We start from the raw sequence: 72,089 nt of genomic DNA, 5'->3' as shown, positions 1-72,089 counted from the left end.
ACCGATAACCAGATCACCCTGTTTGTGTACTTTACCTCCACGTGCCTCAAGGATTTCTGGGGTCCATTTGACTCAACCACTCAAGAGCCAATATTTCTAGAGGCTACCACTTTTGTGTGGCCCTAAATTCACCATGGCATCCTTCTAGATTGGATGCGGGCACAACTTTATCTTCTGTTTCTTATCAGAATTCTGGATCTCTTGGCTAATACCTTACACCTATTTTCTGTGGTTGCTTGTAATTTCTGGCATATGATGATGTGTATCTAGCAAATAGACCTTTTTCCATCAAAACCTCGAACTTTCCCTGTCTCTTCCTCAATTCTAGTCACCACCCTCCCTTCTCCCTTTCCTTTTACTCTATTGATACTAGACCCAAACTCATGGACAACAAAAGGTTATTTCATTTTTATGAAACAATCACACAGCCGTACTTTAAGGCTTCATTTGGAGAGATTTGATTTTAATTACCATCGACTGTTAGAAATCTTATTTTAAAAGATTATACAGAAAGATCCTTGACAATACTCACCATGTGGCAAATAGATTTTAAGCTGAGAACATTTGAAAGTCTTTCCTATGTGCATTCCTTACTTTTCCCATTGGTTTGATTAAATACCTGAAAGGAAGCAATGTAAAGGAGGGAAGATTTCTCCTGGCTTACAGTTGGAGAAGGATGTTCCAATTATCAGGATCAGGAAGCCAGCTAGTCACCTGCCCTCTGCAATCAGAGCATCAAAAGGAAGCAAGAGTGCCCTCTGAAGCCTCAAGGCCCACCCCCAGTGACTTCCTTCCTTCAGCTAGGCCCTAACTCCCAAAGGTTCCATATCTTCACAAATAGCAACTCCATCGGAGGACCAAGTGCTCCAACCCAAGAGCCTATGGGATGGGGGTGGGGCAGTCTCAGGCCCAAACCACAACCCTACATTTGTGAACTAGTAAGAGACAAAACTCGGTTTCTTGCATAGAAGCTGAAATGGACTATTACTTACTCTTCTAGCCTTATTTGCTGCTAGCACCTAAGTACCCAAAGGCAGCCTGGTCAGTACACATCTTGTACCAAGAACCAGAAGCTAACTAGGAAAGGAGAAGGAGGCATGGTTTCTCTATCAGTCAGCAGCAATGATAACAGCAGCATGGCAGAGGTGCCATGGTGGGATCAGTGCCTCTTGGCAGGGGCAGCGGTCTCTAAATGAGCCAGTTTCCAGGGCATGGCTCATAGCTGTGATCTGTCTGAGCAAGTCTTTGCTCCTATTCAAGTTCTATACCTGTTCCTCCATCCTGCCACAATGATTCTGTAATGTTCCCAGTGTCCTTTCAGCAACCCTTACATTTAGAATCCTTCTAGCCAGAACTCATGAGTGGTACACCCTCCTTGAATTCACTATGGGCACTCATTTCCCTTTTTTTTTTTTTTTTAAACCTGAAGCACAGATTTGTAATGGATATTACCTGGACTGCTGCTGTATAAAAGCTAGGCACTTCCCTAGAGAGGGAACCTAGTGTGCCTCCCATTCCATGATTCAACACAGCTTCAGTTTCTCCTTGTGAAGCTACAAAAGGTGACTTGTTCCTTCTCCTTGGTGTGTAGAAGCACAGCTGTTAATCTGGGACTCTGATGGAAGTAGGGAGTTTGTGGGAAGAAAGCAATGGTTCTTACCTCAAAAATAGCTCAAGTTGCGCACACATGTTGTGTATGCGTGTGTGTGTGTGTGTGTGTGTGTGTGTGTGTGTGTGTGTGTGTGTGTGTGTTGGAGGGTGAGCAATGAAGTCTACAGAATTACTTCAATATTTTTTTTCTCATTTTGTTGGGGAAATGACATTCTGCAGTGACTGTAGGACTCTCTGACCAATTAAACCAGGATGACATTGTCAGCAAGAGAGCATGCTCTTCATGGGAGCACTGAGGTAATAGGTCATTTAAATGGCAGAGTGGAGATGTGGGGAGTCCATGTCCTGGGGTCCCTCAGACCTGAGAGATCTAGGGAGGTAACTACCTGCCACCCTCCATCCACTCTGTTCCTGTCTCTTCAGGACTGAAGCTAGAGACTGACAAGTGTCAACACGCCAGCTCCCACCCCACCCACACCTCCTTATTCGTGCCACTAGCAATCTAGCCTACATTTGTGCACATTCCTACAGAGACAATTTCCATAGCAACAGCAAAACCATATCAAAAAGGCACCTGGGCTACGCTTTCAAGGTAAATCACCCTCTTGAAATCTTCGATTCTAAAGAATTACAGGTCACTGCCACTTAGAGTTTGCTACCTCAGTGACACTATTAACACTTAACGCTTGCAAATTGTTGTCCTGGGTTACTGCTTTACATTTTAATTGTTTACAAATAATTTACTTTCTCATTTTAAGCTGTTCTTTCTGGAGGGCTGCGGGTCAGCAGTGTTTTAATGCTCTATGAAGGAAGGAGGAAACACAGCAGCAGAGTCTGTGTGCCTGCTGTTTGGGTACCTGGCAGAACTCATTTCACAAAAATGCAGGTAGAGCAAGGGCTGCCTTTAGCACAGGATGGGTCTTGTGCAAAAACAGCCAGCTTTGCAGACAGCATCCCAAATGTATGTTCTTCAAGCAGGAATCTCAAGCAGGGGCAGGCTTTAGAGAGAGGTCTGTGTGAGAAAAGATGGACGTGAAAAGCGTGGGTGATTAGAAGAGCCATGGAGAGAGGAAAACACGGGGCTCAGGCTGGGGACTCGGCTTCCAAACTGTTCATCTTACTAAGCAAGGCAGAAGAAGGTGGAAAGAATGATATCAATTTATATTTTTCTCATTTGAGGGGTGATGCCCTGACAATACAGGATATCCAGTTAGTCGGAGCTTGCTTTCTTAAGACCCACCTGGCAGCACCAATGAAATCTCCCCCTCTCTTTTTTTTTTAATTTAAAGAAATTTGTATATAGTACTGCATTTCTGAGTAAGACATGGGTCATTATTACAGCTACTTACAATAACCGTTAATTTTCCTGAGTCCATTTCAGCTGTAGGCATTGCTGCTGTTGTTTTATTTTTCATTTTGCTACTTCAGAGTTGGTAAAAAAAAATGCTTTACTTTGATTCATTTCTTCACACATTCATTTAATTCCCCACACAAGAGTATGTGCCACTGGTCTTCCTGGAGATAGTCATTGCTCTTTAGTTTGAGATGCTAACAGACACAGGCCTTGTTTTCTTAATCATCTAATTGAGAATAAGATAGAAATAAATCAGTTACTAGTCAATCACATAGTTATAAACCGTAATAAGGACAATAGGATGAAAGTACATAAGACTTCAAATGCTGAGGTGTGTCCCTTGTCCCTACAACATCCTATGGGTTCAAAGAACTATCCATCCTGAAAATAGGCAAATTAGTACATAAGCCTAACTTATCCCATGATTTTGCTCAGTCAGCTGTTTTTCTCCAGAGTCATGAGATGATGGTCCAAAGAAGTAGAAAGATTTATAGGCTCCATAGACAATAAAGGGATTATTCAGCAACACTGGATATCAGTGGTAAACCTGCTTGGGAAAACTCCAAAAACTTGTTTGCAGCAACAAGGTGTCAGTTGCCAGACGGAGGGAGAGAAATGGACACAGAGTGACACTGAGCACACACTCAACTGAACGGACCTGAGAAAACTCCTTCCAACGTTGCACATCTCTCCAGGAATGGTGGCTGTGGGGTGCAGGGACTGATGTCAAACTCATCTGTCATTAGTACCGTCTAACTCTGATTTTCACTAACTTCATGGCTAAAAGCAGACACAGGTGTTTGGCATGCTCTATGACACCAAGCGGCATCTTTGCTTTATTAGAGTTTTCCAGATGGCCAGGTTGGGTCCTGCCAGCCATAGCAGATGGAAAGGGTTCCCTTACCTGGACTGAATCTGCTCATCCGACAGTTATCCTCTGTCAAGCTTGGCTCCCGAATGAGACAACGTAGGAGGTGGTGGAGGTCAATGAGTAAACATTCTCCATTCCGGGTTATGACACAATCCCCAGTTATCATATATAACTGGTTAGGGACTAAATCTTCGGGGCTCTCTGGCTTTAGTGAAGTGGGTCAAATAACACATATACTCAAAGCATCTTGATTTCTTTTATTTTAGCCTGAAGCTTAGGGCAGAACTTGGCATGTGAAGCCAGTCCCTTGATTTGCTTTTACCTAAGCTGCCATGTAGTGCTGCATCTTCGTCTGAATAAAACCAGATCCTAAAAAAAGAAGGCTCAGCCAATGACATTTTACCTAGAGTTTTTAAGGGCTGTCCGGCCTCCCATTACCCTTTCCACTAGTCTCTGTTGCCCTTGAACGGAATGTGGGCATTTAGTTAAGTCCCTTTCTCTCCTGGATTAGAGCTCAGAGAAGGAGTAGGCAGATGCTTTCTGCTTTGGGGCCATGTAGGACAGGCCTAGCCAGGGCTGTAGTCTTCCCCTCCATAAAGAGCTAAAGTGGATGTCCTACAGTAATTTCCCCTTTTCTTAAGCAACTTCTAAACTTCCCCTCAGAGTCTGAATCTCAATGGCTTTTTGCTTTATGTCAGTTGGAATTCTTCCATATCCAACTTTAATCGAATAAGTGCTTGGGAATTCTCTCTATGTACCTGGGGTGGAGGGATCCCAAGTCTGGAGAACTGAGTCTTCCTCCACACAGCTTGGCAAAAGCCTTTGTAAAATGGAAGTCTTCTTTGTAAAAAGAAGTTGTGTAAGACAACTTCTCTGCTGTCATTTCCTGACAGCAGAGATAAAGGCACACACATGAAAAATATTGAAAGTAGTGTAGTCCAACAGGAAACAAGAGCCCACATCAGACTGGTGGTCCACAGGTCTTAACTTAACATTGCTCTCTGAAGCTCAGTTTTCTTATCTGTGGTTTGAGGAAGTTGGACTGGGTAGGGATATTAGAAGATCCTAACAGATTTGGGCCCCGTGGACTCTATGAATGGACTATTCTAAGCCTCTCATCTTGTCTCTATTACCACCATCTAAACCACTATATTTCTCCTCCTCAGTAATGGAAGTGCCTGGCAGCCCAGCACGCTCCCATTCTTTCCAGCTCAGAATACATCTTCACAGCCAGAAGAATCTTCTGAAGATGATAGCATACCTTGTCGTATGACCCTAAGTAAAACCTTCAATCAACTCCCTATTGTTCTTAGCACAAAATATTAGCTATCTAGCAGGTTTTCTATGGTCCTTTTCTAGTCTCCATTTCTTCTCTGACCTCCTATCCCTTTGCTCTCCCTGTCACCTCACCATTTTTTCTTCCTGTTTTGTCTAAACCATGCCCAAACCACTCCCAAATTAGTTATGTGTGTGCTTCCATCTAGAGAGTTCCCTTCCCAACGGGCACATGCCTTTTGGGTTTTTTTTTTTTTTTATGGCATACATACCTACTTCTTCTTCCCTCAAACTAAGACCAGAGGACCAATAAGATAAGAAGTGGCACCCAAGATGGGATTCTAGTCCAACACAGAAAGCAAATGGATGAAAACACTAAGGTTTCTAATTTGGGAGATTAACGAAGATCAGGGCATGAAAGAGCAGGTTTGGGATACCTTAAAGGTATCTTTAGTAGATGGTTTTTTAAGTGCTTGTCTTTTCTGTGGGTGCTTTCTAGGATACATTTCTCATGAAGAGAAGGCTGGGTATAGTCATGACTAAGATACATGCTTGGTGTAGTGTGTGGTCTGATTAGGTGGAACCCAGCTGATCCAGATAGAAACACTTTTTCTGTCATGACTGCCAATGGTTTTGTTTGTTTTGTTGGTTGGTTTTTGTTCTGTTTCTAATGCTACAGTCCTCCTTGAGAGCCCTCCTTTGCTCTATGCTAGAACACTAACCCCATGAAAACTTCTTTTGATTCTCTAGGGATCTCAGATCCCCCAGAATACAGAAATTTCTGGAATTAAAGTTGAAAGACACCCTAAGGAACAAATTCAGCTTAGCAAACATTCTTTAATTCTTATAGTTCATCAATGTTTACATTTTTGCTTCGTAAGAAATCTGTATATTTTCTTCTTTTGTTCCATTTTTATTTATTCTTTGAGAATTTCATACAATGTGTTTTGATCATACTTACCCCTTCCCTCACTTTGTCCTGGATCTGTACCCCTCTCCTCCTCACCCAACATTGTGTCCTCTTTTTATTTTTTAACCCATAAAGTACAGTTTGTGCTGCTCATACATCCTCTTGGATGTGTGGCCTTCACTGAAGTATATCGATCTCAATATAAAAATAATGCTTTCAAGAGCTACAGACCAAGCTTCGAAGTAAAAAAAAGATGAGAGTTTGGGTTGTTGCTTTGTCAATCATTAACTGTGTAGCCTGGACAAGTGTGTTATCTTTTCTGAGTTTCCGTGGTTTCTGAGAACATGATAAATACCCTGTGGACTGCAGCATCCCGAAGCCACCGTCTGCTGTTGTTTATCTGTGTCTCCAGCTTGGAGACGGGAGTTCTCTATGAAGTGGCTTTCTTCAGGATCAGTCCTCCACACCTGACATAGCCCTCCTGCAGATATCCTGCTTCTGTCACCAGGTGGAGAGCATGTATCCTAGAAGTGCTGGCCCATTAGGCAGCGAGAAGAAACACAAGTTGCTGCAGATCAAATCAAATCACTTACTTATAGCAATATAATTAAAATAACCTCTTAATAAATGAAATTGTAAGATAACTTGCAGAGCTATTTGTTCTGAAAACAATGAAAAGGCAAAGGGCAGAGAGAAACATTAACGTTAGGATGTCGATTTGCACCTTCACCCCAACCCCGGAATAAGATGACTATTAAGTGGTTATGGGGGGGGGGTAGAGGCTCTGATTGGATTCCATACCTTGTTCCTTAGTTTATAAAGGAAAAAATAGCCAAAAATGTTAACTTTGGTTTAATTATAGACGGTCAAGTAAATACTTAGTTATCTTATTATTTTGTTTCTCTGATTTTCCTTTTCAAAACTGCAAATTTAAAAGGTGCATTGATGGCAGAGAGTGGGAGTGCTGAAGAGCCAGCTAGATGGCTGGGTAAGAGCCCTGGCTGCTCCTGCAGAAGACCCTGGTTGGATTCCCAGCACCTACCTGCTGGCTTACAACCATCTGTAACTCCACCTCTAGGGAATATGCTGCCCTCTTCTGGCAGCATGCATATGGTACACAGACAGACATGCACATAAAAAATTTAAATATTTTAAAAGTGTATCTGGGGAAATACTCAAGGATAAAATATACATTTATTCATCTGAACAAGTTATTCAATGAGACTAATGGGATAGTTATTCAATGATCTCTTTAAAAGATATAAAATTTATAACATGAAACAACACTAAGAAAAACCATAGTGTAAGCCAGGCAGGGATGGTACATACCTTTAATCGCAGCACTTGGGAGGCAGAGACAGGAGAAACTCTGAGTTCAGGGTCAGCCTGGTCTACAGAGTGAGTTCCAGGACAGCCAGGGCAACACAGAGAAACCCTGTCTTGAAAAACTTTAAAAACAAAACAAAACAAAACAAAACAAAACATCATAGTGTTTCCTGGTCCCTCATGTTGCCACCCTTTACTGAATGAAGTTGTCTTTTAAGGGTCAGTTGGTTAATTAGTTCTTATTCCTGAACTAATTGCTGTCAAGTAATCTAAGAGGTGGATAAAACCACTTTTTACATGTCTTCTTCTTGCTGATGCTATATAATGAACTATGCAAATCTTTGTGGCATTAAACAATGATGGTATTGTGGTCATAGGTGCTGTGGGCCAAGAATTTAGACAGGATCGAATTGGGGTATTTGTCTCTGACATTTGAGACTTCACATGAGAAGACTTGAGCTGGGATCACTTGACAAGTGGAAGTCACTTGATATTTGGGGTAAAAGTAGGTGTCTTAACTCAGCTATCTGGCAACTGGTACTGGCTGTTGGGTGACACTGCATTTGACAGTTTTTACCACACCATATCATGGCTATAAACAAGTAATTATAGTGGTTCAGATTCTAGGGTTGGTACCCAAGACTTCAGCTCTCCATAGGAAGAATTTGCTGATATGAGCCATTACAATGTCCCCTTAATGCTGCAGCTACAATGAAGTGAGATTAGTAAATTAGACTTTACTTCCTCTTTATCCGCTCAAGTGACCTGTGTGGGGAAACCCCAGAATGTGTCCCCTTAAGTGTCTAAGAATGTTTCTGGTTACATTCAAATAGCCCAGGAGTACACTAATGTGGTCACTTACCCTCCTCACTCATTGTGAAAACTTACTAGTGGTTTTAACGACCATTAAACATAAAGGTGCATATCACAAATGACATGTAAAATAAAACTTAGACTACACATGATGTATTCTCCAAAGAAAACTTTATTATTTATTGGTGCCTAGAAAAATCACTCCATAAGTGTGATGATTTGAATAGGAATGGCTCAGATGGACTCATGTGTTTGAATGCTTGGCTCATAAGAAATGGCACCACTAGGAGGTGTGGCCTTGCTGGAGTAGGTGTGGCCTTGTTGGAGAACATGTATCACTGTGGAGATGGGCTTCGAGGTCATATATGCTCAAGCTATGCCCGGGGTAACATACACAGTCTCCTTCTGCTGTCTCTGGATCAAGATGGAGAATTCTTAGCTTCTTCTCCAGCATAATATCTGCCTGCAGGCTGCCATGCTTCCCACCTTGATGATAATGGACTAAAGCTCTGAAACTGTAAGCCAGCTCCAATGAAATATTTTCCTTGATAAGAGCTGCAGTGATCGTGATGTCTCTTCACAGCAATGAAACCCTAACTAAGACAATAGGTTAGTAGCTTAAAACAAACAAACAAAACACTTTTCCTTGAAGTTTCTGAGGCCAGGAATGTGTGAGTAAAGGTACTTGGTGGCTCTCTCTCAAGGCTACTGATAGGGAAAGATCACAGTATCTAAAGGATTGGCTGTGCTGAGAGGTCTTCATTGAACATTGGCCATCCACACTGCTAATGGATAGAGGACCCCCCGGGTCTTCAATATGGGCTTCATCATAGCAATGCTCAAATATTTTTATGATGTGACACTGGCTTCTTACCGAGTGAGTGGTGCTAATGAAAGCGAACAGGAAGCCATTTGTACATTCAGGCCTAGTCTTTTAGGTGATAGCTTGTCCTGTGTACTTTATCTGTATTCTAGCTAAAGGGGGTGGGGGGGAACTTGTCCAAAGATGACACACTTCTAATCTCCTGTCTCCACCTCCCAAACACTGAGCTTACGTTACATCATCGGTTTTGTCTAGTGTTGCAGCTCCAACACACAGTTCCATGCCTGCTAGGGAAGTGCTCCAACTGGCCTATACCTCTGCTACATTCTATTTATTAGAAATAAATTGCTAGGTCTAGCTTCCACCTAAGAGAAAGGGAATTATGCTGACTCTCTTTGAGGAGGCACATGAGAAATTTTAATTAAACATCGGCTGCCTGAGAGAGTTTAAAGAAAGATTTCCCTCACACTATCTCGAAAAGCTCTGCCATTAGACACCAGCCCTCATTTGGACAATCAATGTGGGAAAACAAGTCATTTCCATATGAAAACTAGAAATCAGGATCTATTTTATCATTTGGATATGACTATACATGAACTCTTCTCTTCCATCTCATTCCTATCTTTTGGGGCTAATACACTGATTCTTCCCAATAGAAACACAGGAAATGTTCTGTCTCTTTTATTTCACACATAATCATGTGTGGGTATTTTGGTGCCTGTTCCAAACGCATCCTTGGTCATTCAGCTGTCTGGATGGCCACATCCTTCCTTGCACTTTGCTCCATTCCTTATCTTTCAGAAAGCCAAACTGGAATGGTTGCTATGATAGATGAGACAGTACTTCAGGCCAAGGTCGATCATGAGCTGCAAATTGCCATCTTCAAAACGCAAACTCGGAGAAGTCAAATGCAGTCCCAAGTAGCTTCCCCTCAGCTCCAGTGAAGCATGGCAGAAAAGATGCAATCATTCATGTATCAGAGGAGGGAAACAAGTAGCACCCAGTTCAGATGTCTCACGGGAAGAGGCACAGCAGTTCCTGACATGGGAAATGCCAGTGCTTGGGACAGGACAGTAAGGCCACAGACAGGAAAGTGGGGGTTGCTGTCTTCAAAGAGAAAGGGTTGAATTGTATCTGCTTCTGGATCTAATTCAAGCTGACTACTGAGCACTGAAGATAAATTGAACCACAGGGAAAACTGAAAATTGCATTTTCCTGGCAAGTCCTTCAATAGGTTTAGTGTACTTAGATTTCTGGGGGTGGGTGGGGGTTGGGTAATGGCTTTCTCTGTCTTGGGTTTTTCAGGTTTTTGGTTTTCCAGGGCTGCTTTTCCTATCTGGTCTAACCAGAGCCTGGGGATGCTGAATACAAACAGCACCAATAGGTTGGACTGGAGCTGCCTAGAGCTTGCACAGAAATGGAAATGTCAAGTTGTCTCCTTCTTGAAAGGCCAGTGGAGCAGAAGCCAGCTAGCTCCCAGCTCCTCAGACCAGAGCCCCCAAAGAGAAAACATGCTGTTCTTAACTCAAGAGACAAGATGCCTCTATGGTTAAAGGAGAGCTGCGTATGGCCCAGTTTGAGACTCTAGTTGGCATCGTGAATCACAAGGGAGGTGCCAGGCAGCTCTGCTCCTCAGCCTAGGTCTGGAGATGATGAAGCAGGGAAGTAGGCTTCTCTACTCAAATTCAGAGGCCCTCAAGAAGACACAGAAGATCAGTGCAGCTTCCACACATCTGATGAGTTCAAGGGTAATGCAACGCAGAGAGGTCTGGGTGTCTATGAGAAGTAACAAGTGTCTTCACACTGAAAAGCAGCAAGAGAGGGCAGAAACACAGCACTCTGGATCTCAGTGACCAGAGGCAGGATATATCTCAGGAGAGGCAGCCCTTGTCAGAATACCACGGAGGCTGTCCACAAAGACACTACCAGGGGAGAAGGAAGACAACAAAGAAAGCTGTATTTTAGGTAACTGTATTCTCAAAATGACACTTACTTTTCATTACCTGTGTATGTGTGATGTGTGCACGTGAGTACAGGGTTAGGGTTAGGGTTACGGTTAGGGTTAGTGTTAGCCCACGAAGGTCAGAAAAAGGTGTCAGCTTCTTTGGAGATGGAATTACAGGAGGCTGTGGGCCTTTTGATGTAAGTACCAAGAACTGATTTCTGTTCCTCTATAAGAGCTGAATGTGCTCTTAACAACTGGGCCACCTCTACAGCCACTAAGGTCACCTATATTTTAAGGTAAAAAGGGAAGAAAACACTGCTTTCCAGAAACGACTGAAGTTCCATTGTAGAAAATGAATTATGTTGCATTACGGAAAAGAACACTGTGCATTTTTTTTGCATACTCTGTGGCTGAAGAAAGTTCAGGCGAGTCTATACATGAGCACTCTCTGCATTTCCTAGGCACTGAATGGCTCCACTTTGAATGCTGGGTGTGAGAGGCAACTAACTGAGGTCACTCTGCTTCTCAATGAAACGACAGATGGCTTGGCAAAAGCTATGAAGTCGTAACACCTTGGTCTTGTAGACCAGAGGTTAGGAAACTCTTCTTCAGAAAGCTAGAAAAGGAGTGTTTTAGGCCTTGCTGTCCCTATAGCCTCTGTGGATTGCTGTCAGCTCAAGAATAGCCGTGCATACGACATCCGAACTAGGCCAGGCTGTGTGCCAATAAAACTTTATTCACAAAAACTGAGATCGGAATTTCTCATAATTTTCTTGTCTCCCAAACGACTTTCACTATTTTGCTCCCCCGACCCCCAAGCATTTTCAAATGCATAGAGGCCATATGACACAGGCAGGAGATAAGATTTGCCCATAGGCAGCAGTTGGGTGTTCTTATTCTACACTGGATGCAGATGTCTGCATGACAGGATGGATGGGTTTATCGGGTTCCTGGCTATGGGTTGAAGGGCCAGGTGCCCGGGGGAAGTACCTGGGTGAGGAAATGCCTGTGAGAATTGCAGAATCTTTCTTAATCTCTTCCACTTCCAGTGGTCTAGAGCTTTCCCTACAACTTCTAGGCAAATGAGTAGCTTTATAACTACATTCAAGCGACTGCTGTGGCGAAAGCCATCTGAGGGGCTCTGATGCCTGGGAAGAAGGCCTGTGTCTGTTTTTCCTGAGGCGGTACTGTTGGGCCACATAAAGTCGCTACCTGACACAGGCCAGGTCATTATCAGTGCTCATTGATTGAAAGACCGAATGGTTGAAAAGCTTTTTTCAGCACCTTAAGAACTCTTCTGCGACAACTCCTAAAACTTAACAAATGTCTGAAATGGGGATTTAGACTCCAGAAGACCCACATGCACGGGACATCAGAAAAATACCGTAAACACGCAAATGACGATAACTCTATTTCAGTCCGTGGCAAATTGTAAAAACCATTCCCAGTGCCATTGAAAAGAGAACCTGTATGCGCCCAGAGGTAACAGGAAGTCACTGCAAACATCACAGCTGGGCTGGGTAAGTAAACATCCTATGCCCTCTCCTATGGCATTAGCTGCGTTCCATTCAGCCTGCAGAAGTAGCTGCTACCACTTTGCCCAGGGTGTGAAAAAGCTACCCGAATAGAAAAAAGGCTAAGAAATTTAGCAGAGACCCACCACAGGGGAGGAGCTTAAGCCCAAACCACTCCTGCACCCTTCTAAATTGGCATGATCTCTGCCCATTAAGCAGACCCACACAGAACACAATCACATAGTTTAGGGTTGTCTTCATTCAGCGTCTATATGAATAAGCCTCATAGCTTTCCATTTAAAAATTTTCCTTTCTTTGTAAAAATTCCCGAGTGAATCTGCAAAGAGGAGCGTGAGAATGTGGAAGGATTTAGGCGGCAACCAGTGTGTTGGTACCAAGATGAAGCAAAAGAAAAAGATCAAAGATTCATTCCTCTAAGCTGGGCGGCACCTTGGCACCGAGTCCTGGAACAGATGCTGGTTGATTTGAATAAAAAAGGAGCAGAAGTAACGAGAGATAAGAAATGATTGGCTAAAAGATACAAAACCACATTTGTGAATGGGGATAATAAAGTTTTCCAAGAAGCTGCTGAAATAGCTGAGTTTTTCAAAAGCCAACCGCAAGGAAAAGTAGAACAGCGGAGCACCATGCATCCCCTGCGATGAGTTGCTGAATTAAGACACAGTCAGCAAAGAAGAGACACTTTGCAGACTCTCCCCATGATGAATCAATCTCAGGGAGCCCTTTGTGTTCCTGGAGAATGATGTCAGCCAGAACCCATCCCCAAGAAGAAGAAAGAAAAGCTTCTGGAAAGGTCCCTGGAGGAGCACCAGGAATGCTACTTGTAATGAGGCTTCCCGGAGGAAGAGGAGTCAACCTGCTGCTTTAGAATCAAAGGAAAAGAGGGAGGAAAGCCCCTGGTTTGCAAACCATCAAAAGCCTTTAGACTTTCTTTAGTCCATGAAATCAGAGTATGAATATGAGCAAAACCATCCTATATTGATTCCTTGTTAAAATGTATATTTACCTAAGTGCTGGTTATAAAATTAAAATTTAAAAGGCTTCTAAAAGCGAAAGGCGATGACTAACAGTCCCTCTCCCTTACTTTCTAACTGATCCCCAGAACCCTCAGGATTTTATCATAGACACAGCTCCACAAGGAAAAACAACGCTAGCTCCTGACCTGGGTCCATCTCAGTCTAACACTCAGTCATCTCATCTCTAACACTGAGAATGACTACAGTCTCATTAAATATGTCAAAACCCTAATCACCTTACCAGATAAGCAAAGACTGAGTGTTTCTAGGGGTCTATTGTTAGAGAACTTTCTACACAGGGTGAACATACAGTAGCTGTTCAACAGAAGTCAACTCAAATGGCTGCATTTGAGTTTGCTCAACAGCCACCTGCCCTCCATCCATGTTGCTTTAGATGACTCAGCAGCCTTGTAATCAAGGACAGTTGTCATCCCCTTTATACAGATACAGAAACCAAGGCTTAAAGGTGTCAGGAAGCTTGCTCATGGTACAAGCTTGCGTGGTCTTCCAGGCAGCCTGTTTCAGAAAAGCTGCTCTTACCTAAGCAAATATGGGGAGGGCAGAGGAGCTAAAATTGCATGATCTTTTCCCTCTTTGCTTCTGTCATGACACAGGGAACAGCAGGAGACGGTTTCCTCTCTCAGTTGCGCAAACAGTTACCGACCTGTTTGTAACAAGAGAAGTCAAAGACAACAGCCTTAGATAGAAAAGATTTAGGGTTCGTGGACACTTTGTGTTTTGGTGAAATGTTGAAAGTGTCTTTTAATGCATGCAGTGGTCACCTGTTTCATCAGCCTCCTGAGTTATGTTCCTACACTGTTTGGAAGCTCCAAGTGAGTGTCATGCGAAAAGCTGTTAGACTTCCCTGCATGATGGCTACCGAGGACTCCACTGCACCAAAGGATGGACAGTTGACTCCAGGGCCCCAGAAAACACCGAACGCTTTGACTGCTCAATCTCTCATATAAAATGGTATGGTTGTATACAATTTACACACGTGCTGCAGCGTAGTCTGAGTCACTTTTAAATTATTTGTAATACCTAATAAAACCCAGAGTCCATATGAATAACTGTTATATTGTTGAAGTACGAATGAAAAGAAAAAAGGCTGTTCTTGTCCAGTACAGATGAGTTTTTTGCCTAAATTGCCATCTGTGTCTGGTTGGGTCTGTGGAAGCAGAGTTCTTGGGTATTGGGTACTGACAGTTCCGTGTCCCAGCTTCAGGCTCTTAGAGGCACACCAAAAAGCAGTTACTGGCACTGCCCTGGTGAGCAGCAGGAGAACAGACAACAATGAAGCTTAAGGAGAAACTGTAAGTGAAAGCTGGAAGTAGTATTTATTGACACTTATAATTTCAGTGAGTATGGATATTTTAAGTTAATAATATCCTAACTGGACTTCCAAGTCCTTGGACCTTCAGCAGTGATAATAACACGGGACTGTGAGCTATTTTTAATGTTTCAGAATTGCCCATTAGAATGTCACTAATCATATAGAACATGGCCGTAGCCTCTGGATACAGTAACAAAGGCTGAAAGAAGAAAAGTCTTTTTGCGGGGGGCGGGGCATAAATTTCATTTTTAGTCTAGACTGGAGCAAGTTTTCAGGGATTTCTAACTGCAGACACAAGTCAATGTTTGTTCTGTGGGTGTTGAAACAAATCACTATAGATGCCAAACTTACGCTAATGGGGAAGATGCTCCATTATCAATGACAATTCAACAAGACTCGCAGGCTTCGGGAAAGAAGTTGTCCACAGACATGAAAGGCAATCTTAGCTTCTTACATTGAATTATCAGTCACCAGAAGAGCAGCAGGAGAGACATTTTTTCTGCCAACTGGCTAACGCTTGTGCCAGAGTGATCCTGTTGTTTCTTAATTGTCCTAAAAGCTTGTAGCCAGCAATTTTCCTGCCAAGCCTGACCTCACTTTCATGTTCCTTATAATATGCGGATCATGAGAAGCCACTTCCCTGTCCTTAAGTTCTTTGAAACATACCATGTGATTTGACTATCCTCTCTTTGTCCATCAATACACCAGCATTTGTATCAAAACTTTGAGTACCTTTTTTTTATTATTATCTTAAAGTAAAACTATACTTGAATGCTTTCAACAAACGAGTAATTGTCATGGCAACCCTTTACAATCCTCATAATGATAAGACAGAAGCAGCGTTCCTCCCATTAGTGACAGAACTCTGACCGCTGGACACAAGTCTATCTGCAGCATGTGTTGTAAACTATGAAATGAAACACAAGATATCCTCTCATTTCAAAAATAAGTCGCGTAAAAGTATACACATGCACACTTGCCCTAACTAAATGTGGATGAGGTAAAGGTAGTCTATCGCGGAGGGATTTTCAACCTTTGTGTGTTTTTGGGATGTGTGTGTACACATACTTGGACCTGCCCATGTCACGGCACACATATAGAGGTCAGAGGACTGTGACCTCAGGTGTTAGTCCTCACTTCCCTTCTTGAGTGAAACGGGGATTTTGGTTATTTTCAGCCACACATGCCAGGCTGGCTGGCCTATAGGCTTCTGTGGGTTCTCTTGCCTCTAACCCTGTTTTGCAACAGAAGCACCGGCATTACAGGTGCACACCACCACGTTTGGATTTATATTGGTTCTGACCTCAAGCCCTCTTGCTCACATAAGCAAGTACTTTACCCAGTGAGCCACTGTGCCAGCCCAAGAATAGTAATTCTTATTTCTATGTACCTCTGAACTTATGTACCTCTGAACTTAAAAAACAAAGTTCTTCTGCTGTAAAATGGAAGGATGATGGGGCAAACAGTCAAAGTCAAAGGACATTATCTGGTCACAGGTTAGCAGTGATTTAATGTCTTACAATACATGCATTTTAATAACTTCAAAATATTTTGTTAATTAATTTATTTTTGATACTTTGTAGCCCTGGCTGGCCTGGAGCTCCGTATAGAGACCAAGATAGCCTCAAATTCAGAGAGAACCAACTGCTTTTGCCTCCTCTTCTGCTCAGAGTAAAGGTGTAAACTATCACACCAGACCAAAAATCTTTTTTTTTTCTTCTTTTCGAGACAGGGGTTCTTCATGTAGCCCTGGCTGTCTAGGAATTAGCTCTGTAGACCAAGACTTGTGGACTTGAACTCACAGAGCTCTGCCTGCCTCTGCCTCCCAAGTGCTGGGATTAAAGGCACACACCAGGACTGTCTGGCTCCAAAGATAATTCTTAATTTTCAAAATAGATTAGTGTATTGCTCAACCTTCTTTACTGTGCTCTGTTGGATTCATATTTCTGGAGAGATTTTAAAGAGCTCCTAGAAAAAGTCTCATCAACTGTGAAAATACATAATTCACTGACATTTAACTTTTCTGGAAAATCAACCTTCTGCAAATCCCCCTCGAAGCGCCTTGCCCTTGCTTCTGAGTGGAGATGGGTTCAGATGGCCACAGGCTTGCACTAATAATGTTTTTGGCTTTATGGAGTTTTTGAGGTGGCTCTGAAGAGTGGAATAAAGGAAATGAGGTGGGGCTGGGGTGGAGAGAAAACTGTGATCAGAATGAATTGTAAAAAAAAAAAGTTTTCAATTAAAAAAATAAAGATTTCTAAAAAGGGATTGAAGTCATCATGACTTATTTAGATTTTTGTGCAAGCCTTTCACAAGTCCACTTAGGGTGGAGGGTCCACACGGCAGAGTCTTCTCATCTCACTAGGAGGGACACTGCAGGACTGCAGTGGAGAAAAAAGAAAGCAGAAGCTGAACTTTAAACAGACTTGTGTTCAAATTCTACTACTTAAGATTGATTTGGTCTCCAATAAATCTACCTCTGAACTTAAAAAAACATAAAGTTCTTCTGCTGTAAAATGGAAGGATGATGGGGCAAACAGTCAAAGTCAAAGGACATTATCTGGTCACAGGTTAGCAGTGATTGAAACTTCTGATGCTGATTTTTAAAGTATAAGTAGGTTTTAATCTACATTACTACTTGGAAGAAACAAACAAGAAATATAAAAGGCTGGCTAGAAAGGTCAGTAGTCCTTTCTACGGACTAAGTGCGAAAGATACTTGAGATGTTCATCCCACTGAGGAAACACAGGAAGTATGGACTCTAAAAGGAAACAACATACTAAAGTAGCAAGTCATCAGCTTTAGGCTTACGTACAGCTAGATTATTTCTGCAATCAGGTGCCCACTTCAGCCAGTTTCTCAAACATCTTGCACCAGACAGAGATCAGACAACGTACTGAATTTCTCTCATAACCAGATTATAAAAGTTGTTCAAAAGATGAGGAAAAGCCCACAAGGCCTCAACCATACACAAAGATCCACAGGAGTTGAGTAACACTGGGAGCATAAGAAGTGGTCCTCTCTAGGGAACGGTACACTAATTAGTTGTTCAATACCAAAGGGTCTGCCTTGAAAACATACATACAAATAACAGCATATGGACAGAATCAGTTATTTTTAGGAAAACATATACATAACATACATGCAATAAATTGATAAAAAAAATATACCGAATTTGAAGGAGAGTATGAAAGGGTATGTGGAAGGGTTTGGAAAGAGGAAATGGAAAGGAGAGATGTTATAACTCTATTATAATCTGAAAAAAAATCACTAAAAAATTGACCAAAGTAAAATTTACCAGTAAGAGGCAAACTGTAGACTGAGGAGGTCCATTGTGGCAAGTCCAGGAAAAGTAGCCAGTGAGAATTAAGCCCAACTATGATTGTAAAATGATAATCTTTTAGGTTTTCTAATGTAATCCCGGAAAGTTATCTTTCATTTACCTTGTATTTGTGAGCAAATTACCACATTAGTGTCTACAGAGACTCACAGGTAGATTAAACATAGACACTGCCTCTGTGAAGTCACTCTCTTGAAAAGTTCAAAGGACAAGGGCTCACTAGGTCATAAGACTCAAATATATCGATCTGAATCATTAGCTAGCTTCCCTGGAGAGTATTCCCTGTGATACTGCTTCATTAGCCACATTGGAGTGCTTCCACATTGAGGTCTAAGCCTTGAGATGAAGCATCAGGAGCTATGGAAGAAGGCCAGAGACCCACCATGACACCACGATCCTGGGCAGCATCTTTGCTCTGTTCTTTCCTATTCTCTCCCTACAAGTGTGTCAGTAACAGTACCACATCATCTCTGTTCTCCTTGTCCTGGGGTGGTATGACTCTCTGCTCTTCCCTGGCCTTCAGGGAACCTCCTAGATCCCTGGGAAATGGGGAGCCAGAGTCCCTCAGGACTCTTGGGTGTGGACACCCCTTTACCAACATATTCTTAAGTTTTCCCCTGAACCAGGTCCTCAGAAATACATCTTTCATTCTTTCTCTTGCTTCCCATCATTCTCCTCTCCCATAAAGTCTGCACATGCCCAGACCTGCCCTGTTTCACACCTTCTACCCTGATAACATGAGTTCTCCAACATAAGTCACAGTTAATGTACTTAGATTGTGGACCAAGTGGTTTGTGTTCTCCTGCTATCTCCATGGTCAGCAATAAATCACTTTGCCTCTCACTCTTGAGTGACTGAGTGGGGAAACACTATGGACAAAGCAGTCAGTGTCACTCGGATGTACCTCCAAAGATAGGGAGGACATGTTTTCAGAATCACTTATGAAGGTAGTTCCATAATTTGCAGTGTGATCAGTCTCAGGCAACTTAGTTCTCCATGCTTGTTTCCTTATTTGTAGAGTTAATTAATCACACTAGAGACTGTGCTCAGACTTACAGAAATAATGGCTCAAAGAGTAAAATGCCTACTATCATTAATAAAGAAGAAGGAAAAAGGAAGCAGAGAAAACAATTACAAACACCCACTAAGATTTAAAATAGTAAGATTAAATGTGAATGTGGGTCTCCAAGTAAGGAGAGCAGGAGCTGTCTCTGATGTGGACTCAGCTGCACGCTTTTTGATCACTTCCCCTTGGTAGGGCTGCCTTGCCTGCCCACCATGGAAGAGGATTTGCTCGGTCCTGATGCGACTTGATGTGCTAGGGTGGGTTAATGAGGGATGTTCTCTTTTCTGAGGGATCCGGGAGGAGGGACTGGGAGGAGAGGGAAGAAGGAAGGGATAGGGAGGAGACAAAAGGGAGGGAGCTACGATTGGGATGTAAAGTGAATAAATTAATTAATTAATTTAGAAATGTGGATATGTCTGAACATCTTGTAGGTGTTCCGTTTATAAAAGACAGAGGAGGAATTTCTAATCATTTTTACCATCTTCTCGGTGCCTCCGTCCTAAGATTCCCCTCATCTCTTTCTTTTTGTCTTTTCTAGCTCCTTAACAAAATGATTCTTATCCCACTACCATCCCCATTTTGCAATAAAAAAGTTGCTGCAAGAGACTAGATCTGGGTCCTATAAATGTGCCAGCTTATACCAAGGAGTTAAATTGGTTGTGCTTATACAGTTTTAGTCATGGTGACCAGAAAAGACAATATCATTAAGCTTGTAGGCCCCATTCTAAGGTTAACTATGACTGGTTTAGTTATTTAAGTCATAATTCCATGAGCAATGTTTTATTGACAGCATACCATATTCTCACAAAGAAAAGCCAACACCAATACGAGGTGACTTTCTAAATTTATTTTTCTCAAAAAATTTTCTCTGGGAAAATTATACTATAGGAAAAACTTTTTTATTTTAACATCATTTTTATTTATTTTTCTTAAAACTTGCTTTTACTTGGCATTCCTGATTACATTCTCAGTCTGGAAAAATAGGAGCAAATACAGAAATAGAGCAAATACAGAAAAATATTTGTAGGAAATTAAAATTAGCTACTGTTGTACTGTCAAAAATGAATAGTGTTGATATTTCTACTATATTTTATCCTTTATAAATGCTTTCATTTTCAAAAATAAGGGCATATTTACATAGATAGTCATTTTTGTTTTGTTTTGAACCAGGTTTCTCTGTGTAGCCTTGGCTGTCCTGGACTTGCCTTGTAGACTAGGCTGGCCTCAAACTCACAGAAATCCATCTGCCTCCCCAAGTGCTAGAATTTCAGGAGTGCTCCACTGTGCCAAGCTACATAGTTTTATTTTATTTTATTAATTACACTTTATTCACTTTGTATGCTACGTAGTTTTTAATTCGCTTATTCATTATGTTTTGTTTTGTTTGATGCCAGGTCTAGGTAGCCCAGGCCAGCCTGGAACTTGCTATGTAGCCAAGGAAGGCTAGCCTCCAACTCAAGATCCTTTTGACTCGACCTCTGATATTGAGGGATGACAGGCAGTGCTATGTGCCTTGCTTCTTTGATACATTGACATGAGGCTTTTTATGATGCAGATACTTTTTCTGGAGACACGTAGCCCCATTACATTCAGATTTCATCAACTGGTTCATTATTGTGGGCCACTTCAACTGCTTACAGTTTTGACCATTTTCTTCTGTGCTGTCTCCCTGCTTTTCAGTAGTAATGCTAACTATTCTTATACGTGTATTCATCATTACCATTTGTAATTTGTCGGGTCTTCTCATTGGTATTGGTAATGTCACTGTCTTCACCATGAACTTGGGACCAAGAATGATGAAGGGTATGTAGCTTGGAGACTTGAGTAGGGAAGAGATGAAGACTAGAGCAGAGTTCTTTTCATGGGTGTTGGTGTTCCTAGGGCCCACGCGATATTGATAAGGATGTCTCTGTGCTACAAAATCTATTAGAAATGGACTTTCAAGCACAGACGGGCCTGATATAGGGTCTGCAACTAAATAAGAAGCTACCAAGTAGAGGCCTTGTCAAGACATGCTAGGAATTAACTCCTAGAAAGAATACTTAGTTGAAAACCAGAATCTTTGAAATTTATGAACAGAAAATTATTCGTCTAAAGAGGAATTACTTTTCCTTTAAATAAAATACCCCTTTTATGAACTTCTATATCTAGGATCAGCTTGTCTTTTGGCATGGAAATCTTTAGGAGACAGAGACTAGGAAATAAATGTCTGTGCTTCAGATCTGGGGACGCACGCCAGCCAGGGCCTTTCCATGACGTATGCCAACCTTACTGATAATTGCCTCACTGAGGAGGCAAGCCAGGGAAGGCAGTCATAACAATCACTGTAAGTAGCAATGTATTTTCATTTGAGTATCAAACTCTCTTCTCCCTACCAACTCTAGTCTCTGGCATTTCCTCCACCAGACTTCCTAACCTTAAAGCTCATCAACTTCCAAAACCATGGGGCACAAAAATCCACATAGTCTCATCCTTGAAGACTTAATACTGTTGAGGTCACAGATGAAATCTTCAGATTCTTGGGAACTCCTGAATCACAGAAACTGCCCAATGTTGCCAGGCCAGGAGTCACCGAGCCGGAGTATTGCTTTCCTAGATGCCAGTCCTCTAGAGGGTCCATGCATCATTAGCTAGGGAGCAGTAGCAAAGTTGAGGGCCACAGATACCAAAACACAATTGTTCTAAGTCATTGGCCACTGTGTGTGTGTAAATATATATACACACACACCTATGTCACTTTGAGTAGAAGCCAATGTTCTGACGATGGTTGTCTCTCAGGATCTGGGTCACAGACTTTTCTAACCTTCTTCTCCCTTTCCTTCTATAGTTTACTCTGTTCTCAGTGATGCAGAAGGGACACAGCAGCTGCGACCTGAAAGCTGACATAAGTCCTGAGATCCCAACGTCTGGATGTTACCAGATAACTGCACTCATCTTAAATAGCAAGATTTTTTTTTCTATAGTTAAAGTCCAAAGAGCCAAAAACCACAGCTGACTCCCTCCCCAAAGAGATTTTTCTTTTTTTTTTTTATTCCCACGAGGCTTTCTGTATTACCACCCTGCAACCCAGCTGTGAGGCCTGGGGTTGGATGTCCCAGCCTTATCTCTCTTAGCACCCTGCTCTTTTCTTGTTGCCACACGTTCCCACGGCACCCAACTGCTCACTTCCTTCTCTGTCTCCTGTGAGACTGAGGACAGGGCCTGCATAATCTACTCACTATTTGTTGCCAAGCCTGAGAAGACACTCAGCAGATGGCTGATGGATGAAAATATAAATGAGTGCATGATGCCCAACGGCATAGAATTAATAAATGAATCCTGAACGTAGCGATATGTAAGACTCAAACCCTCATCTAGGGCAATCAGGCCAGGGTCTCTGTTCGGGCTCCTACATTCTGCTTGATGACTTATCCTAATAATTACTATTGCTTTTTATTGTAGATTTGAATTGAAATCTTCAGGAGAGGTTCAAAAGTTTCTAAGTAGGGGGATCCCTGTGAAAAACACGGAACTCCAAAAGGCCCAGAAGGAATTTGTTGCACACAAAAACCACACTCCTTCTTCTCTCATGAATGGCATTCCAGTGCCCAGCAGATTACATCTAGGAGAAAAATTCTGAAATGAAAATTTTATCTGACATGGATCAGCCCCAGACCTTCCAAGTTCACAGCCAAGCAGAAGGTAGGTGTGCCTCTGAGGATCTGAAGGACACTGTAGGGAAGGACTCACCACTTGCCTGTAAACCAGGGCACTTTTCTAGAGCCCTTCAACTTTTAAAACTGCCAGGGTCCAGACCATACTCAGTCAATGTCCCCAGGAGTCCCAGAGAAAGCAAGGGAGGAAGAGTTTCCCTCACGGTCTCCAGGCACCTCCAGTGTGCGGCCAGGCTTCTTCATTCCATTGGGGCTTTGGGATGTGAGGCTGTATCTCTTTCTTTAATTAACTAAAATAAAATGTTAGCCTAGACCCTGGTGATGGTTTCGTTTTGTCAACTTGTAAGCTAGCATCGTCAAGCAAAAAGCAATGTTACTCAAGGGACTGCCTCCATCAGATTGCCTACAGGCAGAGCTGTGTGGATATTTTCTTGATTAATGATGGGTGTGAGAGGACCTTTCCTAGCAGTACCATCTCTGGTCAGATGGCCCAGGCTGGCACATGAAAGTAAGATGAACAAACCATGGAAAACAAGCCAGGAAGCAGCTTTCTTCCATGGTCCTGCCTCTGCCTCTGCCCCTGTGTGAGCTCCTGCGCTGATGTCTCCCAATGGCAGACTGTAACCAGGACATATAAGCCAAGTGTACCTTTTCCTTCCCAAGTTGTTTTTGGGCGTGGTGTTTATCAAAGCAATAGAGAAGCCCAAGTTGCTCTTTTACAAGGATTGGCCTCAACCCTGGAAGGAAACCAATTTTCTAAGCCCTCATTATTTGCTTCACAGAACCAGGTTACTTGAAGAACAAGAAAAATGATTGTTTTTTACTCACTTGTGTAAGCCATCATCTTATTATCTAATAAGAATCTATGCGCTCAGACCTTCAAAAGACTATTGGCAATGAGGTTAACTAGGAACTGAAGTTATCTCATTGCTGAAACACCATACAGCTCAATTTATGTGTTACAATTTATATATGGTAGATGAAAATTATTAATGGGCCTTGACAGCATTCCATCTCAACTTCTGGCCATCAAGCACTTTGCTCCTTCCTCACTTTCTGTGAAAAAAAAAAAAATGCTGGAGTGTTTATATTACTCCTGTGAGAAAAGCAATTACTATAAAGCACGACCCTCACTTTTGTGGGATTTCTGGATTGGGGATGTGACTCCTTTAAAGCCTGTTGGAACCGTAAAGAAACACTCATTTACATAAAGGGGTTTGCAGTTGTGCATAATGAGATGCTCCCATCCCCCAGGAACACACATATAGACACAACTTAGCGCACATTGCATGGTGCTCATTTTTATCCAAAGGTACTTAAAAATTGAAACTTGAAATTGTATGTGGGTCAGCACAGAAAGGTTTGACCTAGAAAGAAAACAGTGCTGGCTAACGAAGTCAGATTAGGGTATATTCCGCATGGCGCTGACAGGCATCGGACAACCTTAGGACTGAATCCAAAAGAAGTCAAGGAAATGCCCTGAGATGGCCAGTAGTTTTGTTTTCCTTGACATCTTAATATTTAAGCAAAAGGTCTTATAAATGACACATGTTGTCCTAAGACAGACTCAAATCATTAAGAACAGGCCTCATAACCAAGAACTCCAAGTGAAAGACGTGGGTGTTTGTTCAAGCTCTCTAACTGATAACCATTCACCGAGACAGAGTGTAGCCGTCTGGTTTACAGTGGCATTTATTTCAAAGTTATTAAAATTATATGAGGTGGAACAGATGAAGGCACAGCTATTGGAAATAGCAGTTTACCTAAAAGATTTACTGTTCCATGGGCTACAATATTGGCTTCTGGCTTGTGGAACAATTTCATGCATCTAAGCTACTAAGAAGATCCCCATCTAGAAAGAAGTGGTCATGTGTCGTTCTGAGACACCTGTCTGGGCTGGAGTCATCTGAAAAGACAGAATCTCGGCCTCCATCAGACTGGTCTGTGGACAGCATTTTGATCAATGACTGGTGTGGGAGCTGCCAGCCCACTGTGGGCAGTGCCACTCCTGGGCAGACAGTTCTAGGCTGTATAAGAACGAGAGCCGGGCTAGCCCCGAGGAGCAAGCCAGTAAGCGGCGACTGTGGCTTCTGCTTCAGTTCCCGCCTCCAGGTTTTCCTGACTTCACCCAGTCAAGGACTGTTGCCTGGAGTATTAGCTGAAAAAAAAAAACCCCTTCCTCCCTCGGTAGTTTTGGGTCAGTGTTTTAGCACTGCAATAGGAAAACTAAGACTGCATACTTAGCTGATTTTTGTCACTGTGTGAAAATCACAAAGTAAAGTTATATTCCCACACCTCTAGGTTGAATGACACACACAAAGGCCCATTGCTCCCAGGGCCAATATGGATTTCAAAAATGGGGTTAAGTCAAACACAACAGACTACGATGTAATGTAATTAAACAACTTGGTAAGCATGAAATGTATGTCTTCTGCTGATGTAACACCACGGACTGTAAGTGCCATCATGTGGTTTCCAGGGATCGAACTCAGGTCTTTGGGCTTGGCAGCAAGCGCCTTTACCCACTGAGCCATCTCACAGGCCCCCAAACTTATTTTCCTAAGTAAAAGTTTATTCTAAAAATAATAATAAAATGCATGTAGTAAATACAGACCAGCAACAGTCAAGTATTTATTGTCAAGTAGTGGGCACTGTACGTGAATGTACATCAGACACACTTTTCTGTGCCTGGCCATGGCATGTGGTATACCAGCCTCACCAAGACCACAGCAGAAATTCGGTGCCTGAGACGCTGCGATGGTTGTCCAAGCTCCATTGTAATTTGGAGATCTTTAGGTCCACGAGGTCAGACGGTAATTAATCTTCCTCAATCATTACTGTGCTGCATCCCTACATGTTCGTGCAGAACTCCCCTCATGCTAGATGGTCACTCCCCGTTAATTACACGTTCCCTAAATGAATGCATGCAGCTGAAATAGTTTCACTTGGGTTTTGTGTGTGAGAGCCTTCCCCTCCTCCTATTTTGCTGTGTCACAATCTGTACCATGTTGTGATTCTTCTCATGGTGTGAGCAAGGCAGGGAACCGTAAGCCCAGTGCACCATTCATTAATCCCAGTGTTCCTTGCTCCCCTTCCCTTAAGCCCTGACAGACCTTCTGGTGGTGAATCATTAAGTCACAGTGGCTGTAAATAGGTTGAGGCCCAGCATGAACCTGGTCTAGCATTCAACCAGTCTCTGGCTGTCACAGAAACACCTCCATCCATTTCAGAAATATGCCTGCTACAGAAATAAAATGCCCACCTGCCTGTAGTTAGGAGACACTGAATCCTTCACGATGTCTTCAATCAAGAGAAAATAGACATTTCGTTCTTACCTGAAGGGAGCAGTGATGCATCTAGCTGTGGAGCCAGGAATCTGGGGGATAAGAGGATTCTCTGGGAATTATTTTGACACAAATGAGCTGATTGGCCTTCAGAAAGATGGCTTGCTGAACAATTAGACTTGATTGTAATGAAGACTGTAGAAGATTTTTAAATATATGTTAGTCATGGGGGGGGTGCAGATGAGCAATGGGATATAAACAGGAAGAACATGAAGAATTATGGCCACATTAGCAAAATGTTTACTCCCGTGGGAAAGGGTTATCATGCTACCTGTGTCTATTTGCTATTCAGCCTTCAGGCCACTGGCACATCAGCCTTACAAACATGGTTAACCTAAACCTGTCCCCAAAGCAATGCCATGTGGGCAGAGTCAGATGTTGGCCACACAGCTCAGGCCATCAGGAAGCAGAACGTCCACCACAGAGGCCACCAGCAGCCTGTGTTTCCTCAGGGACACTGCCCTCCCTCTAGCTCCTGCTGGCAAATCCCAACCTTCCTCTAGGCTATTTCCTTTTCTTTCTTTTCGATTGTTACAATTTATTCACTTTGTATCCTGGCGGTGGCCCCCTCCCTTGTTTCCTCCCAATCCCACCCTCCTCCCTCTTCTCTCCCTAAGCCCCTCCCCAGTCCACTGATAAGGGAGGTGCTCCTCTCCTTCTATGTGACCCTAGCCCATCAGGTCTCATCAGGACTGGTTGCATTGTTGTCCTCTGGTGGTGGTGGGGAGGTGATCAAAGAACCAGCCATTGGGTTTATGTCAGAGACAGCCCCTGCTCCCCTTACTAGGAAACCCACTTGGACGCTGAGTCTATGGGCTACAACTGGGTTTTAGGTCTTCTTATGCATTGTCCTTGGTTGAGGTATCAGTCTCTGCAGGTTCCCCAGGGCTCAGTTTTGTTTTGTGTGTGTGTGTGTGTGTGGTTTTTGTTGTTGTTGTTGTTGTTGTTGCTGTTGTTTTCTTTTTTGGCTTTTTTTTCCCTATCTACTTATTTATTTAGTTTGATTATTGCAATTGATCCACTTTGTATCCCAGTTTTAACCCCTCCTTCACCCTTCACCCCTCCTAATTCCACCCTCCTTCCCTCATCTCCTCCCATGCCCCTCTCTCAGCCCACTGATAGAGGAGGTTCTCTTCCCCTTCCATCTGACCCTAGCCTACCAAGTCTAGCTGCATTGTCTTCCACTGTGGCCTGGTATAGCTATAATCCTCTCGGGGGAGATGATCAAAGAGCCAGTCACTGAGTTCATGTCAGAGACAGCCTCTGCTCCCCTTACTAGGGACCCACTTGGAGACTGAGCAGCCTTGGGCTACATCTGAACAAGGGGTCTAGGTTATCTCCATGCATGGCCCTTGGTTGGAGTATCATTCCTTGCAATGCTCCCAATGCTCAGATTTTTTGGTTCTGTTGCTCTCCTTGTGAAGCTCCAGGCCCCTCCAGGTCTTTCTAGCTCCCTCTCTGTTTATAAGATTCCCTGAACTCTGCCCAAAATTTGGGTATGAGTCTCAGCATCTGCTTTGATACTCTGCTGGGTAGAGTCTTTCAGAGGCCCTCTGTGGTAGGCTCCTGTCCTGTTCCCTGTTTTCTCCCTCTTCCGATATTTATCCCATTTGCTTTCGGAGTGAGGATTGAGCAACTTCCCTAGGGTCCTCCTTCTTGTTTAGCTTCATTAGGAGTATAGATTTTAGTATATTTATCTGGTATTATATGACTAATATCCACTTATAAGTGAGTATATATGTGTGTCTTTCTGCTTCTAGGTTACCTCATTCAAGTGATCATTTCTAGTTCCCATCATTTCCCTGAAAATTCCATGATTTCCTTGTTTTTAATTGTTGAGTAGTATTCCATTATATAACTGTACCACAAATTCTGTATTCATTCCTCCATTGAGGGACATCCAGGTTGTTTCCAGATTTTGGCTATTACACATAAAGCTGCTATGAACATGGTTGAGCAAATGTCCTTTTTTTTGTATACTTGAGCATATTTTGGGTATTTTGGATATATGTGTAGGAGTGGTAGAGCTGGATCAATTATTCCTAATTGTCTGAGAGAGTGCCAGATTGATTTCCAAAGTGGTTGTACAAGTTTACATTCCCACCAGCAGTGGAGGAGGGTTCCCCTTTCTCCATAACCTCTCCAGCATGTGTTGTCTCTTGAGTTTTTGATCTTAGCCATTCTGATGGGTATAAGGTGAAATCTTACGGTCGTTTTGATTTACATTTCCCTGATGGCTAATGAGGTTGAGCATTTCTTTAAGTGTTTCTCTGCCACTTGATATTCCTCTATTGAGAATTCTGTTTACCTCTGTACCCCATTTTTTAATTGGATTACTTGGTTTGTTGGTGCTTAACTTTTTGAGTTCTTTATATATTCTGGATATTAGCCCTCTGTCAGATATAGGGTTGGTGAAGATCCTTTCCCTGTCTGTAGCCTGGTGTTTTGTTCTGATGACAGTGTCCTTTGCTTTACAGAAGCTTTTCTCTTTATTGAGATTCCATTTGTTGATTGTGGATATTAGAGCCTGTGCTGTTGATGTTCTGTTCAGGAAGTTGTCTTCTGTGCCAATGAATTCAAATCTCTGCCCCACTTTTTCTTCTAACAGGTCTAGTGTGTCTGGTTTTATGTTGAAGTCTTTGATCCACTTGGACTTTAGTTTTGTGCAGGGTGATAAATATGGATCTGTTTACATTTTCCTACATGTAGACATTCAGTTAGACCAGTACCATTTGTTAAAGATGCTGTCTTTTTTCCATTGTATGGTTTTGGCTTCTTTGTCAAAAATCAAGTATCCATAGGTGTGTGGGTTTATTTCTGGGTCTTCTATTCGATTCCATTGATCCACCATTCTGTTTCCATGCCAGTACCATGCAGTTTTTATTACTGTTGCTCTGTAGTACAGCTTGAGATCAGGGATGGAGATACCTCCAGAAGATCTTTTATTGTACAGGATTGTTTTAGCAATTCTAGATTGTTTTTTTATATATATGAAATTGAGAATTGTTCTTTCAAGTTCTATAAAGAATTGTGTTAGTATTTTGATGGGAATTGCAGTGAATCTGTAGATTGCTTTTGGCAGGATGGCCATTTTCATTATGTTAATCCTACTGAGCCACACGCATGGGAGATCTTTCCGTCTTCTGATATCTTCTTCAACTTTTTTCTTCAGAGAATTGAAGATTTTTTTCAAACAGGTCTTTCACATGCTTAGTTAGAGTCACACCAAGGTACTTAATGTTATTTGTGGCTATTGTGATGGGTGTTCTTTTCCTAATCTCTCTCTCAGACCTCTTGTCTTTTTTATACAAGAGGGCTACTGATTTTTTTGAGCTAATTTTGTATCCAGGCACTTTGCTGAAGGTGTTTATCAGCTGCAGGAGTTCTCTGGTAGAATTTTTGGGGTAACTCATGTATAATATTATATCATCTGCGAATAATGACTCTTTTACTTCTTCCTTTCTGATTTGTATCCCCTTAATCTCCTTTAGTTGTCTTACTGCTATAGCTAGGACTTCAAGTACTATGTTGAAGAGCTACAGAGAGAGTGGGCAGCCTTGCCTTGTCCCTGATTTCAGTGGGATTGATTTAAGTTTCTCTCCATTTAGTTTGGTGATGGTTATAGGCTTGCTGTATATTGTCTTTATTACGTTTAGATATGTGCCTGTATCCCTGATCTCTCCAAGACTTTAAACATGAATGGGTGTTGGAGTTTGTCAAGTGCTTTTTTGGCATCTAAGGAGATGATCATGTGGTTTTTCTCCTTCAGTTTTTTTACATGGTGGATTGCATTGATGGATTTTTGTATATTGAACCACGCCTGCATGCCTGGGATGAAGCCTACTTGGTCATGGTGGATGATATCTCTTATGTGTTCTTAGATTCAGAGTATTTTATTGTATTTTATTGAGTATTTTTGCATCAACATTCATAAGAGAGATAGGTCTAAAGTTCTCTTTTTCGTTAGGTCTTTGTGTGGTTTAAGTATCAAGGTAACTGCGGCCTCATAGAATGAGTTTGTTAATGTTGCTTCTGTTTCTATTTTGCGGAATAGTTTGAAGAGTATTGGTGTTAGCTATTCTTTGAAGGTCTGGTAGAATTCTGAGCTGAAACCATCTGGCCCTGGGCTTTTTTTGGAGGGCAGACTTTTGATGACTGCTTCTATTTCCATGGGGGGAGATATAGGACTATATAACCTATTTCCCCAATCTTGATTTAATTTTGGTAAATGGAATCTATCAAGAAAATTATCCATTTCATTTAGATTTTCAAATTTTGTGGCATATAGGCATTCTCTAGGCTGTTTCTGACAGAAGTTATGTAGTGTAAGTTGTCCTTAAACGTAAAATCCTGCATCACCCTCTAGAATTCTGGGATTACAAGTCTTTCGCCACCACACCAACTTTTTCCTTTTCAAATTTTAAAATGGAGAACAGGGAATAGAATGTGTTAATTTGTACCAACTACTCTCCCAAAGGGTCCTTTGAAGAGGACAGAGAAGACTCTTGGAATCCAAGCCATACTGTGTGGATAAAATTGATAGGTCAGACTCTTCATGGCCAGTAAAGGAGCTATTGACAAGCAATTGATAGGTACTGAGGAAGGGGAAGCCATTTTGGGGGGCTGCGGACATTTTGGCAGGTTGCCTCTGCTCTGATAGATGACCCCCACTTCCATGCCCATGATGGCAGCAATAACTGAACTCAGTAGGTCACTTTAAAAGAAATATCATGAAGGTTGGAGTGAAAAGTACAGGGGTATACCAGGGAGAGGGATTTAGGTTGGACATTATCAAGATACAGTATATACATGTATAAAATTGTCAAAAAATAAATAAAAATATTAAAAAGCCTAGCTGATCAGAAAAGACAGTAAAAATAAGGAAGCAGATCCAGTTGATAAGAATTGTTAGATTAGAAATGAAGTGATTGGCAGGGCGAAGGCACACTCCTTTAATCCAGGCACTAGATAGGCAGAGGCAGGTGGATCTCTGTGAGTTGGAGGTCAGCCTGGTCTACAAACTGGGTTCCAGGACAGCCAGGGCTATTACACAGAAAAAACAGGGAGGAGAGAGACGGTGGAATCTCAGAATCTGAGGAGGCAGTGGGCAGCATTTCAAAGAATCAGAAATCAATGTAGCAGAATGTTAATCTCAAATATGATTTAAAAATTTTAAAAGTAGTCATAATAACTGTACTACAACAATTTAAAATCTGTAAACAAGCTGGGAAGTGCTGGCACACACATTTAATTCCTACACCTGGGAAGCAGAGGCAGGTAGATGTCTGAATTCAAGCCAAGCCTGGTCTACAAAGTAAGTTCCAGGACAGCCAGGGCTATACAGAGAAACCCTGTCTCAAAACAAGAAAACAAACAAAAGTAAGCAAACCAAATACAGACATATCATATCAGAGGGGTGATCAATAAAACAAAATAAAACAAAAGTTAATAAAGACAAGCTGTTTAGAGATCTAGAGGAAACCAGGGGAAGGCAGCTTTAGTTGTTCAGCGGTTGTTATTTGATCTAGTAAGATGGCTCAGCAGGTAAAATGCTTGCTGCATATACCCAAGGAGCTGAACTTGACCCTTCAGAACCCATGAAAAGGTGAAAAGAGAGAACCAATGTTAGCCAGCTCCACAAAAGTGCATATTCATTAACTATAAATGAAATAATTTCTTTTTATTCTAATTTTAAGTTGTTGTCAGAAATGCAATTAAGTATGAAGGGTTAAGACAGCTTTTCATATGTCTTTTGTCATTGTTATTATTATATCATTATTATTTGAATTATGGTCATGTATATTTTAATTAATTTTCTCATTCAGCAAGTATTGTGATTATGTGCCAACTGTATTCAGGGAAGAGGCTAGGCCCTAGAGATATGGCACTAAATATTTATTTTAAATCTTACATTAAAAAATCTAAAAGGAACAGACAAACAAAATACAGGTATGTCTGTTAGTGATGCATGCAATTGTGAAAACTGAAGTTCTTGCATGCCAATGAACAGTTTTGAACACAGATATGAAGAAGGTGAATGAAAGAGCCACGTGGCTTCCTGAAGGCAGTGAGTTCAAGCAGAGGGTCTTCCAGTGCAAAGGCCCTAAGGTGGAAATGCCCAGTGAGTTTAGAACCACGGGAAGCCAGGGGGTAGAAATGGACTGAACGAGGAAACACATTCCCAGAAATAGAGGCTGTGGAACTGGGGGCAGGGGGAGGCTGTAAGATAAAGGGTTGGCAGCTCTTCCTTGTACTCGAAATAAAGTGTCAAGTCCACTGAAAGGATGTAGCCAAAGAAACAACATTTGACAGTTAGAAGAAATTCCCACTTTTTGAGAATAATCTTTTCTGAGGTGGTCAGGGGAGGGAGCAAAGGGACCAATGAGGACAGAGATCCAGTTGGTAAGAATTGTTAGATTAGAAATGAAGTGATTGGCTGGGTGTGGTGCTGTACACCTTTAATCCCAGCACTTAGGAGGCAGAGGCAGGTGGATCTCTGTGAGTTCAAGGCCAGTCTGGTCAACAAAGTGGGTTCCAGGACAGCCAGGGCTGTTACACAGAGAAACCCTGTCTCAAAACAAACCAAACAACAAAACAAAAACAAAACGAAAAAAAGAACAACAACAAAAAAGAAACTAACGTATTAAAATCATTTATCATTAAACAAAATGGTATGAGTCTGAGTTGTTTTCCGCTAGTGTAATAAAATAAAAGCAGCTTATGGGAGAAAAGTATCTTAGCTCTAGATCCAGGTTACTGTCCATCCAAGTGGGGAAGTCACACTGCCAGGAACTTGGAGGACTTGGTCACACGGCACTCACAATCATGAACACAGAGTAATGCATGAATGCTTGCTGTGCTCAGCTCACTTTGTCCACACTCCACAGTTCAGGATCCCCTACCTCGGCTAACATAACATAAAACAGTGGCTCTCAACATGTGGGTCGTGACCCATTGGGGGTTGCATGCCACATATCCTGCATATCAGATATGTACATTATGACTCATAGCAGTAGCAAAATTAGTTATGAAGTAGCAAAGAAATAATTTTATGGTGGGGGGTGGTCACCACAGCATGAGGAACCGCACTAAAGGGCAGCAACATTAAGAGGGTTGAGAAGCGCTGTTCTAGATGATCCCCAAATGCCCACAGTCCAACCAGATCTACACAATCCTTTCTGAGTGACTCTAGACTGTCTCAAGTTGATAATTAAAGGTCACCATCACAGTGTTTTCCTGTAGCAACTTCTAAACATCTGTGTTAAATACGTCCATGATGCAACACTTGCTCTTTCCCCAGGTGTCCTGGAGGTTGAGTACAATTGCTCTCTGCTGAAGGTCCTCTGGCCCTCGAAGGAGGAGGCCTTTCCAGTTTGGATAGTACGTCAGACTATCCTTGATTTTCAGCCATAAACATTTCTGTCCCCTTTGTTCGCTGCTCCTGCATTTGTAGCTCTCGAACCTGACTGATCATTCAAATCTCAGTGAAAAGCTCTTCACAAAAGTAGACAGCAGCTCACTGCTCCAGATAAATTCTTAATGGCCTGGTCGGGGTGGGGACTGGTTGTGATGTGCCAGGGGCAGCAGAATAGGAATAGAGTTAAGGGCGGGCAAGTGAGTGCTTTGTTTCCAAGAGTTAAAGAAACAGTTAACAGAATCAGCAGTCTCTTTTTCTTATCACTATGCATTGACAATTATAAACAAACAACAAAAGTCCTTTCTTTGTCAAAGTTCTTTGAGCTGAAATAACAGACATTACTTTCAACACACGTTACTATTCTTTTTTTTTAATTAGCTTAGTCTATATAGAACCTGGAGAGATGGCTCAGAGGTTAAGAGCACTGACTGCTCTTCCAAAGGTCCTGAGTTCAATTCCCAGCAACCACATGGTGGCTCACAACCATCTATAATGAGCTCTGGTTTCCTATTCTGTCATGCAGGTGTATATGCAGGCAGAACTCTGTATACATAATAAATAAATAAATCTTTAAAAAAATGGAACCTAATCTGGAAAACTTGGTTATTGTCAGTCCAGAATATTTTTATATTCCATCTCATCATTTGAAGATCATAACAAAGTTTCTGACAGTAGTTGAATGTAAAGTTTGCTTTGGATTTAACCTGTCTCCTCAGCATCCATGGTACCAGACTTCTCCATGCTTAAACAGTAGATTACGAAAAATATGAGTATCATCATTACTTATGTTTGAGGTTACTACTGTGTGATGAAACACCATGAATAACTTGCGGAGGAAATGGTTTATTCAGCTTACACTTCTATTTCACAGTTCATCATCAAAAGAAGTTAAGACCAGAACTCAAGCAGGGCAGGAACCTGGAGGCAGGAGCTGATGCAGAGGTCATGGAGGCGTGATGCTTACTGGCTTGCTCTTCATGGCATGCTTATTCTGCTTTCTTATAAAACACAGGACCACCAGGCCAGGGATGGCACCACCCACAATGGGCTGGGTTCTTCCCCATCAATCACTGACTAAGACAATGCCCTACAGGCTTGTGTACAGCCCGATCTCATAGAGGCATTTTCTTGATTGAGATTTCCTCCCCTCAGATGATTTTAACCTATGTCAAGTTGACATAAAGATACACAGCGCAAGTTATTGTGAGGTGTTGTACAACAAGGTGATTTTAATCACAAATGTGTACTATTGTGCTGAATACCTCCCTGGAGACTCTGACTTCTACAGTTTATTTCTATAGCTTATTTTATAAGATGTGTCTATGGATCTGAAAGGGTTTTTTTTTTTTTCTTTTTAAGTTCCCCAACTGTTTCTCAAATGCAACCTGATGCTGGCATCGCAATCTACATTTGTCTCTTGCTCTAACTCAGTTTGCACATTCTTCACCTTCCTCTCCACTCACTGTTCTTCATGTTAACCATATTCACTGCCCCAAGACTGCCAGTGTGGTTCTAGCTAAGGCACTTGATGCTTCCAGGCAGCGACTAGCTCTCAGAATGATGTAGAACAGTCACTGTTTTCCATGGTGCCAATATGCTCCCAACGTACTACACTCAAACCACTGTTTGGAGTAGGCAGAAATTCTTAGCAATTTAACAATGAGCTTCCCTAAACCCAGTAGAAGTCAGCCACAGAACATCACAGATCCCAGGAATTCCCAAGATTTTCTGCTGGAGCGATAGCGGATTCTTGTGGAGAAATTCGCCTATCTTTTTCAAACAAAAATTTAATTTTTTGAACTCTTTACTGAATTTGTGAGTTTAATGTTTAAAGCTTAAAACCACTTGTACACATTCTCTTTGCAAAGGTCAAAAATAAGAACCTTTGCGATTCGTCATCCATCTACTGTATACAGTATGTATTAGTCCTCTACTCAGAGTGTTATTTGAATGAGAGGTTGACTTTCTAGCAATCTTTATGTAAACACACGCTTACAAATATTCCTTCCCCATTACACATGATGGTGGAGTATGCATGTACGTAGGAGGATTTATTCTGATTCCCTATTTCCAGATGACCTGTTTCCCCACGTAAGTCAACTCAGATTTTCTGCATTCTTTGTTCTCAAAAAGAAGTACAAGGATGCGGCATGCTCCCATCCTGACACGTCATCTACTTCATAGAAGCATGCGCTGTGGCCAAATAGTTCTTGTCACTCGCAGGATGGAATGTTGTCTGCTCTCTCTGAGCCCTTAGTAATAATTGTATTACCATGAGGCTTAAATGAGATATTATCAGCAAAATCATACTACCTTTGCCCAAATCATAGTCCATCTCAGCATATGCTATCATTATTTTAATTACCCTGATATGTAATAATGTTACCACTTCCCTAGACTGTTTGGTTACTATGGAAATGAGTAATTGAGATGCTGATGTTTACTAAGATACGTTCTCCACTGGGCCAAAAACAATTGAAGGATCTTTTCACATTGCTCAGTCCTTGTGCTTATAATCACTTGCAGAATGCTGTTTAGAAGCAATCCCAATATATAATTTCCTCTGTGTTACTTTGTATAAACAGTCTCAATACTTAATGTTCACTTACTGTGTTTTGTTTTCTCAACGGTTTTGTGAAAACACAGGAACCACGTCTTATTCATCAGTGAGCTCCTTGGCAGATCTTAGCAGTGTGTGGAATAAAAGGAGAGTTCAGTGAATATTAGAATGAGTACACTGTTTATAGATATTTGCACTGCACTTTTGTTTGCTTGCTATGATTCTGTAAATCTGTAGTATTTTTCTTTTTGGCATTCCCAAGGAATAAGGACTATGAATAAACAAAGCATCACTGGCTAGGACCAACAGAAATATGTACACTGTCCACATTAATATGCATATATATATATATATATATATATTGAATATTTATAGGCACAAGCAGTAGATCACAATTCCTAGGCAACCTTCTGGAATAAAGAACATAGTTTTATTGTCAAAATAATAAAAGTGCTTTAAGGGTCCTCAGACCTGTTGCATTGCCCTGAGCCCTTTGTGAGAGACTTTGAAGAGCTCGTTGGAAGCTGTTCCCAGGCTGTGTGCATGGCTAATTGTTCAGCAGCACCCTACTTCCAGACCTGTCCTCTGCTAGTATGAGAGCGGAACCAAGACACCAAAGGTCTAAAGCAATCCCGGAGCCTCTGCGACAGCTTCATGATTCCAACTGGAGGTGAAAAAAAACAAGGCTTGTCAAAAGATTTCAGGGGACAGAAGCCTGACTGAATCAGAGATGGAGTTGGGTGTCTGACTTGACCATGGTAGTAGATGCACTTTACTGAGCTGGAAAACACTGGTGAAGAAAGCAGAGTCAAAGAAGAAAAGTAGGCATGAGTCTCTAGAGGAAAAGAATCTGGCTTATAATGCGTATAAATTGCTCAGAGAAATTCGTTTAGTTAGGATCTGGTTAGTCTAACAGTGGTCATCTATACACTGGAAAAGCAGACAATAGTGCTGTCCATCTCACAAACATAGATACTTCTTGCTGATATAATACTGAGAACCCCAAAGCTCCCTGGAGAGTCATTGGTATTGAGTCTGGGTCGGAAATCTTAAAAGGCCAACAGAGGATGAGAGCAGCAGCAATAAAGACACGAAGGCAGGCAGAAATATGCTGCACCTCCTGTTTCTTCCATACAGGTCACTATATCTGCGACACTTGTTGGAGAATGCTCACTTCGAGGGTATCCTGTCAATTAATCATCTCTGGAAACACCCTTACAGACATCCCAAGAAGTGCATCTTCTAGTTGAATCTAATCCTATCAAACTGATAATTCATATCACCTTGTCACCAACTTGACACCCAGGCACTCACTCATTAATTTAATCATCATGTCATTAATGTAACAAGCTGTTGTGATACTTTGTAAGAAAGAAAAACCCAAATGATCAAGATTTTTGCAAACTAAGTTCTGACACAGGACTGGAGAGTGTAATATACTCCTCAGAGAGGATAGCAAAGGTGTACGGCTGACCTTGCCAGCCCCAAACCAAACTGCCCTGCTGGGCCTCATGAATAGGTATAGAGAACAAAGCAGTTGTGGGAACAATATCTGAAAATCAGGAACCAGGAGATGTGTCAATTCATCCAAACAAGGAAACCACATCTTGTACAGCAGCTGCAATTGAAGCTGACACTTGGTTATAATTACAACAGTCAGCTTCCCTCTCCAAGATCTGTCTATCTTCTGCACAAGCCAAATCCAGTCAAATGGAGAGGTTGTAGCCCCTTCCCCACCCCATATCTTTCAAATCTATGGTCCTTCCAGGAATATGATACTGGTTTGGTCCACTATTTTCCTTGGAAGCAAGTCAGTGACTTCCGCAGCCTTTCAAAACACAATATTCTTCTCTCTGTGGATCAGGGAACCAATTTGAGTGTTCCGTTAACTTCTAAATACACCCATTCCCATCACACATTCAAGTCCTGAAGGAATAACCACAGGATGAGCTCAGGGACCCACTGGCTCCGCTGTGAATCAGGCAGGCTAAAACCCCATTGATGATCGAGCTGCACAAACCCCCACATTGTCTGGCAGGCCACAGGGCTGTCTGAAGTTTCCTGAAATCCACCATTCTGAATTTGTTTTTAAGGCATTGGCACCTCAGCGGGTGGGAGAGTGTGTCAACCCCACTGACATTCAAGGACCTTCTGCCTCACCAAAATTGCTGTGAGTTCAGGAGTGTGGAGCAGGGATCTAGCTCCACCGGCCACCAAGAAAGGTGCACAGTGCCTAGTGGATTTTGAGGGTGACAACTCATTCTTGCAGCTGAAGGCTCTGCCCTCTTCACTTAACAGTAGCTAAGACAACAAGCTCTTCGGTGGGTGGAGTTAGTGTGTATAACAAAGCCTCTAGCAAGCAAACTGCCCACAGTGAGGAACACTTAGGTAAATAGGAAATCAAACTATGCATTGCACTTGAGAAGGTAACGTTATGGGGCCTAGAACCCAGTTTTCATGAAGTAAGGAAATGCAAGGTGTGCTGACGGCTCTTGCTTTTGAGGAGGACCTCAAAACCATGCTATAGACTGGAAAGCCGGACATGAGAAAGTGAAGGAATTTTTTTTGTGTGTGTATTCATTGGCTTTAATACAGATCTTCTCCCTCCCTGTTATCCATTGTGTTTCCATGTTTGAATGTCATTAGACATCCCCAAGTCCCTAAAACTCCCTTTCTATGCTGGGGCAACGTGAAGATGATTTATTCCTTGACACCAGAGTCTTGCTCAGGGTTTTCTCAGAGAAAGAGAACTACATGAGTGTTGTACATGAAAGGCCTTCTTATAGGATCTTCACCTTCCATGGTCACACAATGTGTGGTGAGGTCTATGAAAGTCCATTGCTTCTGTATCTAATTTCAGACTTGAGCCATGGTAGATTAGCCAGGACAGCAGGAAGGAAGGAATCATGCTAAGAATCAGAAGAGGACCCACAAGGATGTGAGGAATTCATAAGGACGAACAGGAACACAAGACAGACAATTCCCATCCTGACAATAGGAATGATTTCTGGAAGAAAGCGGTACTCTTGGCCATGAAGCTGCACATGCAACCAGCCCAGGCCTCAGAGAAGCTTCGGGAAAAATATCCCTTGAGAAAATGAGAGGCTAGGAGCCAACATGTTGCCCCACCAGGCAAGCAGAGGTAACAGGTCAGTAACACATGTGCAAGTTGCCACTGTGTTTGGCATAGAAACGGCAGCTACTGTATTTCTGTCTTCCAAATTCCTCCTGTGGCCAGCCCTAATCCATAATCATACTAATCATACTGAGGAGTCATTTTCTCTCTAAATGTACACAGTAAAATGCCATCACAGAGTGCCAGATGACACAGGACTGTGTTCTCCTTGCTGAATTATTGTAAAGGGCTAGAGCCACCACTTTGCACGTCTGATAGTGATGGACACACAGATGATCCTCAATGACGAGAAAATGACAAGCCTGTAGATGAGATGACCATCTGATAAAATATCCATTTATAATTTCTCATTCTTAAGTTCCCCTCATATTTTAGGTAGATATCCTTATTTCCTAAAACACACACACACACACACACACACACACACACACACACACACACACCTGCCTGCCTGCCTCTATTTTTGAGATAGGACCTGACTATCTAGCTGCAGGCTGGCCTGAAATACTTCTTCATCCTCCTGCTTCAGCCTCCATAGTTGATTACAAGGGTGCACCACCCTGCCCAGTGAATTAGACAGAGTTCCCTAGAAGCACAGCACTGATAGAATATTTATACAGACAGAGTTCACTAGATTGGCTTACACAGTAGGAGCTAGGTAGTTGAGTGATGGCCTTCTGCGTGTTGCAGAGGCTAAGAACTCACTCTCACTGACTCACCTAGAGTCGCATCTCTTCACTGGTTTCAAATCCCCTCAAGCTGACAACTGACATAGCCATCACATGCAAATTACAGCATCTCCCCCACCCCCACACTAAGGCTTCCTCTAGGACCCTCACCCTACTCTCTGGAAGAGTCCCAGTAGGTGGCATCTCTTAGTGTATCAAAGGGAAAGAAACTTGGATCCTGGTAATTACCTCCAGGACTTGCCACAGAATAGCTGCAACCAAACAATTAATTAGCAAAATGGTCAGGCCAATGATCTGCTGTTTTACCCAATAGGAATCAGTGTGGAGCCTCACTAATAATTGAGATGGATTTCCTGTTAGCTTGGCAGGATGGAGCCTGAAATATACTTAACATTAAAAAAAAAAACAAAAAACAAAAACTAAAAAACTAAAGAAATGCAATATTTCTGGCTCTCTAAAGTTTGTGGGTATAGATTCCATTTAAAAATCCGTCTTTACTTTTATTATTTACCCAAGTCACACCAGAGTGTGCCTGTGCCAGGATAACACAACCATGCTGGCTGGAATGGTGATGCTCCCTTCTCCTTGGTTCCAGGACTATTGAAACAAGAAGAATTTGGAATCTCCCCAGGCACGGCATACCAGAAAAAGGCTGAAGCCTAGTGCCAGCCAAAGCAGGAACGTGTCTGCTGGAGAAAGGTTTCACACAGTTCTGATGGCCTGTCAGGCTACCCTGAAGAAGAGACTGAAGCACAGACAACAATGCGGACCACCCCTTGGCTGGATTACTGTTTAGCTCTGCACACCTCTTGCCTTCTGTTCAGACTTCGGACTCATGTCAGGATCCGGAGGCTAGCCCTGCAGGGGTACACTGGGTCTCTTTGTTTTTCTTCCCAGTGTGGCCCACGTTGAACTACTATCACCTCTTCCATTTATAAAACTATAATTATATTCCTCCCCTTCCAAACTCTCCTGTGTGTCCTGCACACCCCCTTTCAAATTCATGTCCTTTTTTCCTTTAGTTACTGCTGTGAATAAATGTACAAGTGCAGCCTGCTGACTTTCTTTAGTGTTACTTGTGTGTATATCTTTAGGACTGACTTCTTGGTATTGGATAACCATTTCGGGAGTTCATCTCTGACTAATTCTCATCTCTCTGCAGTTGTTAATTGTCTGTAGCCCTTAAACTGGGCATCTATGTATAGAAGAAGAAAGCCACATGCCCTATCTCTTGCCCTGTACCAAGAAACCAACCCCAAACAGACAGAAGACCTCAATGTAAAGCCTAAAATGCTAAAACAGCTAGAAGAAAACATAGGCAGAACCCTACAGGACACAGTTAGTTGTAAGAATCTTTCTGACTAGAACTCCATTTGCCCAGACATTAAGGTGAGACCTCATAACAAATATTACTGTTGTTTTGTTATTGGCCTGTTGGGGATGGGTGGCCAAACCTAGCACGTTAGGGTTAGAAAGGACAACGTTCCAGCCCTAATAACCCTGATAACAGTAACTCTGCCTTGATAAAGGACTAAAGTATCTGTCTATGGTGTCTATGGTGTCTATGGTGTCTATGGTGAGGAAAACCAGAAAAAGCAGGGCAGGAGACATGGCACTTTCAAAAGACAAGGTCTCCAGCGCCAGTAGTTTCCTTAATTCTTGTGTGTCTGATGTTTGTTAGGTTACTTTTCTCTCAGTGCAATGGGCAGGGCTTCAGAGGATGGAATTGGGCCACCCTGGGGACTCAGCATGTCCTCCATCTCAGAATCCCCCTGGAGCAGCGAGTTCCAGGGTTTCTGGATCACCTCAGGACTGGGAGTGGTAAGTTGTTCCTTAGAATCACAGAGGAGCTCTGGCCCAGAGGACTCCAAGATCTTCCAACACAGACTTCCAGTCAGCCAATCCTTAGGGAAGAAGACACATCTGCTCACATCCAGGTCGGGGCAGAGATGTGGTGGGGACTGAAGTGTCCTATCTTCAGCCGGTCCCTAGACTGCTCCACAAAGAAAGACTCTAAAGAGACCTTCGTCAGGTGGTTCTGCTGGAGTCAATTACAACGACTCCATTCCATTTCCATGGTCCTGTCAAAGCGCCATAAATCGCCAGTACCCGTTTTGACTGGAAGCTTTAAAGCCCATAAGCTCTTCAGTTGACATAAGCAGAAACAGGACTCCATGAGAATGTAGAAAGGAGGGCAGAGGTTAAGGGAGCTGTCAGGCAGGCTTCTAGAGGACTCGCCAGAGACTCTGCTCCCAGCCAGCTTCCAGTACCGCTCTGTCATCCTGTCCTCTTCCCTCTCCCATCTCCTTCTCTTCTCTCCCCACCATCCCTTTTCTCCTTCCCTTCTTGCTGTCGAATACACACTCAGCATCCCCAGCTAGGGCCGGCTAGCCTCAGGATATCACAGACCAGCTCAGAGCATGAGGATCCTTCACACCTATCTCCTCAGGCCTCTCTGCCTCGTTTTTAAAAATCAACTTTCATTCATCTGTGTACTCCTTCAACACACATTTATGCCCCATTAGAATAGGAGGAATGTAGCCCCACACCGCAAATCAGGGCTTAAACTGATACATCCCTTAGATGTTAGCAGCTCCAGCTCCCTCCAACGGAACGCACAGTGTTCCTCTAAAGATGGATCGATTACAGATTCGTTTGTCTTTCCTTCGATCATCCTTCCCTCAACCCCTGAAGTACTCTGCCAGAGTCTACTAATTTTACTTCAGTAAATGGGAAATGGTTTGTGCCTTAAATTCTCTGATTTCAGACGAGGCCCAAGAGAGTATAAGTAAGCATACGAATATTTAGCAAAAATGACTGCTATGTGAAGATTGAAGCACTGTTGTCACAAGGCAGAGTCCACTTTAATCTCAGCCACTGGGAAAGCATTTGTTGTTGTCTTATCACACAGGAATGATGTCCCCGTCGGCACTGGCAGCCTGCCAGCTAGCATAGTCCTCCTGGTCACAATATCAGTTGGCAGGGTCCCGTACCAACCAGGCACTGATACTTCTATTTTTACAGGAGGTGCTGGGCTGGGAAACAAATGTGAAGAATCACAAACTAATTCTTATTTACTTCAAACGTGAATTGCAGTTTGGCTCCAAAGCCTATGGAATTTTCAACTCTCATAAACTCAGTACATCAGAGCTGCCTGGAAGCTTTGCTGATGGAGGTCAGCTGATGAGCTTATCACCCCTTTTAGTTCCCACAGAGGTGGCAGGGAACATCTCTGCAAATCCACCTCTGATAAACACAGGAACAGCCCAGCTGGGGCATCATCTTCATGTAAGCAGAGCTGAGAATGAGCACAACAGAGTGATAGCTTGTGTGGGAAAGTGAGTCCTTGGGAAGAAGGCTCTGGGACCATTAGCTACAAGGCCTCCTTCTGGCCCTGTACCTGAGACAGCTCAGCTACACACACTCGGTGATGACTCCCTCTTGGGAGTATGCATGGAGTAACATGCATATTTGTTTTCCCATAGTAAGAGAAATGGACAAAATGTATGAAATATCAGTTTCAAGACACAAAACATCAGTCAGTAAGAGATCCAAGAGGTTATGAAAATGATGAGCCTAGTAAGTGCCTCAACTTTTTTTTTTAGTCAGAATTTTCTTTTTTTTCAGATATTTCTTTTCTATATATTAATTACAGTTTATTTACTTTGTATCCCAGCTGTAGACTCCTCCCTCATTCCTTCCAAATCCCACCCTCCCTCCCTCTTCTCTTCCCATGCCCCTCTCCAAGTCCACTGATAAGAGAGGTCCTCCTTCTCTTTTCTCTGACCCTAGTCTATCAGGTCTCATCAGGAATGGCTGCATTGTCTTCCTCTGTGGCCTGGTAAGGCTGCTCACCCCTCAGGGGGAGGTGATCAAAGAGCTAGCCACTGAGTTCAAAGAGACAGTCCCTGTTCCCATTACTATGGAACCCACTTGGAGACTGAACTGCCATGGGCTACATCTGTGCAGGGGTTCTAGCTTATCTCCATGCATAGTCCTTGGTTGGAGTATCAGTCTCAGAAACTTCTTAATCAAGGCTCCACAAGGAAGGAAACAGGAGGTGGATGTGGTCCTCCCACAGAGCGAAGGGAACGGGATTGAGAGTGTGAGCCCAAAGCAATTAGAGATTGTAATATATAACACTAAGGAGGAAAAAGACAGTACACAGGAAACCTGAAGAGACTTCCTCTTGAGCATTCAGCTAAACGCTGGCCAGCGCATGCATGAGAAAGACTTGCATGAGGCTGCTGAGAGAATCGCAGACAAGATGGGAGGTAACAGCACCACCAGCCAGAACAGATTCATGAAGCCTGGGGTAAACACACAAAAGAGATTTCAGTAGTGGGAAAAAGATAACGTCCCACTAAAATATTCTCCCAGTCCTGCTTACCATGTATCACAAGCAGGATTCAAAAGGATCATTCAAAAGCATTTCCAAATAACACCACTGCACACCAGAAAGAAAGTTTTGCAATGTCAAAGGTCTGCTCCAAAGTCGTAAACCACACAATGGAGGAAAATACAACCCGTAAGAAGAAAAATAATTAAAGCTAACTGAAAGCCCCCACGATCATTAAAATTAGCAAAGCCACTAAAAAAACTATTATAATTAAATTCTTTATATTAAAAATTAAATAGGCTCATAGAAATTAAGAAAATTACCCCAAATCAGCATCTAGAGATGAAAACTATAATGCACGAGATGAAAAACACTTGGGATAAGATCAGATCAGGCACTGAGGAAGAAAAGATGACTGCCTCTGAGAACAATAAGAACTGAGGACAATGAGACACAGAACGAAAAGAAATTTGCTGGTTTCCTAGGACATTAGGAATAGATCTATTTCAAGACACATCTATACCGTTCCTGGCATATACCCAAAAGACACTCCCCCATTCCCCAAGAATACTTGCTCAGCTATGTTCATAGCAGCTTTATTTGTAATAGTCAGAAGCTGGAAACAACCTAGATGTCCCTCAGCTGAAGAATGGATAAAGAAAATGTGGTAGATTTACACAATGGAGTACTACTCAGCTATTAAAAACGAGGACAACATGAAATTTGCAGGCAAATGGATGGAGCTAGAAAATATCAACCTGAGTGAGACCCAGACCCAGAAAGATACACATGGCATAGACTCACTTATAAGTGGATATTAGCCACAAAGTACAGGAGAGCCACGCTACAATCCACAGACCCAAAGAAACTAAGGGACAAGGAGGACCCAAGGGAGAATACTTAAATCTCACCCAGAAAGGGAGGGAAATAAAATAGACATCTGAAGTAGATGCAAGGAAGGACCTGGGTGGGAGAGGGAGTGGGGAGGAAATTCCGGATGGGGATCAGGTGGGGGGGGGGCTGAGGGAGAGAACATAAACATGTGGAGGGAGCAGCTCTGGGACCAGAGTCCATGGGGGTGACTCTAGCTGATACTCCTGGCAACAGGGAACCTGGAGCCTGAAGATGCCACCTGCTATAGGCAGGTGGGACTTCCAGTGGAGGGAGGGGGACACCAACCCACCCATAAAACCTTCCACCCCAAATTTGTCCTGCCTACAAGAAGTGTAGGGATAATGATGAAGTAAGAGTGATGCACACACACACACACACACACACACACACACACAATTATTTAAACAAAAGCATTACAGCAACAGATTTATAATGTGCACACTTTTATTCATTCATTCATTTATTCAACACACAATCATAAGCTACTCAGTTAGAACATTTACAGCTCCCCTGGGGTTGGAGATTAAACCTTTATATCCCCAACATATTTAGCAACTCCCTTCTACTGAATCTGGAGAGGGTCACACTATTTTTCAAAAGACTGGTTTTAGATTCACCTTTCTTTTCACTTCCCTTTTTTTACCCAAGCCCTGAACTAGATCTTTATAATGAAAGACGACTATGTCCTAAAGTCTGAGAGAAAAGAAATGGAAGCATTTCGTTGCAAAGTTTATACAGCAAGCATAAATTGGTATTACATATCATTCAGCCGCAGAATAAGGTAAGTTAAAGTCCTACAAACCCTAATTAAATTACTACAATCAGCTGGAATTATAATTAATAAGCAACAAAGAAGTTACAATACCATAAAATTCAATTGCCTCTCAAATTATAACTAAGGAACTATATTCTGTATAATTTTCTAAGATACTGAAAACAATCTGCAGATAGTTCAAGCAGAAATTTACAGGACATAGGAAGTAGTGGAGGGAATGTAGTCTGTAAATTAGCTGAACTTCAAAGTATAGTACTAGAATGGGCTAGAAGGAATTAACAGTTTATAAAAAGCAAGAGAACTGAGATAGAAAATAAAAAATAAGAGAGTTAGCAGAAGAGAGATCTGAAAGGATGTGAGAGTGGAGAAGAGTGCTGTGAAATGTTCTCTTCTAGACATGGATGTTGCATTACCCACACAAGACCAGCACAAGTCAGAGCCCATCAAGACTCCAACACATACGGGGGAGGGAATTATTGAAAGGAGAAGTATGGGCTCAGGACCTCCAAGACTTAGTCCTCAGCCCAAAAAGATTTATTCACCCCAGGGGGATGGTGGCAGGGAATAAGAGACAGAGACAGGAGAGAGAGGATGAAGGAGAAGGGGAAGGGAACTAGAGAGGGGGTGGGGGAGTATTTTTCCCAGAGGACAAAGGACTGCCTTTGGACAGAGAGGAGACAGAAGAGTCACACAGGAAAATGGCAGTTTATAAAAGTAAAAGGGGAGATCCTGTGTTAGGATGAGGTGCTTAATTTTAACTGGGCATGTTAATTAGGTGAGACAAAGGCAGCTTTTGCTTGCTAGACTTCAATCCTTTGATAGCTGGACCTTGGTAGTCAGCCTCAGGAGGAGGAAGCCGCCAAGTAAAGAACAGACCTTGGTGGCTAGCTTTAGGAACGTAATCTAATGATTTTTAGTAAGGTGGAGGGAATGGGGAGAAGGGCAAGACCTGCCAGAGGCGTGCTCGAGCTGGCCAGGGTCCCTTCAATCAAGAGTTCCCACACCTAGCTAAGAAGCTATCAGAAGTCAATGGCCTCTGAATGTGCGAGTGATTTTTCTTCTGTGATGTAGCTACTGGTACATTGCGCATAATCAAGTAAATGATCCCAAATCCGTGCACATGTGTTGTGTGACAGACTTCCTGGGGCAAAGAAATACACTTCTCTGCTCATCCCAGATAGGAAGCCCACAACAGACCAAAGCACGATACAAGCAAAGTCCAACTTGGTAAACAATGAGGTTTGGTGGAGTTAATTACAGGAATGTGGGTTAGGGGTTATCTACGGGAGCAGAAATGAGTCAAAGGCAGCTGTATCACCAAAGCCCAGCTGGAAACCTGGAGCACACTGCACAGCTTGCAGGCAGCTCAACAATTTGGACGATGTCCTTTCCAAGCAGCTCAATTGACTCAAAGCTCTTCTGAGCAGCTCGGCTGGTCTCTGAGTATTCTTTGCAGCTTGGCTTCTTTGAAGGCACCTCCCAGGGGTCTTTACTGTTTACTCACAGAGTGAAAGGGGGCTAGCAAATTTGGTCAGTTTCAGGGACTTCCTGGAGCTATTTCGAGTTATTTCTTTTTTGTCTTCAGGAACTTTCCTAGAGGATGGATTGCTTCAATCTAGGAGTAAAATACTACCTAACAATAATCAAAGAGAATGGAGTAGGGCAGGCTGATTACCTGATGGTGGTCAGGAATCAGATTAGAGAAAATAAAGGTCTAGGACACAATATGGCCTCTGAGCACATGTCCCCAGTAATCCATTTTCTCCATCTAGGTCCTCTTCCTAATGTTCTTTGTAAGAAGCTTTTTGGGGCTCAGAGCATAGCTCAGTGGTAGCCCTCTCATCTAATGTGCTTGGGGCCCTGGCAATCGTTAGAAATAAAGAGCATTTTATAGAGACACCAAAACATGTAAGCCAAAGGAAGAGTTGCTTTGTTGCTGGAAAGGAAATGCTCGGGTCATAAAATTGTCAATCTTTCAAAGTTGACATAAAATTTTGAAATACCTACTAATAAAATTGCCAGCTGGAGGGTAGAAAGATGGCTCAGTGGCTAAAAGAATTTATTGTTCTTCCAGAGGACCTAGATTCAATTCTTACAACCCATGGCAGCTCACAACCATCTATAACACCAGTTCCAAGGGATCTGATGCCCTCTCCTGTCTTTTGTGGATACAAGGTAATCACAGGGTTCACAGACACACTTGCAAGCAAAATATCTACACACGTAAAAGTCAACTTAAAATTTACCAGTAGAGACTATTTGAAATTATACAAGCTAATTCAAAGTTTTTGTGCGAAAATTTTCAAATTGCTAAAAACACTCTAAACTTTAAAATGCATGGTAGATATTAACACACATTATAAAACCACAATAATTTAAGTACTGTCTGTGGCAATAAGTTAATTAAACAAATGTGTTCTAATTGAAATACATTTAGACAGTCTGTAAATTGACATTTTAAATTCATTGGGGGGGGGGAATATTATTTATCCAATACATGCTGTTCAAACAAATGAATGTCCTGACTGTTAGAGGTAAAGTTGAATCAAGTAACTCAGACCACATAAAATTAGTCAAAGAGAAATCAAAGATATGAATGAGAAAATGAATTTACAAAAGTACTGGAAAGCTAGACCCCTATAACTATGATGTAAAACTCAACTTTGAAACACTAAGTTAATAAATTAACTGTAAAGAGTAGGTTTTTGCATGCATATTTGCATATCAAAGGATACACCCATAAAGCTGTTATATAAATAACTGAAGTGGAAGAAAAAAAGAAAATCATATTTAGTCAAAATTAGAGTTGTAGCTTAGTATTAGTAAGCACAAATTCACATAGGATGAAAAGAGAAAAATGGGAACGTTTCCTTTTTCAGACATATATCTTTAAATCTCATAAAACAGATGGTTTTCTTTCATTTTCCAGTATACTGCTCTCGTACCTTAATATAACAGTTGCTCCCTCTTATTGAAATTTTCCTGATCTTTCCAGACGATATTTCTCCCACATCTCCCTTGTTTGTTCTTTTAGCAATCTTCAGACATCAGGCACTTTAAGTTTTACTATCACTGGTGTCTCTTTAAGGGCAGGCCAAGAGTTGATCAGTAAGGTCCAAGTCAACTCCCTGCTTATCCAAGGAGATCAGGTAGCTTGAACCAGGTTTAAAACCCATCTAAATACTTATTAGTCCGCTCTCTATTGGCTGTATCGTGCATAAATGACTGGCATGGGTCCTGACACAACTCTTTGGTAGATACTGGTAATCTCATCAGTCTATCACATCGAATTCATATACACAGAACATCCCTCTTCTTCAGGACAGGCTCAAAGGTGGTTGAGCCTGTTAGATCTGCCTCCACCGTGAGCAGCCAGCTGGCCTTCGTCTACTCTCCTCTGCATGTCCCAGGAACGCGACGCAAATGCAAGTGTTCCAGTTGGCGCCCTCCTTCTTAGTTCACTCTTCCCGGGTGTTTGCTGAAAACGGTGCAGCACGTTAATTTTGTGGTTTGTTCTAGATTGTGGAGTTGCTAAACCCTTGGAGTTGACAAGACTCCGGTTAAGACTTACATATTTGTAAGAATTTGTGCTGAATCACAGTCAGCCAGGGTTTACATTTGAAATTTCCTATAATGTACAGAAGAGGAAGAGGAAGGAAAGGGATGTTATTCTAGTCGAATGCCTATCCATCGAGAACAGAAGAACCATTTTGGGGTTTGCCAAAATTAGCAATGCTAGATAAATTGGGAACCTTATGTCTCTGTTGCCAAGAGAGCATGCCAGCTAATTTTAGCCCTCTGTGTAAATATAACTTGCACTGATATGCACTGACCTTTAACATTCACAGGGTTCAATGGCATCCTGTAACAGCAAGAGAGATGCCTATGCTGGCCCAGCTTGACTCAACTTTCTGGGCTGGATCGCATTCCTCCCGGACCTATTGATTTTCCTTCTTGCAGATGACCTTGGAGATCTCTTGGCCTGGCACTCAGTTCAGGGACTGGCCTCTGCTACTTCTCAGAACCCAAAATTGCTCAGCCAAGTCAGCAACATTGTAAATCCCTAGAGACAGATACAACCTCAATAATTTTCTCTCAACAATGTAACCCTCAGGCAGAAAAAGATCAAGAATCAAGTTTTAAAAGGAAATATTGAGTATGGTGTATTTCCTCTATCTAGAAAAATGGCACCTGACTCAACTTCCAGAACAACACTCTCTACAAGTGAGTATAGTATAATTGCTTGCTAATATAATTTGCCAGAAGAGGCCACTGCAGAGCCCACACAACCAGCCTCTGAAACCCAGGGGAACAGTGATAGTCCCAGGGAGGGAAGACCCTGAGCAAAAGTAAAGTACAAAGAAGGGGATTCTCCATCCCCCAGCCAGTGCACATATGGGAACTTCTCTTTGAGTATTTCACTGTCGTCACCTGTAAATGAAAAACTCACAGTCCCTGTCTCTAGAGAGGCTCAGGAGCTTAAATGAGCTAAAACACCCAAGCCTGTAAGATTTCCTAGAGAGTGTCAAATGCTTAATAAGTGTTGGCTATTGTTTGGCTGCGGGTGTATGGACTGAAGTAACACTTTCCCATTTATGAGTTGGGTAAGAGGACATGGGCTTGGATTTCCTCCTTTACAGAAAGCCTTACCTAACAGAGCTGTTGTTTGCCTCAGAGGAACTAAAAGATACAAAGCTTTTTTTTTCTGGGCCTCTGAGTGCCCAGGCTGCAGCAGCTCCCCTGGCTGTCTCTGGACAGTGAAGAGTCTCCTCACTCTGCAGTCTGACTGACGGTGTCACGGCATTCCTCTAAATGATGATCCTAGAGTTCTGAGTATGGCTGTCAGGGACTAGATAATGTGCCCATTTTCGGCACTTTCCTTGACGGCCACTGAGAGAAATAATGATAAAAACAGAACAATTGTAAAGTATGTGACAGTAACCGTAAAACAGTGTTCAAGAGAGAAAGAAAATTGTTCCCTCGCTTTGCCTCACTGTCTCTGAATTTTGCTTGGTGAGGCTTTTGAGGAGGGGGAGTTGCTCTGGTTGTTTACACCTTAAAGCAAATGACAAAAAGGAGAGGACTATAGTGCACTTTTCGAGCCATGCTGCTATTCCAGCTCCAAGATCCTTGACAGACACAAGCAATAAAAGCATTACCAAAGCGGCAGGTTACTGCTCTGCAGAAGGAAAGAAAGTCCTGCGTTCCGGGGAGGTGGTAGGGAGGGGGGGCGCTGGGGAGATAGAAACAGGGGCACAATCCCTCTGATTTCCTCATCTGTCTGAGCACGTGTTTTCTATTTTTTTCTCGGCAGCCAGTTACCTTGCTCTGTTTGTTTTTGTTTGCTTTGTTCATGCCAATGTTAAAGTTAGTGTGCAGTTCCCGAGGCGGCCAGGAAATCGGGGTGAGGTCACAGGCGAGGCAGGTGTTGCTAACTCCAGCTCCGCAGGTTGTAAGTGATGGCGCAACCATGGCAAAGCAAGTAAGCAGGATGGGGAGGAAACGGGGCAGGAAACGGCCTTTATTTTCTTTCAAAGGGGACCATTTCTTTTAGGTAAACCACTGCTGTCATTTTAAAAAGAAAACAAACGTTCTCCTGGAGTTTCCTTCACGCTGATGACAGTTACTATTGAGGGCCTCTGCACCCTCCCTCACTGTACCCCTTCCCACAGCCCCTGCCACTCTCAGGGGAACTGCGGTCCAACTGCTCTTGTGTAATAACGGGCTGCGGTGACTAGGGGAGATACTGCACCTTTCTCCTGCACCCCAACCCCGCCCCTCACGAAGAGAACGTTACAGATCCAGTCAAAGAACACAGGCCCAGAAATCCACAGACTGAGATTCGAACTGTTCTGTGTGCTGCAAGCTGCCTGCGCTAGCACTGCCACCTCTCGGACAACCCCCTCGGAACCTTTCAGAAGAGACCGGCGGTCCTGCTTTGCCTCGGTTGAGTGAATGCCCGCCCTGCGCCGTGCAGGTTGCTGTTTAAGCTTCACAGCTCTGCTGGGAGGTGGATGCTAAGGTTAGTCTTGCTTTATAGAGGAGAGAGCCAAAGCTGGTGAATGATTCAAAAGCCTTGCCTTGCTGTGTCAAGAGCTGCGAGTGAAACCCTTGCACGTGGCTTGAATGGCCCTCTCTGAGAAGAGGACAGCATGCATAAAGGCGTGCCTGGAATCACGGCACGCAGACACTCCAGCGACAGCACGGGCCCTTGCCACTAGCGGAGTAAAGATGCAAGATGTATTTAGCTCCCTCGAATTGGTTCTGCTCTCAGCCCATCTGTCTGCGTCTCTTTGCCCACTCAATGTTGATGACAATTTTTTTTTTTTTTTTTTTTTACATTGCAAGTTATTCTTTATAAAAGTGGTGAGACTTCATTCTCACTTCTGGTAAGCAGCCTTGCTCCTCAGCATCCTCCCCACAGGCACACACATGCACACACGTGCACACACACACACACACACGCGCACACACACACACACACACACACACGCATACACACGGCCTCTCACCACTCAAACTCTGGACACAGTTTCTCTATTTTATGTTGCTGAGCTTGGTTGACCAAGGCCCCCATAGCCAACCACCTGGAAGAAGCCAGTCTTTAGTAGAAGATCGAAAGGCAGACACAAGAAGAAACAAGACAGCTCAGGCCGAGTCAGTCATGGCACCTACCAAGAGAAGGCTTGGGAAGTGGCTAGGGCTCTGAACCCTGCCTCAAAGGTTGGATGCTCACTAGTTCAGTCATATGAGCTTCTCGGGATCCTTCTCAGCTATTTAAATCCCTCAGAGGGGAAATCCACCGATATTTACAATTAAAGGAATCAAAGAAATGCTAATATAGAATAGTGATCTTACCACAGAAAGCAGCAAAAGAGAGTTCAGCGTGGATGCGTGCTTCACTGTTTTCCAAGGATGAGTCTGCACTCATCCATCCAACAGGCATCGCTGAGTGTCTACTCTAGGGAAGCTGCTGTGGCGAGGGCTGGCGAGGGCTTACAACCCTAAAATAGGAATAAAGTCCCTCCCTGATGTAGCTTTCATCTAGAAATGGAAAACAGAAACAACAGAGGAAAACAGCAATAAAAGGTTTAGTGTTCCGGATAAAGGACACTTAACTTTGCTGTCCTTTGTTCTGACAGAATTCTCAATGTCTCTAACCAAGACAGCTTGGGGAGGAAGTACTTCCTTGGCTTACATGTCAGGCCACGTAGGGACTGAAGTCGAGACCCTGGAGGAACAGTGCTTGCTGATTTGTTCTCCATGGCTTACTCAGCTCGCTTTCTTAAATCACCCAAGACCAGCTGACCAGGGGTGGCACCATGCATAATGAGCAGGGTCCTCCTGAATCAATCATTAATCAAGAAAACGCTCCACAGACTTGGCCACAGGCCATCTGACGGAGGCAATCTGGCCAATCAGATCCCCTCCTCCCAAATGACTTTAACTGTGCCAAGTTGACATGACAAACAAACAACAACAACAAAAACCCCAAAACTTCTCCACACAGGTATGGTGAACTATAGGTATAGGAAGACAGTAGCTGGGTCTTCCTGGAAAGTTACGGGAAAGCTTCAGAGAGGGCAACATTTTGCTGACAGTTGACAAGTAAGTGTTGGGTAGGTCTTTGTTACTCAGTGTGTCAGTGGAAGGGCTGCAGTATCAAATGTGACACACGCAGCTGACTAGCTGAGCATGCCCAAGGTCCTGAATTCAATCACACCTTTATTGGTGCAGCCTCTTGGAATAGTGACTGATTTTGTTGGCTTGATGCTGTTCAGCTCTTAAGCAGGCAACCATAACTACAGAGCGTTTGGGAGTGTAATGGCCCCACCATGTCCAGAAGACACTTCACAGCGTTCGTTCACAGCCATCCTCTAGCTCTTATGTTCTTTCTCCATGCACCCTTCGGGGTACAGAGGTAATCTTTTTGAAGACAGAGTCTTGGTAAGTTGCCTTGGCTAGCACTGAACTGTAGCTTAAGCGGGTTTATAATCTTCTTGCCTCAGCCTTCCAAATCTCTGGAGTCAAGGGCTGCACTCTTAAGTCCAGCTTAGACTGCACATTTCAAAGTGGAGTTAATAGTGTCTCTGGCAAGCAGAGTAATGGATGGAATTTGTACATGATCCTGAAAAGAGGAAGGATTTAAGTAAGGAAGAGAGTAATACGATTTGATTGATTAGATTTGGTGTAGTTTCTTTTAAAGTTTGAGTCTAAATGCCTGACAACATTGTAGAAGACAGATTGAAGGAAGGTAACAGGAAAGGCAGGAAGGTAATTGACACATTCATATCCTGGTCAGAGATGATACAGACTAAAGCTCCAAAAGCAGAGCCCACAGAACTCTCCTCGAGTTTGGGAACTAATACTACCGCTGAGCTCTTCTGGCTTATCTGCTAGCAATGATTTGGAAAAAGGGTCAGTGCTGGAACAAAAGAGTAAGTTCTGTTTGGAATCTTGTGGTTTTGAACCCTGTGGGTTCTCTCATGATGGTAGCAGATGTACATATATTGGCATTTTACGCTAATCTTCATATACAAGATCTGTTTTGAAATTCTCAACTCCAGCCAGCTTGGTTTACTTAGATTTAATTAATGCCTAAATAGCTCTGACATGGACGTTAGTGCTTATGAACTTGGACTCCAGCTTATGGCTGACCATCCCTCCTTTACCTTTGCTAGTAAGTATGGCACAAAAAAGCTATTGAAGGGTTAGCAAAACCTGGAGTGTCATTCTGAGAAGAAAACAACTGAGGGCTTCTTTCTCTTTTACCCGTATTTGCCAGATCCTAGAAACCGTTAAGTACAATTCGATTCAATAAATAACAACAGGAGAGATACCACGAGCCAAGCACCATAAGTCACTGGGGATATGACAAGAAAACTCATATTCTCCCTGGGCTTTCGCTCAGCAAGGCAAGACAACATTTAAGCAGACAATAGATGGGGCCAATGGAGACTTGCTCAGCTCTCCCTTCAAGAAACTTGTTTATTTCTTGGCAGTTCCCAGAACTTACCGTATTTCAGTCTACCTTTTCTCAATGGAACAAGCCAAGTCACCGTGTTTTAAAGATGATTTCACGATAATTGCCTGGTGAAACCGGAAATAGCTGAGAGATCATAGAGTGACAGCCAGCGTGTTCACTATTTTTCTTGTTGCCACCATCAAATACCCAGCAAGTAAAAATTTGAGAGAGGAGAGGTTTATTCTGGCTTACATTTCAGGTAGTACAGTCCACAGTGGCAGAGAAAGAGCCAACTCCTGTCTACGGCAGTAGGAGGCTTCTCGCTTGAATCTTGATAGGTCAGGTTCAAAGAAAGGAGAACACCAGCACTGGGTTGGTTTCTTTCTTCCCCCTTTGCTATGTCCTGGGATCCCAGCCTGCTCCGCGTGGCCCCTGTTTCTTCAGCTGATCTTTTAGAAATTCCCACTCTCACCGAAAGGTTTGTCTTACTAATACCCTCAGCATTTCTCAATCTAATCAAGTTGAACATTGAAATTAAACACACCCAGCTAGAATATCCAAATTTAGCAGACCAAAATTCACAACACCTGGTTAGATTTGCCTTGCAGACAAGGAACAAAAGTTTTATTGTTTCTGTTCTGTTTTATTTTTATTTTTCTTTTATCTCAAATATTGTGTGAGTTCTACTTCTACTTTAAATGTCATTATTTATCTGCAAAGTCAATTTAACTCAGCACCCTGTATATTATTAACCTTACACTCCAGGCCATAGCCAAGAAGGAAGTACTTTCAAGGCCTCAACTCTGCACTCTGCACTCTGTTAATGGGAAGTCTTTGCTTTGGAACTCTTGTTGGGTTGACAGACTTTATGATATCTCCAAGACTGATTAACGGCTTTCTCTGTACACTCCTGCCTTTTCCCCCTTTACTATAGCATATTACATCCCCACAAATCTTTTTTGTTTCTAGCTCTATCTGTCTGTCTAGAAAACCCAACTGATAGTAGCAGTTAATACTAAAAATGATCCAAGAAAGCAGGTGATAAGAAAATGCTTGAGGACTGAATTTGTCCTCAATTGTTCTGGGGACCTCTTCCTTGACGGTTAGGTATATAGACATCCCTTACCATGAGCTGGAGACTCATTGGTTAAAAGTTCAACATTGATGGTCTAGGATGGCACATGGACGGAGAGTGATACACTGAAGCATTTGGAGTATAGAAGGGGATTTATAACAATAAGAGTAGTGGTACTTAATGACTATTACTAAGTATGTTTATGCCCTATAGGAAGGTAAGAAAAAAAAAAACTAAGAGAATTTGCAGTCAATTCAGACAACATGAAAAGAGTCTCTACAATACATTTTTTAAAACTGTGAGTGAATTGAAAATAAGTCACTAGATTTAACAGTTACTAAACCGTATACTGAATATTCAAATGGAGAGCAGAGATATTAACCAAATTAAGGGTCCTAGTTTGCAAAATCTAGTCTGCTGACACATGGGATTTGGCAATTTGGCTGGATGCTCCTTGATTTCCTCTGAACCCTGATTCTTCAGGGGTAGCCCACCTCTCCCTGTGAAGAGCAAGCATTTTACCAGCCTGCCAGGAAGTTGACAGAAGGGTCTTTTCTCCAAAGACAACAGATGGTTCCTCTCTCTCCTCCTGAATCTCAGACCTGCAGTCAGGACTGAGTCAGCATGGTCTGGCCAGGAATATGCTTCATCTGATAAAGAAAGTGAGCCTAACTAAAAGATAACAAGATGCTGTAAAAGTGCAAACGGGGATCTGGGTGCCTGATTATGGGGACCAGGACATGAGTCTGGATGAGAGGGGGCTTGTTTGCTTGGTTTGGTTTGCTGCTTTCTACTTAGGGTCACCCTATTGAGAAACAGGATTTGACAGCCCAGGAAATAATGTGAATTTGCTGCCATGGTAACTCCTAGAAGCCTGGAGAAAGGAATGGCTCCCACTGAGAGACTGAATTGTCTGATTGCCGTGGAAGACAGAGAAGAAGAAATTAAAGATTTAGGGAAATAGGTTTGCAGAAATGGGTGTATCATTTGAAGCCAAAGGCTATTCAAAGGATTCGCTCTACCAAGGCCACTGGCAATGTGCTGGTGACAGAGGTACATCTAGTGTCACTGCGTGGCTCAGTGCTACTTCCTGGGGCTATAGCTGACAATATAAAGGTCTGCCACAGAGCTTAGCTCACTGAGAGCAATGCAAATATTGAGCTGTACCAACTGAGGCTAGAATGATATCGAATTACCAGAAGGTAAGTGGTAACAATGACCATGACAAAGAAGAATACACTACAGCCAGGAGAGCCTAGGTCAGAGATAACTGTGAAAGCAGAGTACGACTCGGCCCTCCTAGGAACAAAGTAGATAGCCAGCCAACAAAGATGAGCAAGAGGCTGAGGACAGTTGTTCCCAAAAACTGTCAAGACGGCCTTGCCAATTTGCAGTATAGAACTCACTTTCAGAGACCAATTCCTATTGGCTGAAGAAGATCACAAAGCAAAAGACCCAATATTATCACAGCAAACATATCCTGGACTCACCCCCACCAAATTCCCAAAAGGGGCCTATGGCTGTTTACTTCCTTTAATCTATACCAAGAATAGTAGCTAGACTTTCTGAACAGCTGTTGAACACAGGATCTGAACTTTGATTGATAAACAAAGATCCCAAAGTGTAGCTGGGCCTGGTGGTACAGGACTAGAATCCCAGATAATCAGGAGGAAGAGGGAGGAAAAGTGCAAACTCAGGAGCTACCTGGCTACAGAGATAGTTTAAGGCTAGCCCAAGCTCCTCTGTAAGACTCTATCTCAAAGTAAAGCCTAAAAAGGTGGGGAATATAGCTCAAGAGTAGAATATTTCTCTACTATGCAACTGATCCTAGGTTCAGTCCCCAGCAGTACAAGAAAGAAAAACAAACAAACAAAAAGAAGAAAGGGAGGAAAGAAGCAAAGACGACAGACAGACAAGATAACATCCCTTGGTCCAGGAGGTCAGGGCCTGAGCCTAGGCACCTACTGCTCCGGTATCACTGTGCCAGTGTCCTCACGACAAAGAAGGCACTGAGAAAACAGTGCCTTTTAAATGTGCAGCACCATTCAGGGCGACAAAGCACTTTTAGAAATGGATCCGAGTTTTGCAATTTATATCTGCTGAAGAAAATACAAAAGCTATTTATGCAAAAGGATAAAATTCTCCCCACACACGCAGTGAACTGTTGGTAACTTGTTATTGCGTGCTTTCTTTTTCCATTAATACAAATGTGTATATGCACGCGCCCTTATAAAACGCACAAGAAAAACACACCATTTTATTATGCCATTTTCTAAGAAATTAATTATTATGGCTTTGGTATGGTTCAGTGATTTGTCTCGAAATACAAGTTTCCCCATATTACACTCTCTTAACTTCTTTTGATTTATTACACCATTTACTAAACAAGTAGCTACGGGTGGATGAAAAGCGAGGAGAATCAATTTTTCAAAATTATATTTCCAACCCAAGGTCAGCCTGCTACATGCTAGAAGCAGGGGATAAATCATCTCACTTAACCCTTACACTCTTCACGTTACACATCTCTCACTGCACACATTGGCAGTGTGAGCTCTGCCAATGTCTGCTCTCCTAAAATCAAAATGTAGTTCTCCCAAACTTGATGATCTGTCAGCAGAGTAGCACTTGCCCTGGGGGCGGGCCAGAGAAATACAGAACACTGCTAATAATGTGACCCAGATGATAAAAGGAAACTATCTCGTAGTCTGGGTCCAGGATTTGCTGTGAAAGCCCTTGACTGGGGACCCACAAAGAAGGCCAATCTCTGCCTCTACCAACCAGTCCTCTACTAAGTGCTCAATCTATAACAATATGGTTTTGTAAACTTGAATGAAACTGAGGCAGCTGAGCAGACTCATCAAGAAGCAGAACCCTATCTGCCCCCGAGAGAGAGAGAGAGAGAGAGAGAGAGAGAGAGAGAGAGAAAAGCACACAGAGATTGTTAGCTGGGCTCTGCTGGCTGAAGATGATTAACAACAATCCCAGCCATGCAATGGGCTCTGGGGAATCCCCAGCCCAGGACCTATTACACCCAGGACCTATTAAATTCACTTTTCCATTGGAAAAGGGTCTCCTTGGTTTCCTGTAAAACGTGAGGCTAAAACAGGCAAATTTCCCCATGGAAATTTATAGTCACCACAGACACTGGTGACTATACTCCAAAAGACCAGGTCAAACAACTGCTCCCCCTTAGAATCTTTTTCCCCCTTCTTCTGGGGGGGGAAGGTCTGTGGCCACATGCAGGTGTTGGCATTTTTGCTTCATGGGTTGGAGGATTAACACTCCATAACTTTACTTTGTGCTCAAGGAGAATAGTTATTTGCCACTACGACAGTCATTCATTTCCTTTAGTGCTTCAACTATCGCTCTAAACTATTTTAACGTCTTTGAAGAGAATTAATTAGTTCTTCTGTTGATACTTCTAAAGCACTTTAGGGTAGGTCTGGTTTTTACTTGGCCTTTAAAAGAATTTCCTTAGCAGCCGTTTAAGGGACGGCAGACTTTCCAGGAAATGCTCAGAGCTTTTGTAGCTTTTGGAAAAGATCTTGCTTAATGGACATTTGAGCAATTAAAATAATAATTACTCATTGATAAAAGTGTACTATTGATGAAAAATCCCTGTAAAAATGAAAGGTATGCCTTATAACTGATTTTTTTTTCAATCAGACAATACTTCCATGGCCAATTTGTTCAATTATAGGCAACTCTAAAGTATTGGCATAGGGTGCCAGGAAAAATCACAAATTATCTTCAGTTTTCAGAGTGTACTCACCAATTCTGATTGGCGCACATTTCCATGTCTTACAAGAGATACATTCCAAATGCTCTTCCATCTCTATCCTTACATCAATTTTGCCCAAATCACTAGGTACCTGCTATGTGCCAGGTTACCTTGGCAATCATTCGAAATAATCCTCAAACCCAATTTCCCACACCAGACAGCAGTACAGGAGCAAAATATAATATTCATGGGGGATACAGAGCCGACTCGCTGCTTTTGCAGAGGACCCAAGTCTAGTTTCCAGCACCCACACTGGGTGGCTTATAACTGCATGCGACTCCAGTTCCGGGGGAGTCTGCAATCCTCCGGCTTCTGCCAGCATGTGTAGCACACGCAAACTCAGGCAGGAACACACACACACACATAAATGTAAAAAGAAATCCTTAAAAAATAATAGGAGAGTATTTCATCTTAAATAAATCTTCAGGATACTAAGATTAAAGCTCGGTCGGCTAACCTATCGCTAAAAAAGATGAGAGCTAGCATTTGACCAAAGTGTTTCACAGTGTCCCAAAGTGCCTTCGCCATGGAAATGCCATAAAATACCCCCATGCATTGACACATGCATAGCAGCCCCTTCCCTTCCCTGTGTCCAGGCCAGAGTTTAGGGGAAAATTTTTAGACCTATTGATTAAAATATTTGACTTACGCCCAAGGCACCTGTTTTGGTATTTTTTTTTTAACCATTTTTATGTAGGAAGAATGAAGAGACCTGACTAAAGTCTAACTTCTTTGGCTTCTGCTCACAAATCCCACTTTCTCCCCAATCTAACTTCACGTTGCTATTCCTCCTTTTGGGATCTAATCCTCATAATTAACGTGGAGTAGCTTGGCCAATGCTGCCTGCTCCAGGAAGTGGGGTGATGAAAGGCGTAACTCTCAGCCATCCTGTCATGCCTCAGTATTGTCTTACTGAGCATGTGGGTAAAAAAAACATGGTAACCTTTCCCCTAAATTAAGTTTCTAAGGGTAATCGTGGAGACTGGAAACACTGGAATATTAAAAAAAATGTGTGAGTCCAATATTATTTATTCAAATCTTGTGGTATCATTTCCGTTAAGTCATTCAACCTCTTGGAGCTTGGAGAACCATGTATGAACCTCAAACCAGTATGGATCTTTCCCTCAATCCCGCCTGAGCTAGAATATCAAAACTCCCAGATTACACTGAAATATATATATATAACACACATATATGTTATATCCGTATATATTTATATATAAACACATACATATATGTAGACATATATATGTGTATGTGTATATACACATATACAAATATACATGTCTACATATATGTGTATATATGTGTATGTACACTCACATCTCTTTAAAGATGACAAATGGGACTTAGAAACAGCAGTATATGTGTGCTTATATCATGGACATCAGGAGAGATGGCCTGAGTTCCTATCCTGGATCCTCAAATTATTGATGATGTGTCCTGGAGCAGGCTACTGAGGTCATCTCCGTACCTCATTGTCCAGCTATAAAAGGAAGATAAGATAACAGTGGCATCTATTTCTTAGGAGCAGAAATGACAAGACGTGGAGCAGCTGAGAGAGAATGTGTATCCTCTGCCTTGATTCTTAGAAGTGTGTTCATGTGTGTTGATGGCATCAGCAGAATTCAGATACAGTGTCTGTGTCTCTGTCCATTCTCCTCCATGGCAAGCTGACAGCCATTCTCAATTTGTCCCTATACAATATTCTAATGGTCCTGAGTGTGTGTGTACACTTGGCACTTAGTGGGCATTTAATAAAAAAGTTTCCATTCAGTTTAATATCCATTCCATTCAGTTTAATATCAATTATAGAACAAGGGCAAAGCAATCAGTTTTCAGTGTTTATAGAAAGTCTGGGTACTAATGATTTTTTTTTCTCATTCACAATATGCTTATTCCTGTTCTAACAACCTGTTATGTAGACTGATCAACAGGTTGAACTTTCGGAAGTGTAAGACCTAGAGTTGTGCTGTCAACATGGGAGCCAGTAGCCACATGAGCCTATTAAAATTAAATTTTAATAAAACAAAAGCTGCAACGACCACTGGCCCCCACTTGAGACAGTACTGACAAGGAAAGCTTCCAACACAGCGGGAAGTTCTGTTGGACAGCTCCAGTCTTCACAAAGGGGAAAAAGTGCTACAGTTTGAATATAAATAAAATCTCCCAAGGTCATGCTTTAAAGCAGTGGTTCTCAGCCTTCCTACTGCCGAAATCCTGTAATACAGTTCCTCAGATTTTGGCAACCTCTAGCCATAAAATTATTTAATGACCACTTCATAACAATAACTTTGCTACTTTTAGGAATCGTAATAGAAAATATATCTGATATGCAGAATATCTAATATACAAACGACTCTCAAAGGGGTTGTGACCCACAGGTTGAGAACTGCTTCTTTAAAGGCTCAACCTTCCCCCCGCCCCCAGCCCCAGGGTGATGTTATTGGGAAGTGGTGAACATTGAAAATAATGGGAGGTCTTTAGGCCATTGGACACATGAGCTCTAAAAGGATTGTAGAACCTCCTTCCAATCTCCCCTCTCTCTCATACATACTCTCTCTTTCCCCTCCTCTCTCCTAAATTTCTACCCTCTTCCCTTCTCTTACTGCCTCAAGACCTGACAGCTCACGCTGACACGTACTTCCGCCATGATGTACTGCCCTTACCAGAAGTCTTGAATGACTGTGCTGCCCTAATCTTGCACTGGGAGCTAACAGAAACAGGGGACAAAATAAACCTTTTACTGTGTAAGTGGCCTGCCTCGAGGATTTTATTGTACTGATGCGAAGGTGGCTAACACACAGGCAGTGACTCAGTCACAGAACTTCACTGCAGCCTTGCTGAGCTTAGTCACCATGGAAACTGAACATCTGGCCGTTCAAGACCTTTGGAACTGGATGACAAGGCAGAGATGAAGATGGCAGACAGGATCACAGGAAGAAGAATGGGGACGAACGCAGGGCCCCTTGTGTACTCTGCAGGCTTTCGTCTACTTCAGATCAACATGGCTCTAACGAGGACAAGGCAGCAGCCTCCAGAGGGACTCATGCTTGGAGCACACCCCACTTCTAAGAAGGAAATGGTTTGGACAAGGAGTCGGAGGTGATTTATTGCATCTTACAGTGAAGTGGGAATGGGAGTGATTATTTGGATTATTTCTAAGAGGAAAATGTTTAGTAATGGAACCAGGAAGGCAGCTCACAGAGGCCTCTGTTCTCCTGTCTCAGATGCACTCTCTTTCCTGACCCCTTTCCTAGTGTTTTACAGAACCAGAGAGAGAATCCATTGGTAACATAATTTGTGACAACTTATTTAATGAAAAAAAAAAACAATAACATTATGAATAAACTCTAAATGACCATTTAGCCTTCAGATCTTGGAACCTTGCTATAACTCAGGTTATCCCTCTGTGGTGTGTGGGGAATCTTGCTAGGGCCATTTACTGGAAATGTTTCCTGATAGCGGTGCGACTGTCTCTCTCCTACAGTTCCCAGTTACAACTGATACTTACAGGAACTGTGCAATTAAGGGTCTCTAGAACTCAGACTTTCTTAGTTTCATGGCAAGTCCACCTTGGATCACAAACTGTGGGTGACATTGGAGGGTGACTCTAGATCCTCTAGGCTTTTGCATTCTTTTCCTTTTAGAAATGAAAATGACTTTACAAAGGTGAAACGCCTTCCCCAACCATCCCACATCTTTTAATATTAAGGATGAAGCTACAGCCCTCCTGCTTCCCGGCCTTTGCTCTGGCCCCTGAACTATTTTTCATCAATGTGGCATCAGAACGGTTATAAACTCCACGCTTAGAGTCAGAAAACACCTCAACAGCGTTTTATAAGAAGTGAGATCTTAGAAAAATCCAACAGTTTTTCTGAGCCTTATTTCCTTTGTCTAACTATGGAAAATATCCTGTAGACCTCTTGGTTTGCTCTGTGAAGTAATGTATAGGAGAATGTACGGACTGTAATGGGTGGTTAATGAGCAGAGACTGCCTCTTGTGTGTCTTGTGCTATCCCTTGAATAAAGCTTTCCCTCATAAGGATAAGGATTTGGACTGTTTCTATGAAATTAAGTAATATAATTAAAATACTTTTTATTAGCTTATTAAATCTGTTCTTTGGCAATGTCACACACATATACAGTGCATTCAGGTTACGTCACTTCTGCCTGCTTTTATCTCCCTCCAATCTCTGTTACACCCACCCTCATTCCTGCAGGTTCTTTTTCCGTATTTTTTATTTTTTGTTTTGTGACCCACTGAGTTTAACCAGGGTTTTTGTGTAACCATGGGCTTGGAGTTATTCTCAGAGGCCTGGTGTAAATTGGTCAGTGGTTACACAAATGAAGACAACGGCTTCTCAGAATCCATCCATAGCCAAATAACATTTCTGGTTTCTTTTTTTCAAATCTGAGTGAAAAGAAGCTATATAGTGCTAGTATCATTTCTTTTTATTTCTTTCTTTTCTTTTTTTTTTTTTTTTTTTTTTTTGCAATGCAAACAAACAATCCAGGTGTTGGGAACACAACTGAAAAAAAATGTTACGCCTTTAAAAGGAATTCTAACCATTTGGAAAATAACATATAGAAGAGATGTATTCTCAATATAATATGCATTCTGCTTTGCTATCTTCATTGTTAGTGTTAATACATTTAAAGATTTGAACTCAAATCCATATTTACAATACGAAGCACTGATTCTGCCCCCCCCCCATGTCAGCAGAATTTCATGCTGCCACATATACGTTCACAGACATGTTCAAGCAGAAAGCCATTTTGCCTTTTCCATTTGTTTTTGTCATATACTTTTCTTCTATATTTGTTCTTTGGCACTGTTTGTGCTGAAGCCAGGGTCTGTGGGTTTTTTTCCCCTTTATCTCTCCATGGCAACAGATAGATTGCAGCAATGCCACACACAAAAATGCAGAATTACAACCTCCCTGCCAGATAGAGCAGAAAGAGCCGTGCACAGTGAAACCAGCAATGGGGACTTGGGATAGGTAATGAATAAGCCATTTTTTTTTCTTTTCAGACAGAATGTAAGTCTCAATTCTCTTCTACACCTTCTCTTTTCTTTTTAAGAAAAGCCTTAGTGAGCACTCAATATATTTGTAGAATAAGGGGCTGATTGACTATTGCCATTTCCCTTTTAAGCTCTTCCTGATAATATAGTTGAGAATTTGTAAATATAATGATTATAGTTTATTGAGAGCTTTCTGTCTACTGTGGGCTGGACTGAACGCTTGCTTGATGTACAGGAGCCTGTTGCACCTTTATCCCAGTTCTATAAAGTGATCTTTATCATCTGTTTGCAAATGAAGGACCCCAGGCTTGGGGAGGTGAAGGAAGGCACTCAGCATCACAGCCCACAGCTGGGAATCCGAGGGGAGTGGGATCTGCCTGACACAAAGGCGTAGGCTTATAAGCACCCTGGTGGCATGCTGGTTCAGAACTTAGCACATCTATGTCAATTCTGTGGCCCTGTTACTTTCATAAGTAACCTCTTTATCTCTGTTTAAAAGGGGACACCTTTTCTTCTCTTTAATGTGTCTCCAAGGCTTTCCTAGAGGTTTCTGATGGCGTCTCTGCATTAGGACCCCAGTCTCCCTCTAAGCTAGAACATGTCTCAATCCAAAGACTTGAACTCCTTGGATGTCGTCATACCCCCTCATTCTCTAGGTTCTGATTCTCTTGCCATTATCAGGTCCAGATTTTTGCTGGACTGTCCTCTTTGATGGTTCATTGTCCTTGGAAGTGCTCATTAGGTGCTGACAGAGGCACACTCATGCTTGAGGCTATTCACCTTGGCCAAGCTTTTCTGATTTTATAAAGGAGAGTGCTGTAATAAGAGTGCTAATCTCCCAGTGTCCGTAGGTCTCAACATTACTGCTTCCTCCTCCCCATCCTCTTTGGACTGACAGTGAGACACTAGTCTTAGCCTTAAGATATTTTCATCTCACATTTAATAGGTTTCACTTGACCACTTACTCTTAAAAGAAACCTCTTCTATGAGGGTTTGAATAAGAATGTCACTCTAGACAAAGAAGCAGGTAGGCTAACAGCAGTTCCTCACCCATTCCCTCATCTTCTCCAAATCCGTCCCCCCAGTCTTTTTCTAATGTGCATTGATGTTTTTGCCTGCATGTATGTCTGTGTGGGGGGTGTCAGGTCCTCTAGAACTGGAGCTACATATAGTTGTGAGCTGCCATGTGGGTGCTGGGAATAGAACCTAGGTCCTATTCCTAACCTTCTGGTGCTGAGCCATCTCTCCAGCCTGTATTCCCAAGTCTTCTCCTCAGTTCTAAAGCAGAGCACCTGCTGCAGCCTGACTCCCCACGCCTCTGCTCCCATCTCCAAGGGTCTTCCCCTCCAACCTTCCTTCCCCCCTGCTCATTGCTTTACCTCAGCCCGCAACTCCAGCAGGCATTCCCTGGGAACCTGGAGGCCACTCCAACCAGGGAAGCAGGTAGACTAACGTCTCCTTCTCCTCCTTTAAATCCAGTACCAGTGGATCAAGCAGATCTTCTCTTCCAACCCTCCCCCTACTCACCTTGTTATTCCAGCAACTAACTCAAGTAGGCTTTCTCTGGGAACCTAGCAGTCAAGAATGACATAGAGGCAAGTATGTCAGCTCAGGGAAACAAGTAGGTGAGCTTCAAATCTTCACTCTCTCTCCTCTCTTCTATATCCAGTCCTCAGTCTAATCCCTGACTCTGTCACATACTACCTGTTATGCCTCTTTCATTCTCTCCCCCATTCCCAGGAGACTAAATACATCCTGGTAGAACACCCTGCTTTCCTCCCTCTTGTGGGACCCCCTCAGCTCTACCTCCTAGCCCAATCCCACCATTAAGTGTCAGTTCCCACTACCTGGAAACATATTTTACATAGGACCCCAGTGGCCACACCTGTTAGGATCTCTGAAAAATGTTCTACCAGGCAGCACACAGCTACCACACTCTCTTACAAACCAGAGAGAGTAACAAAAACCAAAGAATAAAACACTCACCCAACAAAGACAAGACCAGAGCCTCGAATTAAAGTCTTCCTAAACACAGGTGCCTAGACAGTAACAGCCAGGATAATATGTCTCCACCAGAGTCCAGCAACCCTACTACAGTGGGTCCTGAGAATTCTACCACAGCTGAAGCACAAGACAAAGACCCCCAAATGGCCTTTATGAATATGTTAGAGATCCTTAAAGAGGAAATGAATAAATCTCTTTAAAAAATCTATGAAAATGCAAACAGTGGAAGAAAATGAGCAAAACACTTCTATGCCTGAAAGTGGAAATAGAATAGAAAAAGAAAATATAAATGGAGAAAAATCTGAAAATAAAAAAATTAGGAGCTTGAAAACAGAAACCTCAGAGGTAAGCCTCACTAACAGAATACAAAAGATGGAAGAGAGACTCTTAGGCATTGAAGATATGATAGAATAAATAGATACCTTAGCCAAAAAAAAAAAAATGTTAAAGGAAAAAAAACACCCTGGTACAAAATAACCAGGAAATCTAAGACACTATGAAAAGACTAAATCTAAGAATAATAGATAGAGGAAGAAGAAACCCAAGTGAAGGGTACAAAAATGTTTTCAATCAAATCATAGAAGAAAATTTTTCTTAATATAAGGAAGGAGATGCCTATCAAGATACAAGAAGCATACAGAACAACAAATAGACTGAACCAGAAAATAATGTTCCTTTAGCACTTAACAATCAAAACACTAAATGTGCAAAACAAAAAAATATTAAAAGTTATAATGAAGAAAGACTAAATAACACATAAAAGTAGACCTATTAGAATCACTCACGGCTTCTCAACAAACAAAAAGACTAGACAGATGTTCTACAGATTCTAAGAGACCACAGATGCCAGCCCAGACTACTATTTGCAGCAAAACTTTCAATAACAATAAATGAATAAAATTTTAACATTCCATAATAAAACCAAAGGTAAGCAATATTTTTCTACAAAGCTAGCCCTACAGAAGGTGCTAGAAAGAAAATACAAATTTAAATTTAACCACAACCAAGAAAACACAAGGAAGAAATAATCTCAGACCAGAAAATCAAAAGATGAAAACACACACACACCACACACACACCAGAACAACAGATAACAGGAATCAACAAACACTGCTTATTGCTAGTTCTCAACATCAAAGGTATCAATTCCTCCCCAAAAAAGATGCAGACTGACAGCAGAATGGATGTGAAAACAGGATCCATCTCTTTTGCTGCATCCAAGAAACACAGCATATCATCAAGTATAGACAACACTTCAGAGTAAAACAATGGAGAAAGATAGTCCAAGCCAATGGACCTAAGCTGCTGTAGCCATTTTAATATCTGGTGAAACAGACTTTTAGTCAAAACTAATCAGAAGACATAGGGAAGGACACTACATACTCACCAAAGGAAAAAATCCACCAAGAGGACATTGTAATCTTAACATCTATACACTAAACACAAGGGTAACCACATACTGACCCTCAGACACTGATAGTGGGAGACTTCAATACTCTGCCCTTAACAATAGACAAGTCATCCAGACAAAAACTAAACAAAGAAATATATATATATATATATATATATATATATATATATATATATATATATATATATATACCAAATGGACCTAATGGGTATTTACAGAACATTTCACACAAACACAAAAGAATATACCTTCATCTCAGCACCTCACAAAATTTTCTTCAAAACTGACCACAAAAATAAGAGACAAAGCAAGTCTCAACAGACAAGAAAACTGCAATAACACCTTGGATTATATATGAGCACAATGGATTAAAACTGAACATTATCAACAACAGAAACAACAGAAAGTTTAAAACATTCAGTTTATTTGTTGTTTAAAACAGTTCACTATTGAATGAAAGATAGGTTAAAACTGAAATCAGGAAAAAATAAAGACTTTCTAGAAATGAATTTCAATGAACACACAACATACTCAAACTTATGGGACACAGTAAAAGTGGTTCTGAGAGGAAAGTTTATAGCACTAAGTGTCTACCTTAAAAATTGCAGAAATCTTATACTAATAATTTAACAGCACCCCCCCCCAAATCTAGAATAAAAAGAAGAAATCATGCCCCCAATGAGTAACTGTCAAGAAATAATCAAATCAGGGCTGAAATCAACAAAATAAAAACAAAAAAGAAAGAGCAATGAAATGAAGAGCTGGTTCTTTGAGAAAAATCAAGAAGATTGATAAACGCTTATTCCAATTAACTTAAAATTCAAACCAACAAATAACAGATTAAAAGGGACATAACAGCAGACACTGAGAAAATTCAGAAAATCATATAAACATACTTTAAAAACCTGTACTGCACCAAATTGGAAGATTGAAAAGAAATGAATAATTTTCTTCATACATACCACTTACCAATGTTAAATCAGAATCATATAAACAATTTAAATAGACCTATAACTCCTAGTGAAATAAAAGCAATCATTAAGTCTCCCCACCCCCCCCAAAAAAAAAAGTCTAGGGCCAGATGGTTGTAGTGCAGAATTTTACCAGACTTTCAAAGAAGAGTTAATGCCAACACTACTCACATTATTCCATAAAATAGAGACAGAAGTAACATTGCCAAAGTCATTTATGGTGTTAAGGCCATAGTTACCTTAACACCATAAAGACCCAACAAAGAAAGAGAACTTCAGACCAATTTCCCTTATGAACATATTTCTTGCAAAAAAAAAAAAAATTCTCAATGAAATACTTACAAACCAAATCCAAGAACATGTAAAAAAAAAAAAAAAGAATCATTCATTATGATCAAGTAGGCTTCATCCTAGAGATGCATGGATGGTTCAACATATGAAAAATCAATAAATATAAACCACCACATAAACAATATGAAAGAAAAAAAGCACAGTATCATCTCATTACATGCAGAGAAGGTCTTTGACAAAACCAAGTATCACTCCATGATGAAAGTCCAGGAGATGTTATGGATACAAGGTACATACCTCAACATGATAAAGGCAGATTACAGCAAGCCCATAGCCAACATCAACTTAAATGGAGAGAAACTCAAAAAAATTACATTAAAATCAGTAATAAGACAAGGTTGTCCACTCTCTCCATACCCATTTAATACAGTACCTGAAGTCTTAACTGGAACACTAAGACAACTGTAAAAGATCAAGGGAGGACAAATTGGAAACGAAGAAGTCAAAGTATATTTATTTGCATATGATAATATATATATGACCCTAAAAACTCCACTGAAAAAAATACCAGAGCTAATAACATTTTCAACAAAATATCTGGATTCAAAACCAACTTCTCCAAATCAGCAGCCCATATGCGCGCGCACACACACACACACAAGCACACATAATGATAAACAGTCTAAGAAAGAAATCATGGAAAAAAACACCTTTCTTAAGAGTCTCAAATAATATAAAATATAAAATGAAATGTTAAAAATATGTTTGTATGTTAAAAAATAACTTTAAGGTGCTGAAGAAAAACATTGAAAAAGATATCAGAAGATAGAATGATCTCCCATGCTCATGGATCAGTATTAATATAGTAAAAATGCCATACTACCAAAAATCTATCTACAGATTCAATACAATTTCCATCAGATTTCAAAAATAATTCTTCATAGATCTTGAAAAGATACTTTTCATATTCATGTGGAATCACAAAAACTCAGGATAGCTAAAACAAATCCTGACATCAAATTGTACTACCAAGCTATAGTAATAAAAACAGCATGTTCTTGGCACAAAACAGACATTTTGATCAGTGGAATGAAACTGAAGATCCTGTGGTAGTTTTAATAGGTACAGCCCCCATAGAGTCATGAGTTTGAATGCTTGGCCCAGAGGGAGTGTCACTATTAGGAGGTGTAGCCTTTTGGAGTAGGTGTGGCCTTGTTGGAAAAAGTGTGTCTCTATTGGGATGAACTTTGAGGTCTCCTATGCTCAAGCTATGCCCAGTGTGGCACACAGTTTCCTTCTGTTCTCTGTGGATCAAGATGGAGAACTCTCGGCTCCTTCAGCTCCATGTCTACCTGGATGCTGCGATGCTTTCCACCCTGATGATAATGGACTAAACCTGTGAAACTGTAAGCCAGCCCCAACTATGTTTTCCTTTATAAGAGTTGCCTTGCAAGATAATTTGAACACAGGGAACTTCCCAGAGACTCATACTCCAACCAAGGACTATTTGTGGAGATAACCTAGAACCCCTGCACAGATGTAGCCCATGTCAGCCCATGTTAGTTCAGTGTCCAAGTGGGTTACATAATAATGGAAAGAGGGACTGCCTCTGACATAAACTGATTGACCTGCTCTTTGATCACCTCCCCCTGAGGGGGGAGCAGCCTTACCAGGCCACGGTAGAGGACAATGCAGCCACAATGAGAACTGATAGACTAAGATCAGAAAGGAGAGGAGAACCTCCCTTATCAGTGGACTTGGGGAGTGGCATGCATGCAGAAAGGGAAGGGACGGTGGGATCGGGAGGGGAGGAGGAAGGGGCTTATGGGGGGATACAAAATGAATAAAGTGTAATTAATAAAATAAAATAAAAAAAGAGTTGCCTTGGTCATGATGTCTGTTCACACAAGAAAACTGAGACAGATCCAGACATAAAACAGCACAGTCATGCATTTTTATAAAGATGCCAGAAATACACATTGGAAAAAAAGACATTTTCAACAAATGGTGCTGGTCAAACTGCATGGCTATAGGTAGAAGAATGCAAATATAGCCATTCTTCTCAGTCTGCACAGAACTCAACTCTAAATGGATCAAAGACCTCAACATAAAACCAGGTGACCTGAACCTGATAGAAGTGAAAGTGGGAGAAAGCCTTGAACTAATTTGCACAAGAGAAGACTTCCTGAACAGAACACCGTTAGTGCAGGTACGAAGATCAGCAAATAATAACTGCTAACTCAAGAAACAAAAAAGCTTCTTAAGGAAAAGGACACTATCATGTAGAAAAAGCAGCATTCTACAGAATGGGAAAAATTTTTTTACCAGCTCCATATCTAACAGAGGACTAATATCCAAAATATTAAAAACGATATACCAAGAAGACATGTTAAAACCCAATTAAAAATGAGGTGTAGATCCAAACAGAAAATTCTCCAAAACAGGAAACTCAAATGTCTGAGAAACACTTAAATGTTCAACCTCCTTAGTCTTCAGGGAACTGCAAACCAAAACTACTTTGAGATTTCATCTTATACCGT

Source organism: Psammomys obesus, unplaced genomic scaffold (genome assembly GCF_907164565.1).
Source record: "Psammomys obesus unplaced genomic scaffold, mPsaObe1.curated_primary_1811, whole genome shotgun sequence".
NCBI lineage: Eukaryota > Metazoa > Chordata > Mammalia > Rodentia > Muridae > Psammomys > Psammomys obesus.
Note: the sequence above shows the minus strand (reverse complement) of the source record.